Here is a 72,089-nt window from a genome sequence, read left to right as displayed (position 1 = left end):
TGAATGACTGATCAAGAGGAGGCTGGTGTTGGTTTTTGCGAACTCCTTGTGTTGAGGACTGCACCTGTAATCGGGGAACAGGCTACATTTTAATATGCTTTACATTCCTGTCCCTTTGTTTCATTTTCTGCTGGAGAGGTGATTTAACATCCTCTGATTCCAAACTACACCAAGAACAACTTTGCAATTATTCCCAATCCCCCACAGGAGATGAATTTGGGGATTAAGCCCCTCTAGGAAACAACTTCCAGTGTTCTCAGTCTGAGTTTGGGAGCACAGCTTGTGCTGGGAGTGATTCAAGTGTGAGATTAATGACTCTTCAAAGCTTTTTGTGATAATAAATATCCATAGTTATATATGAAATGTGTTTTCTAGCAAGTTGAATTTAAACCCCTCAAAATTAATTATACCTTAAAGCATTTAGTAAACGTTCTGATGGTGATGTGGAAATTAACATAAGTCACTTATCTCAAAAAAATCTTCACCCAAAATTCTCAGTGTTTTCACTACAGCCCTGCAGAAAAAGCTGGTGGAGAGTGATGTCTGTAAATTATAGTCAGAGTCTAAATTAGAGTTAATGCCCAATCTGGGGCCTGAATTTATATTTGAAGCTCTCACTGGAGTTGCAGTGCTCATAGACAGAGCTGTTAGCAGGGTTAGGGTAAAAAGAGCTGCAACAGCATGTGAAATACTCCCAAGTCCCCACTACTTAGCATTTTATTATGATTATTACTGAATTTAGGGCTTCCTAAAAGAAACTCCAGCTCCATGGGTAATGTGAGTTTTTGGAGAATCCCAGAAGCCACTAAAAAATAAGATCTATGCTTTAAGAGTGCAGAAACAAGCTTAAAAGTGTGACTCAAATACATCCCCAGCAATTTAGTAAAAAACCAACAGAAATCAAAGTACGTTAGCATATCAAAAGAATTAAAAATATTAAGCATAACATTTCTTAATAAGATCCCAGGGTTTGGAGAAGAATTGGAGAAGATTTTTTTAATTCTTCAGTTGGCCAGCTTGGTAATAAAAATATCTTTTTTTTTTTTTAATAATGGTAAATTATCACATACAATACCCTGCAATTATGTCTATTACACCGAGACAATGCAGAAAAAGCTATGGAATCATAACTTAATCATTTAAGTGATTGTTGTATTTTATAAATGCTTAATGTAGCATCAGGGGGATGTTCCTGCTCGTTTAGTAAATGTGGCATTGATTGTTGCTCTAAAGGCCCATTCAGGTCAGAATTGACAATGATTGGAAATTTTCCACCCACGATGGTAGGGTAATTACAGCGCTTTTCTGCTGGGGTTTCTCATATTCAGATTAAACCTGGACCAAAGGTCCTTCCTGCGCGTCGATCAATCCTGATGATGTGTAATTTTCCTTGGGAGGGCTGATTCTCGCTTACGGGGAACCGAAGCTTTGGAATGTAATTTTTCCCAGTGGAAAGAATTTACGGGAGCTGGCATTGGTGTGGGGGGAACTCCCGGCTGCCTGATCTCTGCTACTTGACACGTTCTTTAGCGATGATCGGTCCTGATCGGTTTGGAGTGGTTTTAGGATCGATCGTTGAGCTAGGTTTGTTGATATGCTAATTAAGACCTTTGTCTATGGCTCCGGGTGCTGGCAGTGGCTGAAAGATTCTCTTACTTTATTTCTTTATTTTATACAACATTCTTATATATGAACACGAATTATAACAACATATATCACAGTTTCAAATAACCCTGCCAAACACAGTGAACTTGAACCTCTCTTAGGCACTTTTGGACCCCTCTGTGCCACTGCTCTGCTCCTTTACCTGCGAGCTTTGGCACGGCAGGGGTTGGGTGCTGGGTGCGATTCTTTCGGAGCGCCTCCAGCCGCTCAGCACTCAGGCTCCTGGGCTGGGTGTCCTCTGCCATTCTCTGTGCCATTGTCCCCATTGTAATGTTAAGAAAATCGTTGGCTACACCCTAGGACGGTGCTTAATGACACAAGGAGAGGCGGGGAGGACACCTGAGAGCAGGGGCGGGCTGGGGGCAGGACGGGGAAGCTCTTTGTGCTCCGGGACACGCTCTCTGTCTCTCTCTCGCTCGGTGCTCGGGCAGGAAGGTGCGCGGGGCTCTGACCCCCGGGCATCCCCGAGCGGGGAGCCACGTTCGCCGCCGCCCTGCCGCTGTGCCCCGAGCAGCCTGCCACCTCCGGACACCCCTTTGAGCCACAGGTAAGCAGGGGGTCCCTCCTCCATCCCTCTCCCACCTGGGCCATTGTCCTGCCCTCCGCAGCTGCGGGGGGACCGGCCCTGCTCCCCGCAACCGGGACCGAGAGCGCGGAGACGGCGCCGGGGGCCGAGGGGGGCTGGAACTCGTTCTGCTGCTCTGTTCTGACGCTAATTGTCATAGCTGGTGGTGGTTTTGATGTCTTGTAGATATCTTAGTGAAGAACTGTTATTGCTTAACGCCTATCTTTGCCTGAGACCCCCTTAACTTGTTCTCCAAAGCAGGACACGGGGCAAGGCTGCGGGGAGGAGGGAGAGACCGCACAGCTGCAGCTCAGGGCAGTGCTGGCTTTTTGAAAACTGCTCGGTGCAGAACTGGAAGAACAGTTTTCCCCCTTTCTCTCCATCCCTGGGCAGAACATGAAGATAAAGCCGCACTATGCTCTCTGTTTTGTGGGCTATTGTTTGGTTTGGGTTTTTTCTGGCTTTTTAATGTATTTCCAAGTGGGACAGTGAGGAGCGAGTTGCTGGGTTGCTTGATTTCTGCGTGACCTATCACAGAAATGGGCATCGGCGTGTGCACGCTTCCTGGCAAATCCAGATGTGATGTGGAAATCCTAAGTGAGGATTTCCAGCCTTGGCTACAGGGGACACAGGCTTCTGAAAATAGAACTGACCTTGGCAGAATAGGAGCCGTGAAGGGAAGCAGAACTGAAATACACGTTAAGCAGAAAAACCCCGCTTCCCCTGCTCTTACCTTTGGGGTGCTGAGTTCCTGCATCTCCCTGGCTCTGCAGCTGTAGCTCACCCGGGGCTGGCTGTGGCTGATAAAATTGGGCCTGGGACGTTTTAAGCAGCAATCCATTTTTTAAAAGAACACAAAGAGCATCCAATGCAGTAGAGTCTTTAGGAAATACATTCAAATCGGGGACTCTGGTTTTCCCGTAGTTCTCCCTCCTGTTTTCACCTGGGCTGGAAGGATGGCAGGGCCTGTGCTTATCATATGAAAGTGATGCTACTAAATTTCTCCAGAAGTTCTGATTATTATTATTATTATTATTATTATTATAGTTACTAATTTTCTGACAGAAAACACTCTCATTTTCCCACATTGTTTTCAGGTGCTGCCCAGGATGGACATGTGTGGGTGGGTGAGAATTACTTCACAGAGAATTTACTCTTTTTCGTGGTTTTTTTTTTTTAAACATAGATAGCCCTGAATAGAGGTCTCTGTGACACTTACACCATTCTTCTCGTTCCTGTTCTTGTCCATCCTAGTTAGTTACATGTGTAGTAAGTTTTTGCATTGACTAAGGACTAATTTTGCCACCTAACAAATGCTCTACATTATCTAGCTACGCTGCCGAAACACAAAGTTTTATTTCTGATGCAATTTTTACCCCTTTTTCTGAACGCACTTGTTGCAAAAAGGAAAGCATGTGCATTTCCTATAAAATTGTTTGCATTGAAAAATGACTCACCTTTCTCTTGTTGAATTTCCTCACCTCGAATTCAAGTCTGAGGAGCCAAACAGCTGCAGCTATTCTGAGGCCTTTTATACCTCGTGCAAACGAGAGGCGGTCCCATATATATATATTTACATATATAGGGGTATATTAACCACAGCCTTTGCTAAGGGCCTCCCTTCCCTCTCTGGGAATCAGCTGGGATAAGGGTTCTCCTCTCATTTCAATGAAGAGGGTGTTTCACCTTATCTCAGTTTGTTTTTCAGCAGATGCTTTTGGGCATCTAAAGCAGAGGCTTTGACGATTGTGTGAAGAAAATGGCATTAAATACAGTGAACATTTAAGTTCATAGTTTTGGGTTGTGTGTTCATAGGTGATAAGATGCTTTTGTAATTTTTAGTTGTTCTTGGGGTTTTTTTGTGGGTTTTTTTTGTGGTTTTTTTTTTTTTTTTTTTTGGTGGAATACTGGTTCCTGAAATTTCAGGTTGAGTAAAGTATGACACCTGAGATTTTTTTCAGCACCTTTGTTGTATGACAAAAGGCATCTGACCTGTGTTAAATATGTCTGAGGTTGAAGCTTCAGGCGAGTAAAGGGGGGACTGTGACCAGGAGAGGGAGGGTGAGCAGGCTATCCAGTTAGGCGTTACCTTAGAGTGGGTGGGGGTGGTTCGAAGGCAGTACGGTGTAAAATGTCCATTTGTCAGCCTTTGAGACTTTTCACAAGTGCGGCAGATGGATTTGCACATCCCACAGCACATGGGCACACCCACCTCGCTCACAGACACGCCGTGTAACTTTGTCTCTTCCTAACCCAGGTGCCCATGGGAACAGCCACAACCTCAGGCTCCGGCTGAAGCTGTGACCACTCAGGACCCCCAAATCCCACCCCAGGACCCTCCCAATGACCCCCATCTCCCCCCCCAGCCATGACCACCCCCCGGTGCTGCTGCTGCCTCCCCCCGCCCCGCCGACATCCCTGCCCGTGTCCTGATCGCCGCCCGCTTCTCCCCGGACCGCCCCACACCTCCTGGCCTGGGACCCCCGCCCGGAGAGGGGGTTTGGGGGGGATTTGGGGGTCCCTGAGGGGTTTGGCGGGGTTGTTAGGGGGGGTACAGGTGGTTTATGGGGGATTTGGGGGGACAGAGGGGATTTGGGGGGGTAATGGGGGTTTGGGGGGTTTCAGGACGGGTCTCTGACCCCCCCGTACCCCACCAGGTCTGGCCCAGGGCCCTGCAGGAGCTCCAGAGGGGTCTGAGGTCTCTGGGGAGCTCTATGGGGTCTGGGGATTTCAGGGGGGTTTTTGAGGGTCCCTGTGGAAGTTTTTTGGGTCTGGGGGGGTCTCTGGGGGTCTCTGACCCCCCATGTTCCCTCTCCCCAAATTCACAGGGACCCCTCCCCAAATTCAGAGGGACCCTCCAGAACCCCCCCCCCAAGCCCCACACATGACCACCCCCCCCAAAACCCCCTGGGACCCCCTGGAACCCCCTGAGACTCCTCCCCAAATCCCCCCGTGTCTCCCCCCAGCATTTGTGGGACGCTGCACTCATGGATCAGGTGAGTGGGGATCCTGGGGGGTTTTCAGACCCCTCTGACCTCTCCCTTGCCCCCTCCCCAATACCTGAACATCCAACTGACGGACATCAGCGTCACGGACCCCGAGAAGTACCCGCACATGGTGAGGGGTGGGGGGCTCAGGGGGGGTTTGGGGGGTCTCAGTGAGTTTTTGGGGGCTGCTCAGGGGTCTCAGTGTGTTTTTGGGTATTGCAGCATTTTTTCAGGGGTCTCAGTGGATTTTTTGGGTGTCTCACCGGGTTTTTTGATGCTCTCACCAGGATTTTTGGGGTCTCACCAGGTTTTTGGGGGGCTGCTTGGGGGTGTCTGAGTTTTTGGGGCCCTTCTGGGGTCTCAGAGGTTTTTGGGCTCTCACTGACTTTTCGGGGCCTGCTCGGAGATCTCATTGAGTTTTTGGGGGACCCCTTGGGGCAATTTCAGGGGAATTTTGGGGGTCTCAGGAGGTTTTTGAGGGTCTCAGGGGGGTTTTGGGGGGCCGTTCTGGGGTCTCACTGGGTTTTTTCGGGCCTCACCGAATTTTGGGGGTCCCTTCAAGGGTCTCATTGAGTTTTTGGGGCCCTTTGTGGGTCTCAGGGGGGTTTTGGGAGCAGTTTGGGGGTCTCACTGATATTTTTGGGGCCTCACCGGGTTTTCTGGGGTCTCACTGAGTTTTTGGGGCCCTTCTGGGGTCTCAGAAGTTTTTGGGCTCTCACTCACTTTTGGGGCTTGCTCGGGGGTCTCATTGAGTTTTTGGGGTCCCCTTGGAGGGTCTCAGGAGGTTTTTGAGGGTCTCAGGGGGGTTTTGGGGGACAGTTCTGGGGTCTCACTGGGTTTTTTTGGGCCTCACAGAATTTTGTGGGTTCCTTCAAGGGTCTCATTGAGATTTTTAGAGCCCTTTGGGGGTCTCAGGGGGGTTTTGGGGGGAGTTTGGGGGTCTCACTGATATTTTTGGGGCCTCACCAGGTTTTTTGGGGGCCGTTCTGGGGTCTCAGAGGTTTTTGGGCTCTCACTGAATTTTGGGATCCCTTCAGGGGTCTCATTGAGTTTTTTGGGGGCCCCTTGAGGGGTCTCAGTGGGATTTTGGGGGGAATTCGGGGGTCTCAGTGTGTTTTTGGGTATCACAGCGGATTTTAAGGGGTCTCAGTGAACTCTTAGGGAGTCTCACTGGGTTTTTTGGGGGCCCTTTGGGGGTCTCAGTGGGATTTTAAGGGGGTTTTTGGGGCCCTTCTGGGGTGTCGGAGGTTTTTGGGCTCTAATCGAATTTTGGGGCTTGCTCTGGGGTCTCACTGAGTTTTTGGGGGATCCCTTGGGGGGTCTCAGGGGAATTTTGGGGGTCTCAGGAGGTTTTTGAGGATCTCAGGGGGGTTTTTGGGGGCCCATTCTGGGGTCTCACTTGGTTTTTTGGGGCCTCACTGCATTTTGGGGCCCCTTCAGGGGTGTCATTGAGGTTTTTTGGGGGCCCCTTGGGGGAGTCTCAGTGGGATTTTGAGGGGAATTCGGGGGTCTCTATGTTTTTTGGGGTCCCACCTGGTTTTTTAGGGGTCTCACTGGGTTTTTTTGGGGGCCGTTCAGGGGTCCCACTGGGCTTTTGTGGATCCCAGCAGGTTTTGGGGGCTTCATTGAGTTTTTGGGGGCTGCTCAGGGGTCTCAGTGTGTTTTTGGGTATTGCAGCATTTTTTCAGGGGTCTCAGTGGCTTTTTTGGGTGTCTCACCGGGTTTTTTGATGCTCTCACCAGGATTTTTGGGGTCTCACCAGGTTTTTGGGGGGCTGCTTGGGGTTGTCTGAGTTTTTGGGGCCCTTCTGGGGTCTCAGAGGTTTTTGGGCTCTCACTGACTTTTCGGGGCCTGCTCAGGGATCTCATTGAGTTTTTGGGGGACCCCTTGGGGCAATCTCAGGGGAATTTTGGGGGTCTCAGGGGGGTTTTGGGAGCAGTTTGGGGGTCTCACTGGGTTTTTTGGGGCTCTCACCTGGTTTTTAGGGGGCTGTTCAGGGGTCCCACTGGGATTTTGGGGTCTCAGAGGTTTTTGGGCTCTCACCGAATTTTGGGATCCCTTTAGGGATCTCATTGAGTTTTTGGGGCATCATTGAGTTTTTTGGGGCCCCCTTGGAAGGTCTCCCCCTCCTCTCCCCCCTCCCCAAATTGAGATTTCCTCCCCCTCTTAAGCCCCCACCCCAAATTGGGATTTTTCCCCCTGAAGCCCCCTCCCCACCCTGAGGGCCCGGCGGGCGCGCCATGGCTGCAGCATGGACACCGTGAAGTCTTGGGGAGGGGGCGTGGGGTGGGTTCAGGACCCCCAGAAACCTCCCTGGAACCGCTGCAGACACCGAGAAACCCCCCCCAAAAAACCCTCAAAAAAGACTCCTCACATGCCCCAAATTTTTCCCCCAAAGCCCCCCAAAATTGCCCCCAAATTCCCCCAAACCCCCCTGGGCTCTGAACCCCAGAATTTCTTGGGGGTCTGACCCACCCAGAGCTCCCTCAAAGTCCCCCAAAACCTTCCAAATTCCCCCAGATTTCCCCACAAAGCCCCCCCAACTTCCCCTAAGATCGCCCCAACGCCCCTCCAAATTTCTCCCAAACCCCCCAAGTGTTCGAACCCCAAAATTTTCAAGGGTCTGAACCACCCAGAGCCCCCTTAACCCCCAAAGCCCCCGCAAATTGCCCCCAAATTCCCCCCCAAAACCTCCAAAGCCCCCCGAATTTCCCCAAGATCCCCCCAAACCCTCTGCAGGTCTGAACCCCCAAATTCCCTCTGATATTCCCTCCAAATCCCACCCAGAGCCCCCCAAGCCCCCCGGGGGTCTCACCCTGAAGGCGTCGGCCACAGCCTCGGCCCCGGCCCCTCGCAGGTTGGTCCAGGGCGAGATTCCCACAAAGAATTCCTGGACTCTGGGGGGCAGGGAGCGGTTGGGACCCCCGGAGGGTCCGGGAAGGGGTCCCAGGAGGGTCCCGGGGGTCCTGGTGCCCCCCAGACTCACCGGTGAACAGAACGTCACCCCCGTCCAGCGCTGCCCTCTCGTCCGTCACCAACAGCACGCAGAGCTGGAGCTGCTCCAGCACCTCCCGGAGCCCCCCGAGCTGGGGGAGGGGGCAAGGGGTTGGGGGGGGTCACGGGTGGGGGAGGACACAAGGTTAGAGCCCCCCCCGCAGATCCACAGAGAGCCCCACGAGCTGGGGAGGGGGCAGGGGGATCCCAGGGGGGGCGGGTGGGACAGCGATCACAACTTCTCTGGAACCCGCAGTGATCCTCCAGAGCCCCGGGAGCTGGGAAGGGGGACAAAGGGGTCATGGCGGGGTGGGGATACCGGGCACGACCCCCCCCAGAACCCACAGAGACCCCCCAGAGCCTCCAGTGCACCCCAACCACCCCTGAAATGTGGGATCCAAAAAGTGGGGGGGGGGAGGGAGGGAGCGGGGCTCAGGGGATGTCAGAACGCCCCCCCCAGCACTCGGGACCCCCAAAATAACGCCCCACAAATTCCAACACCTCTCCCCATCCTCGGGGTCCCAAAGCAGCTCCAGGACCATTCCAACCCCATCCGGTGTTTCCCCCCAAACCCCCTCCCCTCGCTCCTCTGGTGATCCCCTCCCTCCCCCATAATGCTACCGCCCAAATGTCTCCAAGCCCCCTCCCCATTTCGCCCGGTTCCTCCTCGCCGCGGGGGGGTCCCGGCAATGTCAGCAGTGCCGTCCCCCCGCTGATCCCACCCCTCAAGCCCCCTCCCGATTCCTCCCCCGGGGCGGGGCAGCACCCGCACCAGGGTGTGCATGAAGTGCCCGAGGGGCTCGGACAAGGCCGGGACCCCTCCCCAGAAATGAGAACTTCTCGCCAAAAACGGGACCTTCCAAAAACGGAACCCCCGCCCATACGGAGCCCCCCTCGGCCGGGCGGGCAGTTTTGGGTTAAAACGCGGAGGTTTTGGGGCTGCCCTAGGAGAGTCTCACTGGGACCGGACAAGGAGGACGAGCGGGAGGGGGGAGGGGTGGGGAAAAAGAAAAAGAGGCGGAGCCTTTGACGTCGGCGCCGTGGGGGAAAAACTGGGGGGCGGGGCAGGGCCGCTGATTACCGTGGGCTCATTAGCGATAATTACTGGCGTGCGGTGGCCCCTCGGAAACGTCCCTCCTGCACAAAACTGCACAGAATTTAGTGGAGATGCTCCCAAAGCCCCCTCGAAAATTCAGGCCCCGCCAAAACTCATGATCCTAATCCAACAATGCATTGCGGCCGCGCCTACCCATAATGCATTGCGGCCGCGCCTACCCATAATGCATTGCGGGGCCCCGCCTACCCATAATGCATTGCGGCGGGCCCCTACCCATAATGCATTGCGGCCCCGCCTACCCATAATGCATTGCGGCCCCGCCTACCCATAATGCATTGCGGCGGGCCCCTACCCATAATGCATTGCGGCCCCGCCTACCCATAATGCATTGCGGCCCCGCCTACCCATAATGCATTGCGGCCCCGCCTACCCATAATGCATTGCGGCCCCGCCTACCCATAATGCATTGCGGCCCCGCCTACCCATAATGCATTGCGGCCCCGCCTACCCATAATGCACTGCGGCCCCCGCCTACCCATAATGCACTGCGGCCCCCGCCTACCCATAATGCACTGCGGCGGGCCCCTACCCATAATGCATTGCGGCCCCGCCTACCCATAATGCATTGCGGCCCCGCCTACCCATAATGCATTGCGGCCCCGCCTACCCATAATGCATTGCGGCCCCGCCTACCCATAATGCATTGCGGCGGGCCCCTACCCATAATGCATTGCGGCCCCGCCTACCCATAATGCATTGCGGCGGGCCCCTACCCATAATGCATTGCGGCCCCGCCTACCCGTAATGCACTGCGGCGGGCCCCTACCCATAATGCATTGCGGCCCCGCCTACCCATAATGCATTGCGGCCCCGCCTACCCATAATGCATTGCGGCCCCGCCTACCCATAATGCATTGCGGCCCCGCCTACCCATAATGCATTGCGGCGGGCCCCTACCCATAATGCATTGCGGCCCCGCCTACCCATAATGCATTGCGGCGGGCCCCTACCCATAATGCATTGCGGCCCCGCCTACCCATAATGCATTGCGGCCGACCCCTACCCATAATGCATTGCGGCCCCGCCTACCCATAATGCATTGCGGCCCCGCCTACCCATAATGCATTTCGGAAAAAAAACTCGCGTGGAAAAAACACGCGTGGAAAAAACTCACTTGGAAAAACACGCGTGGAAAAAAACACGCGTGGGGGGGCTCGTGTTGGGCGGGGAGCTCGCGTGGGGAGGGGTGTTCGCGTGGGAGGGGCTCGGGTGGGTGGCTCGCGTGGTGCTCGCGTTGGGGGGGCTCGCGTGGAGGGGGGGGCGTTGCGTGTGGGGGGGTTGCGTGGGGGGGAGAGCTCACGTGGGGTAGTCTCGCTTTGGGGGGGTTAGCGTCGGGGGGGCAGGCTCCCGTGGGGGGGGGGGCTCGCGTGGTGGTCGTGGGGGGGGGGGGCTTGCGTGGGGGGGTGGTTTGCGTGGGGGCGGGCTCGCGTTTGGGGGGCCCGCGTGGGGGGGCGGGGGGGGTCTGGCGTCGGGGGACGTCGCGTGGCGGTCACGTGGCCATCGCGTGCCGCCATGGCCGTGGCTCGGGGAGGCGGCGGGGGACCCGTGACGCCATGACCGTGGCTCGGGGAGGCGGCGGGGGACCCGTGACGCCATCGCCGCGGCTCGGGGAGAAGGCGGGGGGCTCCGTCCCCGCCTGCGGGCGCGGCGGGGGCTCCGTCCCTGTCTGCCACCACGGGGCAGCGCTGGGCCAGGGCGAGCGAGCCCAGAGACGGCGGCCGGCCCCGAGCGGCCCCGCCGATCGGCACCACCGGGTTGGGCCACCTGGCCCTGTCGGCAGCCCCGAGCAGGCCGAGCCTGCACAGCCCGAGCCAAGCCAGTAAACCCCGCCCTGCCGCGGTTCTGTTACTAATTGGCAACTTTGTTGCACGCGGGTCCTCGCTGCGAACGACAGAGCAGCTTATACTCAGGTGCGGCTTATTTATGGACAAAGAACGAAATGTTTGCCAACACCCAGAGATGCGGCGTATACTCAGTGCGGCTTGTATTCGTGAAATGACTGTTTAATGGCTGCAAGTCTGTTTTACAAGGTCAGTTTATAGCATAGGTTGTACATTTTCTTACACTAGGTAGAGCCTCATGATACTAATACACTATAAACAGAGTGAGTAATAGGGTGCTAGCATTTCACAAGCAATAAAAATAAATATAAGAATAAGGAAAAAAGAATATTTAGGCCACAGTCTTAACAGTCGTTTGGAGAATGACCCTTAAAAAAGACAGGTACTTCATCTGTGGCAAATGTTTTATTTTGTTTAAAGAGAGACAAAAACATCACAGAAACTTAAATTATATAATAATACAAAAGCAAATGTAACAATTTCAGAAGAGTGTATAATCCCCACATTTGGATCAAAAAAGACCATTTTAAACCAAGGCTTGCAAACAAAAAGTCGATGAATACAATTACATTCACAGACAAAACAAATGCTGTTTTCCTAGGGCCTGTATCAGATCACCTGGGAAATTTAAAGTATGGAGGCCTGAAAAGTAGTAAAAATGTTTATATAGAACACAATTAGCTACGAATGAAGAAAGGTTATATAAGGTATAATAATGGAGAGATATAATTAATACAAATTATAAGGTTGGGTGAGACTTCTTCAAGGCTTAGTAACACCTGATTTGATTGTCAACATGCTACACAGTGTATCAACTGTACTGAGCATGTGGAGTGTTAAATACTTAAATGTGACTTAGTAAAAAAATTGCTCATTACTGGCATATTCACTTTAAAGGGGAAATCACCTACACCTCAGATAAGCATAAAGCAAATTCTAGCCTTTGAACAGCCTGACAAGTTGGCCAGTAATATTCTAAACTCTGTGTTGTCCACATACAGTAAGTTAAACAACAAGGACTTACACACACAGAGTACTGGTATATTCTCAGTTGAGGACAGGGGTCTCCCTCAATCAATGTAAAAAGATAATTAAGAAAAGAGAAAATGCAATAAAATAACTACCTTATTCTTAAAAATCAAGGATTCAATGCATATAACAGGACTAAAACCAGAACTGGTTTCATCTAACCAGGAAAATACACATAATAAGAGACTTCTTTTTTTTTTTTTTTAAGCATGTGCGCCAGATCACAGTCCAACACAGACGGTAGCACTTTTACATCTTATTATAGTCACTGTAATAAAAAAATAGCATTAACATAGGGGGATATATGCATTTTTGTGATTAGTTCAGAGTTAAGCTAGTAATTTTCCATACAGTTGCTTATTAAGATGTACAACTGGATGACATCCTTTACATAGCAAGAAAAGAAATAACAAATGGGAGAACTGGAAACAGACTTGACAGCACTGACTGAAGTCAAGAGGAAATGTCGCTTTTGCCTCATTCTCTTTTAATTATTTTATTAATTGAATTTTATTCTTTCAGCATTTTTATACTGGGAACAGCCAACAGACAATCGTTTTTTCATACATGTCTTGTCATGAAATTGCTGCTACTTATTTTTGAGTAGAAATAACAATCATAAGTTATGCTTCTTTTTTTTCAGCCCGAGGCCAGTTTCCTGCAAAGCTCTATTATATACAAATACAATTTGAATTTAGTTCAGAATTTTATCTATGTGGAAAAGACATGCTTCCATTAGAAGCCTAACAAGACTGTAGTTAAGAGTTTTGCTCTTACTGTCTCTCAGCTTTCAGGCCATACATAAAATACTGTTTTATTCTAAATTACTTTAACCTACCTACTTTGAAGATCACTTTACCTCACTGTACATTTATGTCACATATCCTGAAAAGGGATCTCCACACTGCTACTTCATAAGGTTTTTTTCATGAGAGTATTTGAATAATTTCCACACTTACTCTAAATTATACTTAGGCTCATTTGGTCTTTTAGGCAACACCTATTTTTCTACTAGGGCAGATGAAGAAGGCAGGACCAAAAGCACCAATTGTCTATGAGCAATTATAGTTTCATGGGGAAGAAATCTTAGTTGCAGGACCAGACTGAAAAAGGAATTTCACTGAAAGTCCTCTTTCCCTTTGCTGAGGGTGTCCTATTAAAAATATGTTTGAAACACAGAAAAGATACCCAAACAGTTTATGACTGTAATTTTGGCTAGTATAAATGGACATAGAGAGGGGTCAGAATATAAGAACACAATCCGATTTGAGTAAACACCACTGTGTCCTGGTTTTGGCTGGAATAGAGTAAATGTCTTCTCAGTAGCTGTCACAGTAATGTGTTGTGGATTCAACACAAGAATAATGTTGGTAACACACTCATATCTTGGTTGTTGCCAAGTCACATTATCCTGCATCAGGGACTTTCTTGTGTCTCATTCTCTGCTAGTGAGGAGGTGCAAGAGAGAAAAAAAGCTGGGAGGGAGCACAGTAGGACAGGTGATTTGAACTGGCCAAAGGGATATTTGCCACCAGAAAACGTCATTCCCAGAACATAAACTAGAGATTTATATTATCAGTTACCCAGAAGGGCCTGATGGGCCTGGGGGCAGGGCCTGGCATTGGTTAGTAAGTGGTGAGCAATTGTATTGTGCATCACTTATCTTTTTCTTTTTACAATTATTACTATCATTATTACAATTATTACTATTATCATTATTATAATTTAGTTCATTTCAGTTACTAAACTGTTCTTATTTCTACTGTCAAGTTCTACTTTTGATTCTCCTCCCCATTACACCAGGATGGGTGGAGGGGAGGAAACTGCTGCCTGATCCTTAATTGCTGGGTTAAACCAGGACCCATGTTACTTTGAATAGCCACTAAATAAGCTTACAATGGATAAAATAGGTGTAAAGTACAGTAGGCGTGACCTCTATTGCATACCTCTGCTGCACTAGCTATGTTCGATGCATGAGGAGGTGTGATCTTTCATCACACCACAGAAACAGAAGCGCTTCTTTTAGATTCACGTTTTAGCAGACCACCAGAGTCTTGCTGGCACAGTCTACCTTGCTTCCCCAGGATTGCCCCTGAACAGACCAGGCAAGATTTAGAGGAAAAGGCAGGATTTATTAGAGCAGCTAAATATAGATCAGGCCAGCATTAGCTAAATATATAGTACATTAGGCTAACAAACTTGCTGTTGGAACCCGAAAAAAGAGTAAAATGCCTGAAACTTTGTAATTCTATAGCATTCACCCCTACATGACTACTGTGTTAACACTAAAAGCAGAATTATTTCTACTGTACATTCAATTTAACAGGATGACTCCAATTCACAACCTCTTAATCCCCCAGATGCTCCTGAAAGAGAGTAGACAGATTGTGAAGGGACACTCACCCAGCAGTCCTTCTGTCAGACACCATGGGATGAGCCGCTCTGACGCACTGGCAACAGCAACAGGGTGGAATTCAGATTTAACAGCTCGCCATTTATCCTGTCCTCTTTCTGTCCAGCTTGGTCTTCACTTTTACATGCACTAAGAACTGGAAAAAACCCAGACTGCCTCAATCTAGAATCCCATGAGGACATTTTCACAGGAGTTAACACACTGCGTTAAAGTTAGGCACCCACACAGTTCTAAATCCAAGCAGTTGATTGAGGTGAAAGCTACCAAATGCCTTGCTCCAACCAGGATGAGTTAACTTGAGAGACAGTTCCATGTCTAAACTGGGGCCAGAAGTGTGGGTGTACTTGATGTAGGCAGAAATGTTTTAAACTGGGTAGCTCAGGTAGGGGTAAGAGCATCTCTATAGCAGCACAGACCTCCCTGGAAACCAGTAGATGAATGTCTATCCAAATTCTCTGACAGATTTTCGTGATTCCCTCTTGATTCTGCTGACCATATGAAGCAGTGTGCTGCCCCTTCTTAACAGCAATTTTAACCAAAGCTGACTAAAGTTTCAAGTTACTTCTGATACTTCTTCAATTCCATCTTTGAGTACAGAAATAACCTTCGGTAACTTGTCTGGCCATGTCTTTCTACCTTTTTATGACAGGGGGGTTCTGTGAATTTCAAGCTGTGAGATATCACCTTTTATAAAAAAGGCAAGCAGTTGGGAAGCTAAAATCAGGCATTAAATGTACCACAGTTTTTGTCTTACTTTTCCCCTTCATAACTCTGAAATATAAGACACAGAAAAATAGATACGCGTGAAGAAAGCACATCAATAGAACTTCAAACAGTGGGAGGTTTTTTTGAGGGGGGGAACTACTTGTTGGTTTTTTTTTGTGGTTGGTTTTTTTTTTTTTTTCCGGGGGGGGGGGGGGGGTGTGTGTGAGTGTTCTGGGGGTTTTTTTGTTGTTGTTGTTTTGTTTTTGTTTTAATTTAGGGGTTTGTTTTTTCCTAGAAAGGAACGAATGCAGCCAGCCACATCCACTTCTTTCTCATAAAGAAATCTACTAAGGAAAAAAAAATTGCCCTAGAACCCCAAATCTACGGTTTTATAACAGAAGTTCAACCTTATCCAGCATTTACACCTCGTAAACCCATCCTCCGAGGCGACTGCTGTGTCCGGCGCGGCGGGGCCGCAGAGCTCCGCGGCCGGTGAGCGGCAGGCAGCGGGCTCCAACGGGAGCGCCAGGAGGAGGGAGAGCTGCCGGAGGGTGACCTCTTCCTGCGGGACGGAGGATTTTGACACCCGAAATCTCTGCCTCTCAGGACGGCACTGCACCCACTGTGCTCAAATTACGAGGCATCTAATTACCTTTTGTCTTGGCAGAGGCCTCCAGGGACGCGGAGCGCGGCCACCAGGAAGCGGCGGGCCGCGACACGGCCCCTCCGCGGGTGCAGCCCGGGGCCGCCCCGCCGCCCTTCCCGCCGCGGCCCCGTCCGCCTCCGCCGGGCGCGGCCCCCCCGCCGCGGCGAGTGTCGCCCCGGCTCCCCGCCCAGACACCCACCCCCTCCACCGCCTCCGCCTCCTCCCAGAGGCCCCCGGCCCCCTCCTCAGCCCCAGCCCCGGCTCTCCCGGCGGCAGAGGCGGCAGCTCCCGGCACCCCCAGGTACGGGTCCCGCCAGGCCCGGGCGCGGAGGGCGGACGGGACCCCGCGGGCGCCGGGAGGGATTGGCCGGGCGGCGGGGGGAGGCGGGCGGAGAACATGGCGGCGGGGAGCGGCGCGTGCTGAGGCGAGCCGGGCCGGGCAGCGGCGGGGAAAGGCCGGTGCTGGCGGCGGGGCCGCCAGGGATATGCGGCAGCGGCTGTTCCCTGTGCTGAGGCGGGCTCTGCCGGGCTGGACGCGCCCTTGGGCCGCCCCGGCCTCGGGCTCTTTTCCTCAGGGCCGGCGGCGCAGCTCTCTTGGGTACGCTGCGAGTACGGCGGGGCCGGGGCAGGGCCGCGGGTCCCGGGGCCGTGAGACTGGAGAGCCCCCGCGGTGTTGTGTAAGAGGCGGCGGCGCGGCCGGGCGGGGGCACCTTGTGAGTCCAGGGGAGCGCCTGCCCTGGCCCGAGTGCGGCGGGGAGCCGGGGGAACTCGGGCCGCGGAGCGGGACTGGCGCCGGAGCCTTCCGGGGGCGCGGTGGGCGAGATGGGGGCGAGGGGCCGTCTGTGCCGAGGAGGCCTGGGCCCTGCCTTGTGTCCTGCCTTGTGTCCGGCTCTGCCGCTTGGGAGAGCCCGGACTGACGTGCTCCGGTGTTTGCAGCTGCACCTCCTTTGACAAAGCAGGCTTGGTCATCCGCCGTGTGGCTTTCGTTGCCCGGGGGCCTGCTTTGTTGTTCTCCTTCCCTCTCAAAAAACATCAGTGAATTGCCACGTTATTTAACTTGCCATGTCTTCCTAAGGCATGATTATGAAAAAGAAGAAAAAAAGTTTAAAATCTTTAAGAAGAGACTGCTGTCAGTTAGCCAAACTTGATGGTAGCGGCCTCTTCAGTTTCTGAGGAGTTATGTGGCACTGGCGTTGTGCGGGGCTTGTTATTGCGTGTTTGTGTCCCCGGCTCCGGTGGAGAGAGCGCAGCTAACCTCGCTCAAGGGAGGAGCGGGCCGGAGCCTTGGCATAGCTCACTTTTAGGGGCAATTTAAACTGCGTAACAACTCGGCAAAGTTTGTCCGCGAAGGAAGCTAGAGTAAGGGACAAAGGCTAAGTTGTTTTCTTTGTTGCATTAACACTATATCTGTTACCTTAGTAGCCAAACCTATTTTTAATACTGCACAAGTTAGAGACGTCAAAAGTAGCATCTTTCCGGGGAAAAAAGTGAGTTATGGTGACTCATACTGTCGGCGCTCGTGTGTCAAAATTCGGATGCATTGTTACTGTTCATTATCGCTATTTATGCTTCAGAATTGGAAAGGTAATCCACAGTGTATGTTCAGAGCCAATGCTTTTCTCAGACTGTAGTTTGTCTTGCTAGATTACTCCTCTTTATGCATGTGAATATATGCAGTATTTGGACTCAACTTTATGTATGTGAGTAGGCCTGTTATGTTTTCATACTACCTACAACCATGATTTAATCATCCATTTAATTTTAATTGTGAATTAGGATTTACATAAATGATAATGAAATGAGAGCAGGCATAGTTCTTTCATGTGATGATTTTTTTGAGATGTGAAAATTAAGAATCTTTTTTTGAGTTACATGTTCCCTGTTTCCATCTCTGTAATTTGTTCATGCTTGAACTTTTTGTAACATTTTTAACCTTCATCTCTATTGTGAAGTAGCAAGATAATTTCTTAGTTACAACTTCACTCCTTTTCATTTGATGTACTGCATTAAAATTATCTGTTCTAGTTGGGAAGTCCCTAGTAGGATTCTTATTTCTTTGTTTACCTGCTTTTTTTGCTTGCTTTCTCCTTTCTGTCTTCAGTCAGTGTAAGGCTGTGGTTTAATCCCTTGCATGAAACGGTACCTTTGGGAATTGATTGAAGTGTCTAGTAGATAACTTATTTTGCACATAAATACAGAAGCACTCCCCTCCCCTGTTAGATCCAGAAGAAAGAGGGAAGGGACAAGAAGTTCATCACCTTTGGTGTTTCACTGTACTGGAAGATATTAGGCTCCTAGCTATGGGAGTCATTGCTGGTTATTGTAGAAGTCATTTACTTAAAATGCAGTCAAACCATTTGAGAAATGGCATGTGGGGTTAATACTTTGGATATATTCTATTGTATTAGATACTTTTATAGTAACTTTAGTGTCTGATCTTTTAACAACATAGAAATAAAAAAGTTCATAATAAAAATCTAGAGGAATTGCTTTAATCAGTTTGGTTGTATATTTGTATATGCATGATCTGTTAGTGAGTTTCTTTACTTTCACCTTTTATGATACCCATAAGTTGCTAAAATACTCTTATCAGATAGCACTGTATGTATATAATAAGGTGATTCTTGCTGGATCCTGTTTGAAAGTTGCTTCACTCCAGCTTTCTATTAAAATCTTGACTTCTGCATCTTGTTTTTAGAATGAGTCAGACCTATAGCTTGCCTGAACAATTGATATGGAAAAGAATGCTGTAGAGCGGAGTTTATTTATAATTTTAACAGTAGAACCAGAATTGAATTGTCCAAAATCATAAAAACTAAACTACAGAATAGGTGAACAACCAGGACTTCATTTTTTGAAACACACCCCTGACTCTTGTAAACTGCTCATTGTTATGGGTTTGTTGCTCATGTCAAAGCTCTAGTGTTAGATAAACAGTTGCTTTTACTGTGGCATTACAGTGCTTTTAATGATTCAGAATTCTAACATTCACTCTGTTTTTGTTGCTAGATCAGATTTTCTTGCCAGTTCTCTCATCTTTCTGTGGATTTCTTGTTGTTATGCAGTATAACTGAAGTTTTTAGTCTCATCTTGTTTTTTTGGTTTGTTTTTTTTTTTTTACATTCAAACCTCACAAGTTTTTCTTTTTGAGGGTATGAGACAGATGGTAGCATAAAGCATTATGTGAGTTGGCTTTACAAAGAGTTTTAGACAATCTGATCTGCTACCTGCCCATAAAATCTATGAAATACACATCAGAACAAGTTAGAATAAAGCACAGATGTCTCTCCTGTAGCATCCACTTTAACATTTCCCACTGTGTGTGCAGGGCCATGTGCTAGACACCACAACAGTCCTGGGGGTGTGGAGCAAGCCCTGCAACTGTAGAGTGATAGAAAAACGTCAGGGAGGGAGGAAGAGAGAATGAGAACCACTGGTCTGCAAGTATTCAATGAATAAAGCAGTTAATTGAATGAGTACGTTTCTTAAGAAAATGTGTCAAATATGCTTTGAAACAGTTGGCCATGTAGCACAGAAACTAGTTTGATCAGTCATGTCCTTAGCATGCAATTTGAAAATACTGATATAAGACAAATTACTATGCCAGATCTGTGAAAATTTAAATGATATTATATTTTAATGACATCTAAAGATTAAAACCAGATAGTTTTACTTACCCTTCTTTCCTCCCACAGGTCTTCCAAATAGTCAAAGGCTTCAAAGCACTTTTGGAATTTTTTAAAATATTGAAGCAAAGAATTGTCAGAGAAAGATTAATTGTTCTATTTCTGGTGAATGTGGTTAGAATTTGCTTACCTTGAAGGTTGTGTTTGGATGAATTGTTTGGGGCAATTTTTGAGGACATAGGAAAAGTAAGCTCAGGTTATTTAGAGATTGAAAAAAAGTTGTTATCCTTTATTGCTCTGTGTAACATCAGATTGTATAAGGTCCTGCCTTGTTGCTTGGCTTTTTTCCAGTGCTTTGGAAACTGTGGAGTGGTCAAGTTAAGGGCTGTAGATTTAGGGCAGTAGATTTGCTTTATGGCGTCTGATTGTATATCCAATCTCCTTTGGCCAGCACATCGTTGTACTTCTCAGGCCAGTTACTCAGCTGGGACCTGATCTCACACGTGAAACTGCCAGGGCCCTTGTTTTTGCCAAGGTCACACGTGGTATGGTCTCATTAGTGCTACTGGTAATTCCTGTACACCGGTGTTGCACACCAGTGTTTCTGCTGTCACCTTCCCAGTGCAACCTGTGGCAGACCAAATTTTACTGCTGTGATCTAGAAGTTGTAGAAGCTGGACTCTGGGAAACAAGAGCATGGCAGGCATCTGCCCTGGCCACCATCATGAGAAGGGAATTTTCTGAGTCAATTACAGACTTGGCAAAAAGCTGCAGACTGAGGTTCAGAAAATGCTTTAATTGTAGCGAGACTTTAGAATTTCTTCAAAATGAACTACATGACAAAACCTTATAAATATTCATCATCTTCAGACTTGCCTGATTTGGCATGATTGGTTGTTCTTAATAACTTGGGAGCACTGATTAAATCATTGTGGGACTTTGTAGCTGGATCTTTTGTGTATGAAGTAGTATGCTGAATTCCTGATGAGTTTAAAAGTGATAAAACATGTTAACATTTTGAGCAGTTTATCTACTTACGCAGTCTGTCTGCCTGTGCATGCGATCAGAATTATTTAGATCAGTATCAGGAATGTGTTGGGATCTCATACATTCTCTAGCTTCATGACAAGCAAATTCACACAAGATTGATGTTTTATGGATGTTGAATCATGAGGTATTTTAATCTCTAAGTGTCTAAAAGAGCGATTGATGAACGTGTAACCTGAAAGAGTAAGGATAATCTCCTGAAGAATCCCTTTTGGTAATGTTCACCTGAATTGATTTAACTTTCCTGCCTACAGTTTAGTCTAAAAAAAACCCCAAACCAAAACCCCACCATTTTTGTTATAACATACAGTTGAATGGAAATGTTAAAAGAGTAGGTAGATTATTGATTGTTTTACTGGTAACATAATTCTACTGCTGTCATGATCAGAAGTAGGTGCAAGAGACTATGAGGAGGGGTGCAGACCTGTGCAAGAATGCAGATTTACTTGGCTATTGCAAAGCCATGAGATTGCAAGTGAAGAAGTTCATAGTCTCCTCCAGAGTGCTCAGTTTGGTGCTGTCATCCTTGTAAGAGGTGAGAAAACTCTGCCTGGTAGTTCTGCAGCACCAGGCCTCCTGCCAAAGCACACAGCACTTCTTTCACTCCACGCATTGGCAGCTGGAGAAATCTTCACGTAAACCAAGATGAATTAGTAAACAACACAGAGAACCAATGGTAACTCCTTTGCAGGACAGAACAGAGGTTCTCACTCGATGAAGATGTCACTTCACTCTGGTAAATGGTAATCAATTAGTTGCATAAAAACTTAAAGCAAACATGAATTTTAAGGCAACTGATAGAAAGCAGGCATCAAAACCTGAGATGGTAATTTGCCTTTCATCTGGAGCAGATCTGTGTATTAGCACTTGACTTCAGTATGTGCATACTGTCATGACAAAAAAAAATCTTGGAGTTTGTGCCTTGGGGGTCATATTTTTATTAGCTAGTCACATTCTTGCATTGAAGCAACCCTCAGGAGTTTCTGTTAATTGGTTTTCAAATATGGTCCTTTAATTGTTCAAACATTGGACTTAGATTTGACTACACAGGCTAATTTTTAATTAAAGTAACTTTGCTAAAATAACTCTGAGAGATTAAAATAGTGAAGCAGAATCATATATCACTTAATCCCGCTCTGTAATACTGTGTTTGCAGGTGAAACCTGGCATCTCCAGAGAGTCTTGCTGGTTCCAAGGGACTGCCTGCCTGGAAATGATTACAAAAATGGAACCTCAAAGAATAGAATATAATTTCACTAGAAGTGCCGTAATTGAAAATTCAGTGCTGGTTTTAACGGATACTTCTCTTGTACAAGTGAAGCAGTTTTGATGAGGAGGAAGAATATTTCCTATTCATTGAGTAGGGACACGATTCTCAGTTCAGACATGCCTATTGTTTTTTGCTTTCTACTTTTGTCGTCTTTCCACCTGAAATTTTTGAACCAGTGGAAGAATTTCCACTGTCACAGTAATGCTTCATATTGTTCCTGCTATTTTGGCTTTATCAGATCTTTGTTGCTTCTGTTTTGTGAAAGTAGTATGGAAATATTTCTTTTAATGTTTTTGTTAGACTGTTAGCTCTGCAATAAATATAGCACCTCCCTTGTGGAAGAATTCAGCAGCATCCAGTGCTCATGGCAGTACAGCAAGTAGCTATAGCATGTGAACTTTAGGACAGCTTCTGAAAATGACTTTAGAAATTAATCTACTTCTCAATAAATAAAGGATTTTTGGTTTTCTTACTATTTTTTACCTAGGATTAAAAGCAGTTCTATTTTCAAGAAGTGATTTATAGAGTTTTAGGATTCTGGTATGAAAGAATGGAGTGGGGTATTTTTATAAAGCAATTGCACTTACAAGCTGCACAGGAAAACAGTCATATGAGGGAGTGTTTAGTATTGGGTCTTGCAATTTACTCCTTAAGAAAATGTAATGGTATAAAAATTTTCTCTAAAGTGATTTTTTTCCCCTCACTTTTGTTTTGTAGTAACATATCAGCAGGAGGAGCAGTACTTAAGCAGGAGGGCGTTGGTCTTGTCCTTTTGACATATTTGCCTCCCAGGAGTACTGCATAGTTGATTAGCCCTTGCTTTTATTCGAGTTGTCTGGTACTATGATTCACTTTGCAGCAAAATAATCCTGAAGTTAGAGAATGTTGTATTCACAATGCCCATTGAAGTAACAGTGAAGGTGGAGATACGAATTTCTGTCCTTGGTTTGAAGGCTTAATTACTGATGTTGTCCTTTTGTAAATAGTAGGTTTTTCCTGTACTGGAATTTCACTACCAAGCTGGAAGTAACCTATGAAGGAGGCAGAAGTAGGGAATCATAATAAAATGAAGTGGAGGTGTACAGCTTCACAAGGCATCAATTGAAGTCTTGTAAGGTTTCATAGCTGCGTAATTTGATGAATCACATTGGAAAGATGAGTCATCTGAACAAACAGTATAGTTCTGTGACTTAGTGATGTGGTGTAGAAATAACAAGGAGATATCAGATGATAAGGAAATTGTATAGCATTTAAAAAAACCCCACAGCTTGAGTAGTTTATAGTATACATGTGTCTTCTGACAAGCAGCTAGTATCTTACTGAGATAGAATATTCTAGCTGAAAACCACGGTATAGGTGTTCATTAGCAGACATGGAGTCAGGAGCTTAAGGGATGTCCTTGTTCTCCCACATACTTAGATTTGTCAATCCAACTTGTGTGCAAGTGAAAAACAACTAGGAGCAGTTTAGTTACCGATTTTAATGTATGAACAGCATCTTTTCTCATTTCAAAAATTTTACACAGTAGCTTAACTTTAGTAGGGTATGTCTTAAAACTCCGAACTTTGAACATGGAGTCATCTTTTAATTGTTACCATGGCTTGTATCAGTGCTGCTGATGCAGAGAAACAGAGATGTTGGGGTACTTGGAGTAATCTTTGTATTTCAATGGTATCTGCATTTTTAGGTGGAAGAAGGCCCAAAGACATTCCAAACAGGATTAGCCTGAGCACAGGGTTAAACTAGTGTGTAAATGACCAGTTTAAATGAGAGTGTACACATTTAAATTCAGCATTTCAGCCACTGTTTAGTGATTACTTTTGACTCCAGTTTTGGTTTTAAAAGTATTTCATAGTGGGAGAACCATGTTTTACTAGTTTATATGTTTCCTTCTAAAATGCATTGAACTGTATATTTTTAAAAGTTATTTCATATTGTTTATAGCTTTTGCTTGGAGACATTCAGATGCTGAATCAGTCACACTTAGTTTCTTAGCATTTCAGAATTGTGCCTTTAAAGAAGGGTGTCTTGTAACATGTGTTAAACTAATGGTAGAAGTTTAAATATGTGAGACAATCTATTCCTGTTTATCATGGCAGTTCTGCAGTCTTTGTGTTTTTATGGCACTGTTACAGTGTTACTGTTTCTTGCTTGAGTGTACAAATCCAGTCTGTTAGTAAAATTTTGTTTATTTGACAATCAGAATTACAACACTTGTAGTATAACCAGCAATTCAGATACATGAAATACTTTCCTGAAGTTTGATAGTATACTTGAGATAACACTATATGCTTCATTTAATTTAGTTTTTATCATAATTGAATAGGGGGATGACATTTATTAAGTTTGAGTTGTTTAAAATACAGTTAATGTGATACCTGAAACATTCAGTTGTGTTTCTCAGTTTTCAAAGTTTCTTTTTTATTTTAGCAGCAATATCTTTCAGGAACTGAGTTTTAGGCAAGTTCAGTGAATTTTGTGTATGATAGAACTTCTAGCTGTTGGTATTGCCCTGTGTTGTCTAACAAATTAAAATATTAGCAAAGCTTAAGTGAAAATAGTAAGAAATTTCTTCTGTTTTCTTTAAGGTTTCAGAAGGAGACAAGCAACAAAATGAACAATCCAGCTATTAAGAGAATAACAAATGAGATTATCAAATCACCCGAGGATAAGCGAGAATATCGTGGACTGGAATTGGCAAATGGCATCAAAGCTCTTCTCATTAGTGACCCCACCACAGATAAGTCCTCAGCAGCACTTGATGTCCACATAGGTATTCAATTCATGTTATATTCATTACGTCATTAACTAAAATGCTTCAAGTTTTGATGCAAATAAACTGACAGGGGTAGTATGCAGTTGGCAGCCTAGCCTTTTATTGTAATTTATAATTTGTTTAATTCTTTTTCACATCAAGTTGAAAATTATTAGGGCTAAATGCTCTTACTGTACTCTGTGTTTACTCAAGTGTAGCTCAGCCAGTCGGAAGACTGCTTTTAACCATTAAGTTTCATGTTATGAAAGATCTTTTGTAAGTAGAAAAGGGGTGGGTGCAAGTGCAATTATTTCAGACAGCTCCATCTGTCACGTCAGACTCTTTTTTTTTTTTTCATGATGAGTTGTTGATGTGTAGAGGTGAGAAAATGCTGTAGTGCTAGAGAAATTGGAGAGGCACTCCCTAACTTCAGTGGTGCTTTTGTGTGCAAACAGGAATTTTCTTATATCTGAGGTATCTCTCAAGCTTGTATAGTTTTTCAGTTGATTGGAAAGTACAATGCATGCGTGCATAACTTAAATACCCTCTTGCCACGTCTGTAATTGGGAGCTCTTGCTGCTGTTGGTGTTAGGGCAGAAGTGATAGAGAGACTTCAAAACTTCTGCCCTTCTTTGTTACAGGGATGGCTGTCCCAGATGATTATCTAGTTGAGAACATCCCGAATGTGGTTTTGTTCAGGTCCTGTGACAGTGATAGCCAACTGCACGTGCAGTTCCTGCACGTGTGCTGGGGAGGGCTGTCTGTTGCCTTCATCTCTTCTCTCCCGCTGCACAGTCACTGTGCACTCTGAGGCAGGACTGCTACTCTCAAACTTCTGCCTTTGTCTTCCATTCTTCCAAATCATTGTTGTCTTTTAATCTATTTGCCTTCACACCTACTAGCTGGTCATCCATAGCTGCTTGTGTTCAGGCAATTACAGGTTATCACTAGTCCTATAAACCACAGGCTAAATACCTCTTTAATTATGGTTGGCAATTGCTACCTCTTAACACAATGCATTTATTAGAGTCAAGGTATAGATTTCAGAACAGTGTGATTTGCCAGGTCTTTACAGATTGTGAGTCATGGACTTCAATTGAAAATCATCTGTATAAGGAAGTGCAAGCTGATCTGGAGAGGCAGTTTGAGACACTAATTGGATCAGTTGCTAATTCTAATTTTAAAAAAAAAATTTTTTTGAAGATTAAGTTTAGTTGAACATAGTTGCACAAATGTCTTCTTACAGCCACAGAATTTCTGTAATTGCCTGAAACAAAATGCTATAATATAGAGTACTTTAAAAGACTTAATGTTTTAGTAGTAATGTTTTATGAATGGTTACATGAAATTTTTCCTCTTGCAGGATCCTTGTCTGATCCCCCCAACATTGCTGGGCTTAGTCATTTTTGTGAGCATATGTTGTTCCTGGGAACCAAGAAATATCCAAAAGAGAATGAATACAGCCAATTTCTAAGTGAGCATGCTGGGAGCTCAAATGCTTTCACAAGTGGTGAACATACCAATTATTACTTTGATGTGTCACATGAACATCTAGAAGGTGCACTGGACAGGTAAACGCATTTTTTAGTATTTAAATTGTTGTTAGAGGTTCTACTTTAATTTATTAGTGTAAAAGTGTGTTGATAGTTCTATTATTATGAGTTTTAAAAATTAATAAAAACCATCTTTTGTTAAAATTGATAACCACGTATTTTTCAGTTCGAAAGTCTTACTCAGATTTTTTTAATCTAGGAGAGTTCTTCATCGAGACAGAATTTTTGAAGATTAAATGTTGTGTTTACACTGAATATTTTTGGAAATGTGGGGCACAGAATATGATCATGAATTTTGCACACATTGTGCAAATACTGGAATGGTGCAATCAAATGCTGTGCTTCCCATGGGATCCTTATTGACCGCAAAACAAGAAGTCTAGAAATACTTAAGGATGCTCTTAGTTGAGGGAAATCTCTGAAGTTTCTGTTTTGTGGGAGGGGACAGAAATTGAAAGGCGTGTAGTCAGTGAGGTAGAGTGAATTTTCTCTTTGGCTTCTCCCTGGATGTCTGACAAGACTTATTTGATTGGTAAAATTAAGAGCCTCTTGCAGCTAAACCTCAGAATAGGTGAAATTTTCACAAAGGGAATTGTGATGTGAGGCCCTTGACTCTTGTACTACCTTATATGATGAACATGCTGTTGTCTGCGTGTATAAACAAAGAAATTGAGAAATAAGAATACTAAATCAGTGTCAAAACTGTTATGAATTCTTAAGTTCTGCATTAAAAAAATAATGTGTTCAGCTGTTTTGAGGAGGTACCAAGCTTTATGCTTTTCTATTACAATTTATGTACAGTACTCTTGACTTGAGCTAAATTTTCTCTTTAGATTTGCCCAGTTTTTCCTGTGCCCCCTGTTTGATGAAAGTTGCAAAGATAGGGAAGTGAATGCTGTTGATTCCGAACATGAGAAGAATCTGATGAATGATGCCTGGAGGTTGTTTCAATTGGAGAAGGCTACTGGAAACCCCAATCATCCCTTTAGTAAATTTGGAACAGGTTTGTCAGAATGTTATCCAGTGGAGTTCTGTGTAATGTATTATTGTTTATATAAAATTGCTAAAGACAGATTGTAACAATTCTCTTATTTTCCTCTCCATACATGCTTATTATGGTGCTTTATCACGTTTTTCACATTGTTGACCAAACAGAGCTAGACAAAAGCATAGGAGAAAGAGTGATCCAAGACTCTGAGTACAAAGATGAAGCAGCCTTTAGGATTCTGATAATTACTGCAGTGAGTGCTGTTTTCCAGTCACTGGATTTGTCACAATTTGGTACTGTTAAGTCTTTAACAGTAACACTATAACAAAGTGAATGAATTGTGTTTAAATTGTTGTTAGCCACAGGCTTTTTGTTATTTAATATTGCTTTTAGACTAGATGGCAGTGACTAAGTCAAATCAGAAGGATCAGGAAAATACTGGGAAAATTACGTAGAAACACAATCTGAACTATAGAGCACTAGAGTAGAAGATGGATAGACAAAATGATCTTGGATAAATCCTAATCCTACATCTGTTTTTTTGGTTGTGTTTTTTTTTTCCTCAATTCAAAAAGCATTAAGTTTAAGATACCATAATTCTGGACAAAACCACAAATGTTTGATGCTTTGGTAGAAGTTTAAATTTTGGGTAGTTTTTTGATAGGCATTATTTTCTACATTAATTTATTTTTGAAACCTTCAAAGTAACAAGACTGTACTGTTTAATCATTGAGTATAATGTGCTCCAAAAAATGTGTCTTGTGCATAGATCAGTTTGCTTTATGAATAATTGACTCAAATATTGGGTACAGTAGGAGACTGGGAGAGCAGATAATGGGATTTAAGGCAGTGGTTTCTTCCTCTTTCTCTAAAAAGACAAGATGTACCTTTACATCTGTTGATGGAGAGCATATTTATGGGTCTGGTACCACCTCCCCCAAGAGCAGGTATTACTCTGTTGACCAATAAAGAGAGGCTGTCTGTAAAACTGAAACTATTAACTCCGTTTTCCAAACAGGTACATTTTAAATTAAAGCCCTGGGAGCTGTGCATTAGTAGGCAGGTGTTCAAAGTACATTCTGTAATCTCTGCTACTGAAGACTTTATTTAATTTTTATGTAGCACACAGAAAACATAAGTGGAAATTGCAGAAATAGTTTCCTACAGTTTAAGAAGGTAGTCTGGCTCACATAAGTGGAATGTTTTCTTGGGGAAAATACCTGAAATGTGCTCAAATTCAACAGTATTAGTCATATTCCTTTCTCCTTAGATTAGGTTCTGATTCTGAAATTAAATTACAGCCTTCCAGTAGGCATGACTTCTCAGAAGTAGAGCTCAGCTTTTATGGTTTTTATTTACCTGAAGGGATGACAACTGTGATGCATTTGGCATCCTTATTGTTTCCTTTTGATCAGCTGAGATGTTGTTAATCCAGCAGGGTACGGGAATTACTCTCTTTGATTCTTCAGGTCACTCCTTGTTGCTGTGCACCCTGTTTGGTCAGCAGACCTTCTATTATTCCTTATCTGTCCTTAGAAACAAATGCACCTTCCAGTTTTATTTTTGAGGGTGTGCATTTTTCCCCAGATATCCTTCACTGATCTCCCTGAAGTAACGCTTGTGATGGTGATTTTTCTCCATCATTACCCTCAGTGTCAAGTAATTCTCCAGGCACTTCTGCACTGGCTAATGTCCATTTTCCTACATCTGCAAGGTGTCTTCTGACTGTTGCTTCCCAATGTCCTCTAGTACTGTAACAGCACAGTTACTGACTGAAGCTTTAACTATAAGCTATTTTATTTTAACTTATTTAATTTATGTATTGGTGCTGTGGGAGTAAACAGAGTATGTTGTCTAGAACTTCACCATGTAATTTGTCTGTAGATGGTGAGGAATATAGACAAAATATTTAAAGCATAAGACAGTAATGATCTAGTTTTCTTATTATTCATATTGATTATTTTTTAAATTACTATCCATTCAAAAGAAAGCAGACTGATTAATTTATATATTTCTTTTTGATCTGTAAGTTCATAAACATTAAATCAAATATTGTTAATTATTTTTATGTTGCAGGGAACAAATTCACTCTGGAAACTAGACCAACCCAAGAAGGAATAGATGTAAGGCAAGAGCTGCTGAAGTTCCATTCTACTTATTATTCATCAAATTTAATGGCTATTTGTGTCTTAGGAAGAGGTGAGTTTGTTCTGTTGGTTGAGTAAGACTTTATGTGTATACTTGAAAAAGAAAAAAGGGGGTTCCAGCTGCTTAGAACCTTCCAAAGCTGAGATGATATTTTACATAGGTTTGCCAAAAGCTTAATAACAGTATGTTGAAAAATGCTTGCTTCTTGAAAATGTGCTGGCAGACTGGTAGTTGTGTGGTGTTTCACAGTAATGTTCAGATGTGAGTACAAATGGAAGAAAATGAGCTTTTTATCTGATCAAAAGCAAGTTGACTGAGGAATTTTACGTTGAAACTTTTTCAGTAAGAATCCCTTGGCAACTGTAAATCTGTTTATTTTGCTGATATGCATAAAAATTGGTGTTTTTTATGAAATAAAGTGCCGTTCACTAAATTTTAATGTATAGTGAAACCTCTTGGTTTACATTGTTTTGTTAGTTTTTTTTTCCCTGCACAGCTCTGTTAGTGTAGTATGCATATGCTCTGTACAAGCATGCATGTATTGGGCAGGGAAGATTCTGCTTTCTCAATCTAACTGGGATTGTTTTCATAACAAGGTAACTGCTTTTAGAAATCTTTCAAGGATTAAGGTTATACTTTGAGATGTCCAAAAAAATGATGTTTTATTTGTTTCAATGCCTACCTTTGGAAGTCTTTCATGAAAAAATTGTCAGAAGAATCTTTTATGTCTTATGCTGACTTTGAGAAGTGCTCCAAAACACATTTCTTGAGGCAGAAAGCTATTTTAAAGTCAGAATTTCAACAGTTTAGGTCAGTTTAGGTGACTTAATGCACATCACTGTCTTCTTTCTGCAAAAGGTCTGCTCTCATTCCTGCAAAGTAGTGCAGTTACAGACTGCAGTTGGAATGGATGTGAAATTAGAAGTGCTTGAACAGGTCACAGGTGTGTGTGTTTTGGGTGCTAAGGACAGACCTGGCTCACAGTGTACCTGAGGTACTGGACATGAGCCAAGACTACAGAAAATCCAAGTTTTGGCAAAGCTGCTTTCACTCTAGAAAATTTACAGCTGTAATTCCATGTCCCTTAAACTTTTTGTGGAATGTTTATTTTTGTAAGGGTTCGATATCTGATGAATCTTTCAGTTTTAACTCAGTTTAATCTGTGAAACATAAAGATGTATTTTCAGTTACAGGATTTATTTTAATCATGATTGAAACCTTCCTTTAATAGGCATGGTGCTTCTCACAGGTTACAGTTCAAAATTTAAATATGAATATTTTCTTTCTGAAATTAAAAATCACTATTAAAACTACTTTTCTGTGTAATTCATGGTTGTCCCAAACAATTAAAAAAAAAAAGTTTGTCAGAATCCTTTTATAATGACTGTGTTTTTCCTAATGCTTGTTTATTCTAGAATCCTTGGATGAACTGACTTGCTTAGTGGTAAAGTTATTTTCAGAAGTAGAGAATAAAAATGTCCCTATACCTGAGTTTCCTGAACATCCCTTCCAAGAAGAACATCTCCGGGTATGTATAGAGATCCATCTTCCATCCAGAATGTATATTTTAAATGTTATTTTTATATTTCACTAATACATTGTGCACTTCACTACTCTTTTATCAATGTCCCTCTTAAGTTCCATATTTCTTTATTGATTTTCTACCCACTTTTCCATGCTGAGTGTATAGTTTTGTATAGTTTGTAGTAAAGGTTGCACATTTGGTTGCAGTTGTAAGCAACTGTGAGATAATTAATTTTCTTTCTTTGTATCTCGAATGGCTGAAATACTACCCTAAGTTTTAGATACTTTTGAGATTTGGGAGATGTGTTTGTGTGTGTGTATGAAGGGAACACAATGCATGCTCCTGAGGTGAATACAGTAAATGAGTTTCCCTTTGTTTACGGGTCTCCTTGTTTATTTTTCTCCTCAGCAACTTTACAAAGTGGTACCCATTAAGGATATTAGAAATCTTTATGTCACATTTCCTATACCAGACCTTCAGAAGTACTATAAATCAAACCCTGGCCATTACCTTGGCCATCTGATTGGGCATGAAGGCCCAGGGAGTCTTCTGTCAGAGCTTAAAGCCAAAGGTAAGTCCTTTGAGGGTAGAGAATTGAAAAATACTTAATCACACAATTTTTTAAAGTTTAGCTATGTTTCACCTCTATGCTTTAAAGCATTCATCTGTTTCAGTAATTTGAACTCTAAGTAATTTTGTGCTTTATTTTTGTTTCTGCAGCAGGTAGGAATAAATAGGTAGTCAGTCACTAATAAACAGTCACTCAGGCTACTGAGGTTATTATTTCTTGGACTCCCCCTTATGTGCCTTGTTTAGAGAGTTATATGAACTTCAGCATGATGATCTTGAGTCTATTCTGTCACTAACTTTGAGATTACTGTCAGATCCCTTAATGTCTGGAGGATTACAATGGTGCACATTTTGCTATTTTACTTATATCATTCTGTTCCAAGCAGAAGTAAATTATCCAGTATTCAAATGATCCTGAGTTTGTCAGATCACTCTGAGTGCAAAATCAGATAGGTCTGACTTGTGTTATGCTTAACTTGCACTACTCTGTAGGCATTAAGGAAGTAAAGGAAAACATGTAAATGAATCAAAATGGGTTTTTGAAAAATGATTTTACTGAAGCATGCCAAAAGTTGCATAAATTGTTATAGTTTTGTTTATGTAATATAGTTTCTTTTTAATAACGTAGGATGGGTAAATACTCTTGTTGGAGGCCAGAAGGAAGGTGCTAGAGGCTTCATGTTTTTCATCATTAATGTGGACTTGACAGAAGAAGGACTTTGTAAGTGAAGCACTGTGTTTGTATTCCATGTATTGCTGATGCGATGGTTTTGTGTTTGTATCTGAAGAGACTGATTGTTATTATAGCTGGAAAACCAGTTTATTTTAATTGACTTATTATTATGTGTTTAGTTCCTCTAAGTATGCTAACATACTTCACATCAATTTATTTAAGGTTATATTAAATGTTAATTAAACACTTTAAATAAACTTCTTTAAAAGAAGAGCTGTTAATACCTTTGTGTGCTACTTATTCATACTATTTAGACCGGTGTTAAATTATATTTTAAGTCGGTATTTTCACATAAAGACATGTTCAGTGAAGTTATTGGAATTAACTTAAATTCATGACTGAGGAAAGCAAGTTTAACTTAGTTGGTGGGATTGCATATATACTTAAATATCTTAATCAAAGTGTAACTAAAAAAACCCCACATTTGTGTTCATTAAATTTCTTCTCTGTGCAGAACTGAGTGAATTAAGTATTTTTTTCTTTTCAGTGCACGTTGAAGATATTATTTTGCACATGTTTCAATATATTCAAAAACTACGTACAGAAGGACCTCAAGAATGGGTTTTCCAAGAGTGCAAGGTAAGTAATTCGGGCTGTACCATAGGTACCATATCTGGTGGTTGTCTTTTTGCTAACTATTTTTATTATTAGATTATTTGACTTTGTAGCTAGCATTTAATAATCACATGGTAATTAGGTTTATTAATTTTTAAGATTCAACGTGTCACAAGTGACAGGTACATTCAGAATGCATTGTCTTAACGTAAGTGTGAAATGCTCTTATAGGGCTGTGAGCTAGGATAGCATAATGGAGGTGAAAGAAGGAGGATCCTGTTCTGGCCACAAGGATTTTACATAACTTTGCATTGACTTCACTGAAGAAGGGAGGAAACATTTACTGTGAGGAGTAACATTGAACTGGAAATTGAAATGGCTGCTATTCTACCCCTTCCTTTTTTCACGTCTCAAATTGTATAGTTGAGAGTGTAAAGGCAATAGGACATTGAATCTGCTGTTTGTTCCCCTCAACTTTTTGAAAAATCAAAAAATTGTAAAGTACATTGGCATTACACGTCAGTCTTTGCTGAACTGTTTGTGCTTCTTTCAAGTTTGGATAGTTCTGTGTGCACAAAGCAAAAATGTAAAGTATCCTGTTAGATTACACTGGTTTTCTCAATGTCAGTGTGAAACAAATCCAGTTTTATTTACATGTATAGTCTCAGTGGTTCAGTACAATATGCTTGGGTAAAGGTTTCTTTTCCTCTCAACTTTTTTTGATCCAAACTGTTGAGTCTCTCTGAAAGTAGAAATTCTGCAGCTGGGTTAGCTTTGTTTCACACACTTTGGCGCTGTATACCTGTGAAAGTAGTCTCAGGTCTTGCTATCCTCTGCTGCAAGTCCCAATGGATTTGTTTCACTGACAGAGTAAGCACATACAAGGTTTAGAAAAGGTAGTTCCGTCCTTCTGTCTCATCCCTGTGCCTTTCCCTTGCTCCTCTTTTCTCAACCACAGCACTCCTGAGACTGTGGGGTGAGTCAGAGAGCTGGCAAACTACTATGAAAGGAATCTTTTTGAGTTTACTTCCAGTTGAATTGTCGAGTTAATCAGTCTCTCTGCATGGTTTCATGGAAGAGTGGACTGTCCCTTTCACTGGTTTTAAAGTCTTAGATCTCTTTATTTCACCCTTGCCATTGTATCCTAAGAATGATGTGTTCTTTTCCTGTGGCTGAGACAGCAAAAAGAAACACACTTTTTCTGTCTCTAAATTTACTCTTGGCTGACTGAACAAAAGGAAGAGAAAAGGAAAGAAGAGAGGCTTCAGTTCATTAACATATGGCAAACATTGCACTGGAACACTGTGTACTGATTGGATCAGAGTTGGTGTGTTTTCTAATTATCTGCAAATTTGAATAATGAGAGATGAGGCAGATCTCTTAGTATGAAAAGGATTACAAAATTTTTATAACAGTTCATATTATGAGACCATCACAAATTGCTTGTGAGTTTGATGCAACTTGAATATTACTGAAAACTTATGCTAGATATTTGTCTACTGTAACATGGATACAGCAAAAGTATTTCCTTTTCTTTCATTATAAAAAGGAATTAAGTAGCCAATAATTATCCTTAAAATAGGCTTTAATTTATGCTCTTGAATCATTCATATGTTGTATTCTAGGATCTAAATGCTGTGGCATTCAGATTTAAAGATAAGGAACGACCACGAGGCTACACATCAAAGCTTGGAGGAATGTTGCATGTAAGTGGAAGGGGTCATTTTTGTTTGGTTGCTCTTTTTTTAAATGATCATCTAGCAGTGTGTTTGATTATCCACTTAATGAATACAGGCATGTGTGAAGGTACTTTGCATTTCTTCTATGCTGCATAGGCCTTAGTTTTGGCAGTCATAGTTTTGGCACATTCTGTTCACTCTACCATTTTCTACTTCTGTACTTGGTAGAACTGATTATACAGTAACTGGAGGTGCTATTTGATCTGTTTCAGTGTTCCTTAAGACATATGTACCTTGCCATTGCATTTGCCTGGTAACTAAGTGTTCTCTAGGGAAGTATTAGAAAAGCAATATTTTATCATAAACACTGGGTTCCTTAGTTCACAATATTGAAATACTGCAGTAAGCAGAAATGTTTGTATTGAGTTTTCAAATTTCAATTTGCTTGATTTTACTGGTGTGGTTTCATACTGGTACTGAAAGAATCATCATGTAGCTTTTACTTGGTCTTTAATACTTCTTGCAAAATTCCCTTTTGTGCTAATGGAAGATTTAGGGTTTGTTTTTTGGGTTTTTTTTGGTCTGGTGAAATTATGCAACTTTTATACGTTGCAGCCATTCTTCATTGCATAGCTAATATCTGCATCTATTCAGAGAAATTTTTGGTTTCTTTGCAGGAATTACTGTTATTGGTTATAGAGCTTTAATCTGTGAAGTCTAAAATAATGATAATTTTTCCGATTTTCTTTCTCTTTACTAAAAAGCATTAGACTTGGCTGCAAACACGTAAATGGATTTTTAAAGAGCTCCTGCTTGGCATGCTGTCTCTTGTTTTTGTTCTGTCAAATGCCTAAAATCTCTAACAAATGGACTTCTGACTCCTGGAACAGTCATTCAGTGGCTTCTATTTGTTGGATCATTTCTAATTACAATTGCTGTCTCCAAAAATCAGACCAGAAAGTTGCCAACAGTGTTCTAAAGAGCAGGGTATTGAATCAGGAATCTTTTTTTTTTTTTTAACTGTCTTTTTTTTGCTTTGCTTTGGAGTATGAATGATAATTTTCATTCTATTTTAGTAGCTGGATCTTCACATTCACAATTGAATTTTTAATAACACAGGTTTGGTTCATTGTCCTTGATCTCCACTTCCCACTACCCTTTTTTCTTTTCCAGAATCCTTTTGTAACTTACTCTCTGTTCTGGAAGTCATTCCACTGTAATTTTTTGGTATAATGTTTATAATTCAGAAAGCCATTTTGTAATAATTCTGGTTGAAAGAAATATACTTTTATGGCAAAGTGCAAGTACTTGGTGCTTATGTCACCTGGTAATTTTCCCTTGGTAAACAGATGTTTATCAAGAAAGCTTTCCTGTCAACCACATTAATCATTTTCAGATGAGTTTAGCTTTTTTTTTTCCTTAAGTTACCATGTACCTTAAGAGATTTTCAGTTTGACCTAAATAAAAAATGTTTAGATTTTTATTATGCTTTTAGATATTAAACTATAATTTCCTTTAGATTATTGTAAATTAGAATTGAAATATTAGAGAGTCCTAAAAAAACCTGGTCTTCTTTTTCTTTGTTTTATTTTGCTTGTTTATGTTTTGTTTCCCCAAATGCAGTCTAGTGAGTACTTGACGTTCTTTTATCTTCAGAAATAACCTGCAGGGGTCAGCATTTGCCATGTTATTTTTACTTTAATCAAAATACCATTTATAAGTAGGTGACTTTTATATTCAGACATAAAATATCCTAAGAGAGAAGAATGGTAAATACACAGTACGTAAAATTGCCTAGTACTTGAGAAATATGATTGCATAGTTAGAATGCTACTCCTTCTTGTTTTGTTTTGAGGGAGATTTTAAAACAACCTATGTACTCCTAATTTGAAGTGAGCAAGGTAATGCAGATTTATTGACCAGAAATGTTTGCTTTTGTTTCCTCTACTGAACCATAGATTTTCATGCTTAGTTTTGTTTAATTCATCTACCTATTCCTTGGCTTTGTTTTTTAGTATTATCCTATAGAAGAAGTATTGGCTGCTGAATATTTGCTTGAAGAATTCAGGCCTGATTTAATAGAGATGGTGCTGGATAAATTGAGACCAGAAAATGTTCGGTAAGTTAAACTGTACTTTAACATAAACATTGCAAGAAAGCAGATGAACTAATGGAAAAACAAAATCTTAAGTTTCTCTTGCAACTCCAAAGTAAATGTGATTGAAAAATCCTCACCATGTTTCTTTGTATGAGAAGGTTTTAGATATATATTAATTTATTTTCAAAGGCTGTATTTGAAATAATTACTGGATAAAGTCAGATAAACGAATTATGAACTGTGTTTGCAAATGTCATGGACTTCTGGTTTTTCTAGGGATATGCAAGTTATGATAGAATAAATGGAGTTGCCTATATCAGCAGCAGTAGTTGCCATAGTAATTAATGCCCTTTAAAGAAGGGCCTATATCTTTGTGTGTGGGTGTACATCTGTGTGTAATGTGTGTGGGATACTTCAACTGAAGCTTGGCTATGTCAAGAGATCGTATTTTGAACAGACAATACTTTAATGAAAATGTCCAATTCTCTTCTCTATTTTGTATGTATTTTCATGTTACTCTACTACCCAAGTTCTTGAAAATTTGAAACCTCTAACACATAAACACTGTTTTTAGTAATTAACATAGAGAATGTGTAATGACTTTACTCTCTCTAGAAAGCTTAACCAAATTCCCCATGAATGGGAATTTTTAACTGACTTTAGAAATGCTTACAACAATGGGTAAACCTGAGCTGATGCTGATTTAGTAAAGAAGCTGCAGATGTTAATGAGATCTAATGTTTATTATAGTTTCACATAGTTTTGAAGTATAACTCTTAATATTGCAAGAAAATAGGCTTAGATATAAATACATACAAAGTAGAGACTGTCCAGAGACTGATTAAATGCAGTTCTAGCCGCCAAATTCAGCAAACCAGTGCTATTCTAATCCGGAGGGAATGAGGCTTGCAGGAGGTGTGTAATGACGGAGCTGCAGGCCTGCTTGGAGTTTGAATGGTATATGGTCAGAGTAATGCTGACTCCATTGCTTATTATGTGTGGACTAAAGACTGTCTTGGTGTTTGTATTTGCCTCAACTGTACATTCACATCTTCATTCTCTCCATGTTTAGAATATTTGTATTCTCAAAGAAGTATAGCTTACAAAAAGAAATGCAATACATCAACGCAAACTTAGGATTCCCAAGTGTCATGTTGCTTTTTCGTAGATGATAATTTTTTTCAGTATGGACAAAAAGTTATGGTTATGGTGTAGCTTCTGTAATAATACTGGAAGCTGATTTTTCTTGGATTTAAAAGTATAAGTCAATTTCAGTGGGAATTTTTTGTATGAGACATCAGATGTTTAAAGATCTGTGCTGATCAGACTATCCCGCTTTCATTTGACTGAAAGAAAATGCTAACTTCTATACAGTACTATATTCCCTTTAGATATATTTTAAGCACTTGTACTGTGAAATTAGAAGTAGAATGAAATTAACTGCAATTTTAAAAGATCTTTTACTTAACTAAGACCCTTCAAAGTATAGTATAGTATAACAGGGAATGTAATTTTATAGTACCTTTTATTTGAAATTGCAGGCAGGATATACATTATCTTGGGAAGGGGAAACTTACTTAAGTATCACTGAAAGTGATTTCATGGTACATTACAAAGTTTCAAGAACTGTGGATTTTATTTTTAGTGGGCTCTCTTGAAAGATTGAATTGAGATTTCAGATGTTATAAAAGGGTGCCTTTGTGTTACACTTTTTTTAAAAATTGCATCTGTATCGATACGAGTTTAATGAATTACCAGTTCAGTAGCCTGCTCCCTTATTTTGTCTTTTCTTGAGCAATTTTATATGCTAATAAAAAAAACTGTGCACATCTGCTTTAAATATCTATACTGTTTGATTATCTAGCATTTACTGATAGGTATACTCATGTTTATCTTTCTGTTTTTCCTTTTTACAAAAGAATTATTATATCCCACAACCTAACTTTACCTATTGTTTGGCATTGTTTTCCTGGATTTGTTTGCTTGGTTTTTTTTATTTTTTTCTTTTTCTTCTTTTTGTCTTGCATAAATTCTGTCTTGAGGTGGTTTAGTTGGCATTGATTTGAATTTTTTCTTTGTGTTGTGGTTTTATTTATAATTTCTTTTTCATTCGCTTGTACAAAGGACCTCTTGGCATAGCTATATTGTAGTAACACAATTCAGTGTCTTTTTCAAAAGTATAGTTTTTCAACTATATTTTCATAACCAAGTTTGAATTTAAAAAGTATGAAAAAAATCCATACTCACAGATGGTAGTAAGTATGCGTGTACTTCCATTTGACTGGCCCATGACAAAAAGTGTTCATATTCTCCTCCCACCCCCAACACTACTTATTGCATTTAGTGCCTTAACTTCCCTAAGAGAGAAACTTTTTAAAATGTAAGTATCATTTTTACTTGTTCACACTGCATTGGGTTTTACCAGCCATCTGTGAAGATAAGGGAATAGACTTGGCATGTGCCGCAGTCTTAGCTGAAAAATGTAATTTTCCTATCATTTTCAAGGCATTTTTTCCCTTCAACATCTGCAGAATAAATGCTCTTATTAAAATTTAAGAAGATAGTGACTCACCAGATTAAGCAGCTAAAGAACATTTTCCCCTGGATAGTAAGTGGGCTTTTTTCATTTACTGATAACAGCAGTGCAGCACTAGTACTGTCCTAGAGGGAAGAAAAATAAAATGACTGCAAAAAGTGTTGATAGAGAAATTTCTAACTACTGGAATTTCACAGACTCTCAGCAAAGTTATCTCATTGCAGTTGGTGATGGCTCACCCTGAAGGTAAACATGCTAGAAATGTGTTTGTTTTTAATTGCATTGGATCTGAGCAACAATTTTGAAAATCACAATTTTTTCACTTATTTCCTGCCCCCCCCAAATCCTTGGTAGTGACTTAGTTTTACTGAATGCTAAGAAATAATTTGTGCTTCTGCAGTGATCAGAGAGCTGCACCCCAGCAGCATCTCTGTGTGTAGTTTCCCCTTGTTCTAGTTTCTGAGAGGATTTATTTGTGAGGGGCTTTGAGTTGCATGTGTTGCTTCACATCAGTTCTGCTGATGGTTGTGAGAGAACTTTTAAACAAATGTTCAAAAGTTTATTTTGTCTCACTCATGTTGTGTTATGCATTTGAATGAGATTAAAGTAATTTCTTTTGTTGTTTGACAATACCATAATTTGGAAGACAAAGTTTAAATTAGGTCCAAAAAAAATCAATCCTTTGTAAGAATAAATTTGCTTTGACACATTTGTTACTAATGTCACAAATAGTAACTAAGTTGTCTAAGTATTACTTTTTCACCTGTAGAACCTTGAATTTTGTTATGTAAATCTGGAGTATAATTGTTGATAATCTTTAGTGGAAGTGCATTCATTTTTAAAGCATACATTCTCTTCCCAATAACACTGTCCTGTGGATTTCTCACTTCAATTTAGATTCCAGGAAAGTGAAAAACAAGGTAGTGTTTAGTAAGTAGGTATAACATTATAAAAACTGTGGTTGTTTCTGAAAATGGGGATCACAGCATGTAAAAGAATGTATATACAGAAGTAAGTAACATTTATAGTTTATGTTCCATATCCAGAAATGGCTCAAGTCCAAATATACTTTGAGCAGATCCTATTGAAGATTACCTGATCGCCAGTGCATTTCCACACTGCCTTAAAACATATGGGTGTTCATAGTGCTATACAGCACAGCAGAGAAATGAAAAGCAAAAGTAATGTTACATAATTGGTGACTTTAGAGGTGGATTACAATATATTGAAATACCTGCATGGCATAGCATTTCTACCTGCTATGCTTCTCCTCCCCTCTTTTTGTGTCCTGCTCTTCATTCCTGTTGGTCTTAAGTTGTAATTCTTGGGCAGACAAAATGCCTTTCAGTTTGTTTCTACTGTTGTGGGTATGTTTCTGACAGCTCAAAATGTCAGTAATGATTCCAGTAGTGATTTGGGATAAAGGGAAGGCAGGACAATCTCTTGAAGCAGAGCTGCTTGAAGAATTGCAGTGTTGATTTCCACAGTTTTGTTTTCTATACAGTGAGTAGACAATTATTTTTAGCTCTTGAATTTTAGTATATTCCTGCAGGAAATGTTGAGTGCTTGGATTGAGTGCTTGAGCATCAGTATCAGTTGGAGAAGGGTAGGAGGAGGAAATGTTGAATAATGTTGACATATTCTAACAGTGTACTCTGGCATAAAACATCTTTGTCTTGCTGCTTTAACTATATGATTACTGGAATTTTATCAGGATAATTTTTTTCATTCTTACTTCTTCTTATTATGTATTTACTGCACAAGAAGATCTGTAGTTCTTTTTACCAAGACCACAGAACCACTCGCTCACCCACCTACCAGTGGGATAAGGGAAAGAATCACAAGGGTAAAGCTGGAATTAGTAGGTTGAAATACAGACAGTTTAATAGGGAAAGCAAAAGCAAAAAAAAGAGCAAAGCAAGGAATCAATTTGCTACCTCCCATGGCAGGCCCGTGTTCAGCTGTGTCCAGGAGAGCAGGTAATTGTGCTACCTTTTTTGACCATTTCACATTTGTTATAGAAAATAGCTATTTACTCTTGAAGCTAGCCAGTTCCATTGAATAGTCTTTTGTGTTGGACATTGTTCAATAGAATTAAAGGAATTCTCTTGATACCTCTCATGTAGGCTACTAAAAAAATACTGGTAAGTTTGTAATTTTCTTTATTCTGGATTTCCTCTTTTTTAGGTGTGTTCTTTAGTTCAGACAGCGCCTGGATGATGCTCTTAGTCATATGGTTTAGTTTTAGGTAGTCCTACAAGAAGCAGGGAATTAAATGTGAGATGATCCTTATGAGTCCCTTTCAACTTGAGGTTATCTACAATTCTATGACTCTAGGACTGGAATAAAATTTCTATAATCAGTATTTTCATGTATTTGGATGTTCATATAGGTGATATATAAAATGTAATTGCTTCATCAATTTTCTAGAAGACTGCAAGAACTGCTTTCTGTTTTCTGGAACAAGAGTCTTAAAAATAGAAATTGCATGCAGCACTGCTGGTGTGTAACCCCAGTTGTAACACTTTAGAAAAACAGTGACATTAAATGACTGTGGTAACGTGATTTCATGGTTAACCTTAGTATGTAGTTCAGTATACTTATACATGCTCTTGTACCCTGTAATTGTCTATGGACTGTTTGCAGTAATAAAGGTATTCTGGTGATGGAGCAGAAACAGTGCTTGGAATAATGTCTCAGTCTTCTCTCAGACACATTCATGCCAAAGTGCTTTGTCTCTTTGTTTTCAGAGTTGCAATAGTTTCCAAGTCTTTTGAAGGAAAAACTGATCGAACTGAAGAGTGGTATGGAACACAGTACAAGCAAGAAGCAATTTCTGATGAAGTTATTAAGGCATGTTAAAATTTGTAGCATTCTAATACCTGCAAATGAAAGTCAGTGGTAAATCTTTGTCTAATTTTCCATATAATTGAAGGGGGAACTTAAATCTGATGGTCTTCATAGCATAAAAATCATACAAGTCTGTTTAATGAAGAAAGTAAGAATGTTATGTTAGTCTTTAGACATCAAATATTTATCACGTAGGATGGATATATTTTAATGGTTATAAACCATGTTAAGTACAGGGAATGTTACACTGTTTTTTCTGTAGAAGATCCCTAATATGCAGTGGCTGCTATGTTAATGAACTGATCAGTACTTAGAAAAGGAATTTTTAAAAACTATTTTATGTAACTGTTTCTGAAGTTGATTTTTGTAACAAAGAAAGCAAGTATGTTTTGTAAGTTAAATGAGAAAGAAGGTGAGCAAATCCTTGTTGAAACTTGTTCTAATCTTCTAAGAAGAGATGACTGTAAAATTTACCTTAGAGCTGAATTTGACCCTCTGAGTGTACTCTGAACAGGCATTGCATAGAACACTTCTTTAGCTTGACCATACCTGTGTTCTTGAGTAGAATTCTTGGTTAACTCTTTAGTTTACTGTCTTCATTTATAGGTCATAGTAGCAGAAAATATAAGGAATAAACCCACCCTCCTCTCTACTGTAAATTTTTCAAAATTATTTATCTGTCATCCTCCTTCTAAGACCAATTCATCCTGCTGATAGCCTACTCCAACTTGTTTTCCCAGCTATTTCTCTCTTACCTTGTTATCTTAATATTTGCACTTAAGGTAGTGGAGTGCATTTTTAAATATTTTGTTTCAGTGTAAAATAAATAAACCCATATATACTTTAATTAAGCAGACATTGGTATAGCTTCATTGTTCTCCTGTTGATCTAGAAATGGCAAAATGCTGACCTGAATGGGAAATTCAAGCTTCCAATGAAGAATGAGTTTATTCCTACAAACTTTGAGATTTTGCCATTGGAAAAAGATGCAACACAATACCCTGCCCTTGTCAAGGTAAACTGTCTGTATTTGTCCTGTTTGCTGCCTGACGTTCTGGGAAGTTAGAATTTAATTCCTCTGGTTTTTAAAATACAGATCGTGTCATATTCCAAAGTATAGTTAACAAAAAATTACAAAACTTCAATATTTTGCTACCAAGACCGTAGAAAGTTCATTCTACTGAACTTTGGGTTGTGGCAATTTGTGTTTGTAGGAAAATTAATCTAGATACATCTTGAACTCTCTCTGCCCTTTTGAAAGTGTGTCAACAATTGATAAAAATAGCAATAGATCTGTTTATTCAGCAGAAGGGTGACTGCCACTCTTAAATTTTTTGACCACTGTTGAGTAAGTCGAGGGTGTAGGCAAGGCTATTGTTTTGCAACTGTGTTTAGAAAACGCCGGTGATTTCATGGAAAAAGTGAGAGAAGTGTCACTTAGTGATCCTAAAATATAGTGAATATATATTCAATATAGTGAACATATCTATATTCACTATATATATTGAATATAGCAATTCAAGCAATATGAATTTAAGGGGATAGTTCTAAGCAGCAATTTGAAGTGGTGAGGAGACGTGTTTTTAAAGTAGTGGCATATATTGCAGTTAAAAGTCAGATGACTTAACAAAACATCTTTTCTTGACGCAGGACACTGCTATGAGCAAACTATGGTTCAAGCAAGATGACAAATTTTTTTTGCCAAAAGCTTGTCTCAACTTTGAATTTTTCAGGTATGCAATGTTAAGTATATTACATAAAGTCCTCTCCAAAGGTTTGTAGTTTATTGGGAATCTGCATTTGTGTGGCAAACACTTTCTTGCATGTATTGACACTTTAGAATCTTTGTCCGTACTTTGAATGTAATAAGGCTTAGATGCAGGAAGGCACATCTAGAATATGCAATAATTGAGTAGCAAGAAATTTGATGTGCTCCTTCTTTATCGAAAGGAAAAGTTTACCTAAAAATACTCTTAAACCAATTTTTTTGTATTTTATTTGCTATACCTGAAATATACCTACCAATAGAACCCTTTATATATTGCAATATCCCTCTTTAAGAATAATTGTGTATTTTTAAATTAATTACTAAATCACACCTATTTTAAGATGCGTTTTCTTTATTAAACACTATTTTGGTAATAGTTTTAAGCTCAAATTCTATTTTCATTTGCATCATGCAAATCAGTTTAAGAAGTTCCTAAAATGTTAGGGTTTTGCTTAACATAATAACTGATTGTACTTTTTTTTTTAGAAGAGCATTTATCTATCAGTCTATCTTATCAGTGGATGTTTGATTCTGACCTCAAGATGTATAATAAAATAATGTAATGTTAATTCTGGTCTTGCATGACTTTCATCATAGGAAGATAATCTTTCTTTCTTAAGTGAGCATGACAGTGATGGACCTTCTTAATATTCCTTTCAAGTAATAAATTTCTAACCTTTGAATTAAAAAAAATACTGCTGTTTTTAAAGTGCAGCTGATTCTGTATTGAAAGCTAGAAAAAATTCAGGGATTTTCCTTTTGCCTAATTAAGTTATTTGGTGATATTGCTGTTGGGGCCGTTGTGAGGGCTCCCATAGATGGACTCTTGAATTCTTGTTTTGAGAGATCACTTGAAATTTTTCTTGCAGCATATTATACACAGGTTTTTTTCAGTGTGTGTCATTTCTTTGTACCAGTTTTGATACTAGTTGGGGAAAACAGGTTGCCTGGGCATTTTCTCTTTTTGCTTTTTTGAAATCACAGGCCAGATGTTACAACTGTTTCAACTTTGATGTGTCAGGAAATCGAGGATCAAAATGGGAACTCCCCATCTCTTATTCAGAGAAAAATTGCAATGCCTTGCCTTCTTTTTCATTCTTGGTGGCTTTTCCTTCTACTATGTTTGGCCAAAATCTAAAATAGGATTTTATTGATGGACACTGGGTTTACAGTTGTGGTGTTTTTTTAAATCAACTCTGGTGAACTGTAAGTGGTTCAATCTCGTAACAGTTTGTGAATGAATAAAAGATAACAATTGGGTGTGTGTAGATCACACGAAGGTATAAGTGTATGCAATACACACAGTATCATAAAGTCATTTGTGTTGGAAGCAACCTTTAAAGGTCTAGTCCAGCCCTCTTGCAATAAGCAGGGATATCTTATCTAGACCGATGGAGATGGTATTTCCCAGTTAAATGTGAGCATTCATCTCAGTGAACCTTTATAAAAAGCCAGAAGTACTTGAGCTTTGCTGACCATTGTAATGGAGTGATTTGCCTCTTTTCTCCTAGGAACAGTTCCAGGGGAGAGCTGGCTTTTTTCCTTAGGGTTGGGAGCTAAGGTTCTTTCCTTTTCCGTAAAAATGAGATGGTAATTGTATATGAGCAGAAACAAGGAGATTTTGACAATATTGGGTACTTCACCTCTAAAAGATACTGTAAGCAGGTTTGTCTAGTTTTGATACGTAAAAAAGGTTCCTGGAAAATCTGTCTCTATTTGGTCACGCTGGTGGTCATTGAAGGAAATGGTGAAATGTAGAGTATTTATTCAAGAAACTTGATGGAATCACTCATATCTCATGGGGTCAAGTGACCTGGTGAATAAAGCCACCTTTGCGACAGGGATGTACATAAAAAGTCTAAACCTCAGTTCTAGATCAGATTATGATCTGTGCTGCCTTGTAGCTGATTACAAGAGTTTGTTTCGCACTAAAAAATCCTAGGAGGATTTCTTCTGCCTGCAACCCTGATCAACATGAAGCATAGAAAGAATCCTGGTCCAGATGTTACAGCAGCAATTGCTGTGTAGATAAGTTAAGAGAGAGGAAGTTGTTGATGTTGGTTTCTCCCTTAAGTATTTAAATCACACAGGAGCAATATGTGTGTGAACGTGCTGAAATCACCTTGTTCCAAAACTGAAAATCCTTGCAGGCATCCTTGTGTTAAAGAAACATCGTAGTAAAAACATCTGAAGTAATGCTCAGCCTAAAAGAGGATGATGAGCTTTTGCATTTGTATGAATTGCCACTTAAGAACTCGAAAAGTATCCTTTTTTAAAAGGAAGTAAAACAATCATGTAATTTGCTGATGCTTTGAAAATTCTTTAAAGGTAGTGAGCAACTCAGCACTTCAGTGTTGATTCCAGCTATGTCACTTACAGCTGTTTGAAAGGGAAAAAGACTTGACTTCATGAGTTTTCTTTAAATGCACCGTTAGAGATTGAGTTGTTCTATTTATTTCAATCTAGCAAAAAAAAAAAAAAAAAAAAGGTAAACTAGAAATAAGTATTTGTTCACAGAACTCAATAATAGGAATCAACTCCCAGAACAGTGTTGTAATAATTGTTTTGTGTTATTTTCCACTTGAGGATTAATGATCTGGTAGTTGTGATTTTTTTCAGAACTCTCAGTTGGCCTTTGCCAGCTAAGTGAGAATACAGAATTTAAAATTGATACAGACGTAGTAATCACTCAAACTGATTAACTCTGTGTTCTAGTATCAAAATGGGAAAGAATATGATGAGTCTGGAGGAAGGTTTGTAGGATTGACCTACATCTTTCTTTGAATTTGGCCTTAATTAAAAAATTCAGTAGTAATTGTATTAATATCATTTGGCATATTGAAATTGCTTTGTTTTGGGAAATTCTCATTGTAGGGAGAAATGCAAATACCAGTTCTTTTGTCTGTTAAAACTGACCTGTTTGTTTAATTTAGGGCTGAGATTTCAGACTATAGCAGTCTCTGCTTCCCAAATATATATTTGAAATAATTAATTTAGTTTTTTAAAATATCTTCCTGTACTTCCTTTTCTTAATCTCAGAGGAAGGAGAAGGTAAAAGCTACGAGGAACCTTCTTAAAAATATATTTGCAAAGTGTTTTAGTTATCAGTTTGTGTGTTGTGGTCATGTTTTACTGCATTAATGTTGATATACACAGTGAAATACCCTGCTGTATAGGTGTAAGCATATGTAATAGCCTGAATACCTGACTGCTTCAGGAAAAAGTAATGTTTGAATTGTAAAGCATATCCTGACAGCAAATGCTTCAGATGCTGTTGATCATTTCTGTGAAATGGATAATGATTTTACATGCATTTCAGAGACTTTAGCAATACGTATAGTACAATAACTTCTCAAATCTTTAAAACAGGTTTTTAACAATTAGCACGATTGAAACATGGCTTGAGTCTTTGAGTTGCATTTGTCTTCTTGAGAAATTTGCAACAGTATTGTGTGTGATCATGTGCTCCTGATGCAACAGCAGGTTTTGGAGAGTTGTTGCCATTAAAATAACCACAAAAAATGATGGTAGTAAGAAAATGGATATGCCAGACTTCTTTCCTGAGCTGACCGTGGCATGTACTGCATATTGTCATACCACAGATTGTCAATCTCCTAATTTTTGTAGTAGAAACTAATTGTGCACAAGTATTAATTAATTTAATGTTCATTACATGGACTCTCATTTTGGTCTGTTAAATTATGTTGGTATATTTAGTTTCTTTTACTCCTGGTGAATTCTGACTGTGCAGCCAAGTAAATAAAACATGTCTTTATTTATAATCACAAATAGAATATCTCTGGGATCTTGAGTGTATTTTGTCATCAAACCATATACAAGCTAAGTAACTCTTTTCAGATGTGTTCATATTTGGCTTCAAAATAGGAGTCCTTCAGAATGGGATCCATCAGCCTGAAAACACAGAAAATACTGTTTCCTTCAGATCAAGCATAAAAGGCCAAAAGAAACAGAGAAATAATTTTAAACTGCATATTTTACTTTCAACATTTTCTTCCAGCCCATTTGCTTACGTGGATCCCTTGCATTGTAACATGGCCTATTTGTACCTTGAACTACTCAAAGACTCCCTCAACGAGTATGCATATGCAGCAGAACTAGCTGGCTTGAACTATGATCTCCAAAATACCATCTATGGGATGTATGTAAGTACCCAAATCAAGGAAAAGCTTAGAGCCTTAAAACTACTTCCACTCATCAACATTTTAATATTGATTTGATGGAAGGACTTCCAAATAAAAAAAGGCTGTTAGTCCTTTTGATCTTGGTTATTAGCCATCCTTTCTTTGATTTCAATTTTAAGTTGAATTTTGTTAAAAGCCTTCAACAGTGTTTTAGTTCACATTAAGCAAATTTTCTTTATTTTTATGTCATTCGTGAAATTAATTAGTTGGTTAGATTTCTTCCTCCATTTAAAAAACCGCAAACCTAATCCAAGCTTACATATTTATTGGTCAGATATCTACTAAAAACTTTCTGACTGATGGGGTAAAAGACCCCCTTTTCTTGCTATTAAATAAATAGTATATTTTTGCTTTCCTGTTCAAGAACTACTGATCATGAGGCTGCATATACATACTCTTCAGTCATGTTTCTTCATCCATTACCTTGTCACTGCCTGAGGTATCAAAGCATTTCTTTTGTTTTTCTTTTTGTTAGTCGCTACATTTATGCTGATCCTCTCCATTGCAACATGACATACCTGTTTATCAGGTTATTGAAGGATGATTTAAAAGAGTATACATATGCAGCACGCCTCTCAGGTTTGGTCTATGGCATTGCATCAGGAATGAATGCAATACTTGTAAGTAAGAAAAGAACGCAGGAGGAAATGAAACAGCTTGGGAGTTGTTGAGCTTGGAGAAAACATTTGACTTCTGCATTTCTAAATGAGATGGTTAATGGCTTTTTTTCCTTGCATATATCTCATGAATTAAAGGCAAATGCAAGACTGTATTTTCAGTCATTACTGAGTGACCTGTTTAAGATTGCAGTGTCTTGTGAACTGTGTAGTGCAGTTGTTGCATTCTGGTTCACGTTTTTACTTGCTTGCATGATAATCTGGAAAGTATTATTGCTGGTTTGTGTATAAAAAGATTAACTTTTCTGTTGAATGAATCCTCAACTTCACAGATTTTGTTATAATTCTCTAATTCTACTGTAGTGAGCTGTGGAGATGGATTGTGCATGTGTTCATTAGAATGCAATGCTGGATATTTACGGCTCTTTGTTTTGTTTGGATCACATGCTTTATAATCTGTTATAAAGGGCTGGCAATACTTGATAAATACTGGTATTATGATAAATGCTTATTTCTTATTCAGCTTCTCCTATGAGATTTATGATAGGAGACTGTAGTAGTCTCTCTTTAAGTTTGTTAAAAGCTTTTGTTAACCACCGTTATATGCTAGAATGTGTTTTGAAATTTCCTGTGGAAGTGTTGCTTTCCAACACATTTTAGTAGAAGAACGTCCTGTATATTGTCTTTACATTTTCTATATGAGAGAGTGCTGCATTTTTTAAAAAATCCAATACAAATCTAATTTCCTGGTTGCATTCACGACTTACTGCAAACAATGGTTGTCCTCAGTTGCAAAGCTTGCTGATGTTTCTATGATCAGGGTTAATACCTTTTTTAAAAAAAGTGTGTAACTCTTCATTTTTAGTCACAGTTATTTTAAATATTCTTTGAGAATTTGTAATATTTTCCATATTGTGAGAAGTTTTATAATTAATAAGTGTAACTTATTAATGACTATACAGATGCTTTGAGCAAGGGCAGATGCTACTCTGAGAAATCACCCAAGGTGATTGTTGAACACTTTGGGTTCCTATGCTAATTTAGGATACCAGCCTTTGTCGTAAATCCATTTATGATAACTTTTTCTTCAAATTCCTTGTTCTGCTATATTTCAGCAACTACAGAACAAAAAACTTCTTCTTACTGAAAAGCAGGAATTCTGTATGTTGGTTTGTGTTCTGAAGTTTAGTTTTACTCCTAGCTAAACTGCACTAATCCGATCAAATTCCTTGTTCGAAATACCAAATTTTGAAGATTTTTTCCCTGCAAAAAAAGACCTTTTAATGCCTTTTTTTGTCTGAGAATTTTTTTGTAACTAGATGAAATAACACAGTAACTTAAGTTTTATGTTTTTTTCTAAATTAGTACATTTATGCTTTCAAAAATATATATTATCAGATCGAAATATCATTACAATTCCAGGATGACTACCTTGATGTTTCAACTCAGCAGAATCCTGGTTATAAAGTGTGCTGCTGTTGATAGCACCCCTTTTTCTTAGTATTGCTTACTTCGACTTAAGTGTTCTTTGATCAACAGCATACGTATGAACCAAGGTAAAAGTAAATTGGAGAGAGTATTTTAGAAGGTTATGAATCCAGATTTCATTACTGAAGTGAGAAACCTAGATTAAAACCATTTCAGTACTCCAAGATTGATCACCATAAACATTAAAAATCTGTATTCTTAATAGTTTGTTTACACCAACATAAAATTTTTTTAATTCTGTGCATTTTGAAACGCTGTGCAAATATGCAATATGTTTGTCAGTTACCTTTTGATGGGTAAAAGGATTTAACTTAAGAATGATTGAGTGTTCCATAGCGGTGAATTTAGCGTAAGTATTGAAAGGTGCATTGCTCATTGAATTGTGCAAGACTTGTAATGGTTTTATTCTTTTATCTTCCACATTTAAAACAACTTATGCTCTTTCTCCATAGCTCTCCGTAAAAGGTTATAATGACAAGCAACATATCTTGCTCAAGAAGATCATTGAGAAAATGGCTACTTTTGAGATCGATGAAAAGCGATTTGAAATTATCAAGGAAGCGGTAAGCTGCATGAGAAATTCACATTTTGGAGTAATTGAAAATTGAATCCATTGACCTGATAGGAGATCTGAGGGTTGACTATCCATGGAAATAGAGAATGAAGTTCTGCCTTAGTGGAACTTGAGATGCTTTTTTCTTTTTTGTGGCTGTGAGTTCCTCAGAGTTGTGTATATAACATTCTTTAGTTAAAAATAACTGGTTCTGGAATCTTTTTTTAATCAGTCTTTCTTATGATGTATCAAGGAAGCACAGCTTGCTTTGGTAGGAGTAGAAATCTAAGTAGGGGGATGGAGGGGAAAATCTTAACTTTATATCCTGTTTTGCAATTTGGAAAGGCTTCAGTAGGACCTAGCCATAAAATAAGTGGAAAATAGATGAATGGGGAAAGAAAATGTTGAAAAAGTTTGCAGCATTTGCTCAGATTTGTCTTGGCTCCTGGGCCGTGATCCTTTGGTGCAAAGATAACGTCCTGGTTTAGTACATGCTGATGTCTAGCAGTTACATCAGCTGGGGAGATTGCAGTCTCCCCATGTCTGGGCCAAACAGATAAGGGAGATACCAACTTCTGTTTGGAGCAGTCAGAAGGATACATCCTCAGCAACCTGAGGCTTGTTGTTGGTCACTAATGTGCCCTGAAATGAGTTCCTTTTTTCCTGCACTGGAAATGCTTCCAGTTTGCCAAAACTATTAGTTTGCACTTTCCAGTTTCTCTGGTAGAAGAAAGAGGATTTTGCTTATTTTGTAGAAGTGCAGCTGGACTAGAAAGGAGCTTTTTGCAGAAGCTCTCTGGTTCTTCTCTCATACCTCCTTTATCCATGGAAAACATGCAGAGAATTTTCTAGATGCTCCAGATTTTATCTAATCAAGTCAACCAAAGGAGGTGACAGGGAGAAAACGACATTTTCTGTTAGTAGTGTTTCCCCACCCATAGTCAGTCATCATAGAATTTAGATAAATTCAGATCAGTTGCAATTCTTGTTTAACTGCAGTAATCTAATTTCTAGGCATTAATTTTATGGAAAAGTTTGATTTCCTGCACATTTCAAGTATCTTAAGTGATTTCTGCTTAATCCAAATGCTCAGGAGCCCACATTATTGCTAAGAGTTCTAACAAGCAAGAGAATGTTCTCAGTATCTGAAGGGTATCTCTTTGATACAAAGTTGAGAGTACAATGTTAATATGTTCATAACTCTATTTCCAAATTTCTAAGTTGACCTGATTATTTTGGTTTAGTACATGAGATCACTTAACAACTTCAGAGCTGAACAGCCTCACCAGCATGCAATGTATTATCTCCGACTCCTGATGACAGAAGTTGCGTGGACCAAAGATGAATTAAAAGAAGCTCTAGATGGTAATGTTCTGCCACTTTATCATTTTTTTTGTCGTATGTTACTTAACTACTGAGGGTACCTGTTTTGAACTCTGCTCACTATTCAAGAGGAACCCCTGCAGTGCCAGGCCTGAGCTGATGCTGGTTGTGCTGCACTTGCCCTCCAGTTTCAAGAAAGTAGAGTAGTTCATGGAAAAGGGCTCAAATGGCAAAACTTACTGGTAAAAGTTCAGACGAAACTTTACTAACCTTGGGGATATATGAACCAGGATATGATGAATCCAGTACTTCATCAACATTGGTAAAATAGTTTGGCTCTAGTTGACATCTTAGAGGCACATTGGAGTGTATCTGCATTGTACTTCCCAATGTGCAAACTGTTTTGTTTTTTCCATTATCAGGTAATCCTAGTTTGTTTCTGTAGAAAATAAAGAACTATAGCAAATAACGAAAAAATACGTACTTCCTGTAGATAATGAAACCGATAATAGAGAACATTGTGGCTGTTAACACAAAGTAGGTGCCCCAGTGTATTTGAAGGAAGAAGAAATTTCAAATTAAGAGATTGAAGTGATTTTTCAAGTTCAGATGGGGTGGGGTTCTGAGCAACCAGCCTAGTGGAAGGTGTCCCAGCTCATGGCAGGGGTGTCTCGATGATCTTTAAGGTCCCTTTCAACCCAAGCAATTCTGTGGTAATTCTATTTTTGTAGTAATAGTTGAAGAATTTTTCCCTACCTGTATTTTATTGTTTGCAAACAGTAAAACTGTCCTGGGACAGTTTGCAAAATGTCTTGTAATATGTTTTTGGAATACACTGACATTCTTTTCAAGAAGAATAGCTGGCTTTTCTATTTGTTTGGGGAGATTGGATTCAGAACGTATATCCATGAATACCCCATCCAACCATCCTTCCTCTTACTCCATTGATTGTATATATTAAACTGTATTTTGCACTATATATCAAAACTGCTTTGTGAGGACAGGCTGGATGTGTGTGTATGTGTTGTGCATGTGTCCTCTAGGCTATATTGCCAAAATATTTTTATTATGTATAATTTGTTCCAATGTTATTATCAAAACACTGTATTTGAGTTGAGGTTCTTTCTTTTAGTCTGAATGGTAAATGTAGGGTCTTTCTTGAGCAACATAAACTCATGCTGCATGTTTAGTAAATAACTAAGGCTTTTCCTTGGAGCACAACCTGAATGGCTGCAAGTGTTTTCTCTGGAGAATGAGTGTTTGTTCAGCATGATTGGAAAGGCCGCTTGTTTTTTTCGTTTTGGTTTTTTGGGGGGTTTTTTTGGTTTTGTTTTTTTTTTTTTTTATTAATCTGGGTCGAGACAGCATGTGAATTCTAAGTGAAATAAGCTATATGATGAGTGCTGCCATTTAGACCTGGAAGCATTCCAATGTTGCATTTTTAAGAAGAGATTGACTTCTTTATACTGACAAATTTATCCTCCTCTAAGAAATAAACTGTATCTAATGATGACTTAGGCTTAGGTCCTTCACAGTTTAAAAAGGCATTTGAATGATTTAACTGTCCAAATATCTATTATAGATGTCACCCTTCCCCGTCTCAAGGCCTTCATAGCACAGCTGTTGTCACGGTTACACATTGAAGCTCTTCTCCATGGCAATATAACAAAACAGGTTGGTCTGATGCTTTCTAAATAAAACATTTTTTATTTAAAAACAGCATAAAAATGGAGCACTAGTTTAATTTTTGCACATCTTGAAGCAGTTTTGCCAAATGTGATTTCATAATTTAACTTTGTACTTTTTTTATCTTTATAGGAGTATGAGAGTGTAATTTTTTCCACTTTAGCTTTATTAGGCTAAGTGCTGCCTCTATATTGCTCTTGGAAATTTAATAGAAACAACTTAGGATCTAAGTATTTGAAAGTCTATGTTGCTTGTCATTACTGTGACCAAGCTCTTGAAGGAATGATGTGCTGCAGAGCTTACTTTTTTCATCAAAAACCTTCAGAATAACTAACAAAGTTTTAAGAATCCGGTGTCCTTCCAAATTATAGTTTGCACATAGCTAAACAGGAATGGTGGACCATAAAAAACCAAGTGTCAGCTCTCAGGGGAGTAAAACTCAGAAAACATTTGTTTCATCCTCCATTAAAATAGTAGCTGTTTGTATTGGCATATGAAATCTTAAGAAATACTTTAATATATGTACCAATACAAATTTTAGTACTTTTTTTGGCACGTTTTTGCATTTTTTTGTCATAAGACTTGTTTACACTATCCTGTATCAGAACACCTCGAATAGTTTACTAGCAGGAGCTCTTTTTAGACACTGCTAGTGACTGCTGAATGTATGGAGGAGAAAGTTAACTTGTAAGGAAGGAAAAAATAAGATAGGAAGGAGCTAGTAGCATGGAAAGACAAATTTTTCTTTGTCAAGGATGTCTCTAAAGTACTTGTTAAAAAATTTTACAGAGTATTCTTGCAAAGAATTTTAAAAATAGTCTCTCTTTCCTTCCTTATGTCTTCCATGTTTGTATACAAAAGTTAATTGCTTCTGGAAATAGAATTGAATGCCCAGATTTTTTTAGATTTCCATGATGATGCAGTTATGTCGGAGAAGTGTATTCCTTACTTGGCATAGTGGGTGGCTATCGAAAATCCTACAGCTAAAGAATTGGGAAGGATGTCCTGGTACACCCATAGCTGTGTAATGTTTAGAAATTATCTGCAAACCTCCCTGAACAGATGAAAGTAGAAAAAGTTGTCCATCCTTCAGTGCCCATGATGTGATACTCACTGATAAAACTCAGCAATTTTAACCTGGACCTAAGAATTTTTTCCAACTAAAATTAAATCAGAATTTACATTATCTTGTGATGCTTTTCAGTCATGAAAAATTTTCAGTGAATCTGGACTTGAAAAATTAGGTTTATCTAGACACTTGAAATTCTGATTTTTTCTTTAATATCAATCTAATGCCTTTTTTGATATTTTCTTTTATTTATTTGTAAGTGGATGAAAAATAAAGTAATCCTGTCCAGAACATCTGTCTGAGCAGTGTTGCCAATATTTTAATATGATGACTTGATTGAAAGAATAAATGGTCTTTTTCTTTAACTTTTTAAACTGTTACATTTAGACCCTCAGTCTTTTTGTCTTTGATACTGCATGGGGGTTTTGGAGATGCTGGTAGGGTGTATGTTTATTAAATTTTCAAACCTTTTGCATGTTTTTGATAAAATCACTTGTATTGTGGGTTTATGGGAATCCAGACTGAGAGATTTTAGCTTTCAGGCAAAACTACTTTGTAGCAAGTTCCTGTAATTTCCAGTGTGCAGGCTACGAGAACACATAACCCTTAAGAGATGAAGCTATTGAGGTTAAATCCTTGAATGAAAGTAATGACTTTGGATTTTTTTTCACTCTATATATTTTTTAAATTATTACTGTAATCCATCAAATAAAAGAAAGTATTTGGGCAATGAGTCTTAACACCACCAACACATCAATGAAATGCATCCTGGACCATAACCATTTGTTTTCTTATAGTTTTCATCTACTGAAATGCCATTTGCTTTGCAAACATAATTTGAGGTATCTCATTCTCACTTTGAAAGATGAGTACATGAAGTGGTGGAGGGATAGTGGGAAAAAAAAAAGCCCCTTGAGCTTTAATTTCAGAAGCAGTGGCAAGAAGTAGCAGTAGTTAAACATGTAGACAATTTAAACATAAAGAAGACACACTCGCACTCCCATATTCTGTCATCAACTTAACTTCTACTATATTTGTATTGAATTATAATATCCCTACTTTCTCTTTTCCTAATTTTTTTTTCTTTTCTCTCAGCAGTACCATTAATAATTGGAAAGTCTTAGCCTGCTGTTAAATACAGAAAAACTAATGATCATTAAAAATCCTCTTATGTTTTCTTTTCCAGGCTGCATTAGGAATTATGCAGATGGTTGAGGACACTCTCATTGAGCATGCCCATACAAAACCACTCCTTCCCAGTCAGCTAGTTAGGTACAGAGAAGTGCAGCTTCCTGACAGTAAGTTAAATGATTTATTTACAATATTTAGGGCACATTAAATTGAGATTCTTGCTAACAACATTTTAAAATGCATATTACTGCTAGGAGTGTGTTTTGAAGTTAAAGTTACTTCAAGTTATTTTAAACTTAAAATTCAGAAATATAGTTAGGATATAGGTTTTACTAATACAATTATGTACTAATACATGATCTTTCTAGGATATTTGACGATTAAGTTGATTTCATTTTAATTTGTGTATGTAGATTGGACTTCTTGGGATGACTTGGACAATCTTTTGGTGTCTGCCAACCCAAAGCCCTTCTATGATCATACAATTCTGCACTTCAGTTCCATGTGACTTGTTATAGTTTATGGAAATAAGACCTCTGCCCCCATCTGCTGCACCTAGTATATACATTTGAACAAGCACCATTCTTTGAGCATTTCTGAGTGCTAATTGACCAGTAAGAATTGCACATAATGACTCTTTGGAAAAATTAGAAGCTCTTACACAAATAACTTTTTTTTCCTTGCACAAATTCTTTTGGTCTTGTAGTGCTTGTATGCTTTTGCTTCCATGATGAAGTGGTTTTTTGTATGAAAGGAGGTTCAAGGTATTGCTGAGGGTGGTGACATGTGTAACTATACAGACAAGATAAATTACCCATAGCTGATCATTCATGCAAGTTACCAGACACAAAATAAGTTGTTGGTATTAAATGCTGAATTATTTTTCATGTTCATAATAATTTCTGGCAGATTGTCTTTAGAAACTGTTTACACAGTAGAGGCAATGTAGAATTTCACTGCAGTTCCAAAAATATTTGCTTGAAGAGAAGCAGCCAGTTTCAATTTACTTGCTGAGATTTCCAAGCAGCAACATTTTGATGGTAAAATAATAAATTCTTGTCTCATGAAAAGTATACTCTTAGTGGAAATTCTGCTTTAACAGTCCTAAACCACTTACAATAATTCCATTCCACAAACCTTAGACCAGTATCTTTTTAATGGTGGGCAGAAAGAACGTACACTTTCATGGACTTCAGTGTTTTAACTTTGTCTTTTAGGAGGTTGGTTTGTATATCAACAGAGAAATGAAGTTCATAACAACTGTGGCATTGAAATATATTACCAGACAGACATGCAGAGCACTTCTGAGAATATGTTTTTGGAGCTCTTTTGTCAGATTATCTCGGAGCCGTGCTTCAATACCCTGCGCACCCAGGAGCAGTTGGGTGAGTTCTCGGGGAGGCTGTGTCTGTGTACACTGAAGCTGTCACAGTCATGCGCTCACACAGGACCTGAGGAGGTGTTCTCTCCCTGCTTAGTGAATGCCATTTAAAGGGCACTTGGTAAATGTAAATCATCTTAACTGCTGATGACTCAAAGAAATTTTGCTGTGCACAGAGTCTAAAATAAGAACAAGCAGGCATGATTTTTAAGATGTCTGAAGTATCTGAAATCAACTCCAACTCAAAAAATTGTGATCGCTGTACAGAAACCTTCGTATTACAATTTACCAAAAGGAGATTGGATCAGTTCCCTAAATTTCTAGATCTTCTTAAAGAACCAGTAGTACTTCGATGTTTCCTGCTTGTGATCCTACTTCTAGGTGCACTTCATGATTCATAGAATCACAGAATCATTTAGGTTGGAGAAGACCTCTAAGATCATAGAGTCAGAATGTTAAATTACAAGCCCTGTCTTTGAAATACTGCTGTGTGGGTAATGGTAAGCTGCCATGTTGGTGAAAACCTAAATACATTTCAGGCTTTTTAAGACTATAGCTGTCCACCAGTAAGTACAAATAATTATTACCTCAACCAGTAAGGCTGAGAACTAGTGAGGTTATTCCAAACAGAGTAAGAAGGAGAGACACAGACTTTGTGTGACAGCTCACATGATTGAAATCCCGGTGAGGAGGAGTACAGGTTTTCCGGAGGTGAGAAGCAGACAAATATTACAGTGTGATGACTGCCAGGGATGTCAGGCAAGATTAGGCTTTTCGTGAGCAACTAGCAGAACCAGCCATACAATATTCATCAAAGGAATTTCGGCTATCTATATACCTGCTGAAAATAGGCTAGGACCCAGGTTATTTAACAGGTTTTTGAAATGTGCTGGTGGCAGGTTTTGTATAGAAGTTGGAAGTAACAACTGGAGAGAGGGGGGACCTCAGGAAGAACTGGTTTAGTCCAGCACTTCATAATTGCTGAATAATAGAGCTCACGAGACTTAGGAGGGCAAACAAGAGAAATACCATCAAAATCCAATAAACTTCATGGAATTGTTAGTAAGGTTTCTGAGAAAGCTTATGGAAAAAGAAGTTAAAGAATTAGAAGTTTGCTGAACAGTAGAAGTAGTAACAAGAATTCTTTCAATAAATGGTAAAGCAGTATCAGAAGGTGGAGAAGAAATGTTGACAATGATGGAAGAAAATCAGTGTTCAAATCATTAAAATCAGAATGTTGAAATCACCGGAAAATTCAGGATGGCTTAGTTAGTTTTCACTTAAAATGTCAACTGTGGCCAGATGACTTACAAAATAAACACTGGTGATCAAACTTCATGTCTTACTTTTGAACAGAAAAATAGCAGATTACAGTAATTTCACGATTAGAAGCCGCACCATTTGAATTTTAGCCGACTAAAATTTTGGTCTGAACCCGGAGTGCGCCTTATAATCAGGTGCGGCTTATATATGGACAAAGAACGAAAAGTTGCTGTTTTAGTTTGGAGGACAGGTGTCTGCTGAGAAAGGCAGGAGCTTCTCTTTGAAATGGTGAATGTAAACCCCCTCTCTCCAAATTATTGCAATTTTGAAATCAAGCAGCTCTCAGGTAAAGATATGGGAATTAGGAATAACAGTTCTTTACTAGGGAAATTAAAATAAGAAATACTACAAAGAAACAAACTCCAAGCCTTGATAAAGTCAGAGTACAACCTGATACCCCGTCAGGCAGGGTGTTGGTAGCAGTCCCATTCCATGGTGGCTGCATCCTCCTGCAGTGACAGATGTGGCTCAGTTGGAGCAGTGCTCCTGTACAAGGTGCAGTTTCCTTCCGGAGGTCCAGTGGTGATGTGGAGAAATCCAACTTCCCTCTGGAGTCCAGTGGAGAAAGGGGCTTCCTTAGTTGTCCTGAAACCTCTGTTTTATCTTGGTAAGAAATGTTGGGCTCTTCTCCCTGGCTGGAGCAACTTCCAATGGGATGAAGTAATTTTATCAGTCACACAGTGGGACTCAATGGCCATTAGCAGAAAATGACTGGCTGGAGGAAGGATGGGTTGTGAAAAGATAAAGAACAATGCCCTGCCTGGTTTCAATGGATGGCCCATTAGCAGAATATCTACCACGGAGATAAGGATTACTGTCCCCACCCTCAACAGATGGTGATAGAATAGATACCTTTTATCACACTCTGTATTGTAATGTGCGGCTTATAGTCAGGTGCGGCTTATGTATGGACAAAGAATGAAAAGTTGCTGACACCCAGAATTGCGGCTTATAATAGTGAAATTACTGTAATCAGATTAAATTAGAAGCTTTTAAAAAGTTCAAAGTATGATGAACTCTGCATTTTATTCCAAATAATGAAATTAGGAAATCCTGGAATTAGAAGTCTTATAATGGAAAATTTGTGGATGATAGGATATTGGAAAGATAGACACAGCTAAATGCTGCAGGTTTCCTTGGGGAGAAAAAAAAAAAAAAAAAGTAAAGATAAAAAGCAGAGAAATCATAGAGAAATTAAAGATCAGTCAGTTTAATTCCAGGAAGTTACGGAATAAATTTTCAAGCTAGTTTTAAATTCATAGAAGGTCACTGAGAGACTGTTACTGAAGTACCTAGGTGGAAGAACTACACATTTGGACTTGGGAGTTTGGAAGGTCATGACTGGAGAATAGAGAAGAATTCATTTGGATAACGGTGTTCTACAGAGTTCTGCTGTGATTCAGTGTTCCATGGTATATTCATCAAAATTCTGGATTATAGAAGAGTGAGGATACTCACTGAATCTTCAGATAATACTAATTTGGGAGAGGCTGCAAGTGTGTGGGAAGATAGAGTTAGAATTTAAAATTAGTTTGACATTTTGGAAACATGACTTGAATGAAGATAAGATGCAATTTGTTAGGAACGGTTTGGCAGGAACAGCCAATGGCACAGATACAAGCCAGGAAGCAACAGCCTAGGTAGCAATTTTGTAGAAAACTCTGCAGGGTACAGTGGGTCAGAAGTAGGATATAAATCAGCAGTGTCATGCTACTGTGTAAAATGCTGGGATGTACAAATGGAAGCATTCAAGATGCACTCAATAGTAATGCTTCTAAATTGTTCAGATAAAAACTCTGAAATAAAACTAAGAAGTTTTTACATGAGCATCAGGAAATGGTAAGAGAACTATAAAAACATTTAAAACACTGAAATATGATAAATTTGTTATTAAAAGGGTGGAGGAAGGCTGAAGAAAGGATAAATTGTTCGGATTAGAAAATAATGGAACTAAAAGGAAGGGAATGATACTTTTTATCTAACTGATAAAATGGCAAGTAGTGGTCTTATATTGCAGCATTAAGTTTTTAATGTTTCCATAAGTTTTTAATGTTGAATCTAATGAAGCACTAGAGTACAGCTTCATTTCTGGTAACCTGATCCTGATGACAGAATTGCTTTTGTTTTTCTTAGTCTGCCTCATCTCCTCCTTACCCTTCCCATAAACCAATATTGACTGACCTCTGTGAAATAAAAATGTTCAAAAAAAATACACTGGCACGTTTTGAAAACCTTCATTATTTTATTTATAACACAGAATTAAGTTAGCATAGCATTGCATTCTTGCCAAACATGCCACATTTGGCAAATTCAGCTGTGACAAAGGACTTCTTTTAATTTGTGACTGTTGTTGTTTTGCCAAGGTTACATTGTGTTCAGTGGCCCACGTCGGGCAAATGGCATCCAAGGACTGCGATTTATTATCCAATCTGAAAAGCCACCACACTATTTAGAGAGCAGAGTTGAGGCATTCTTAAAAACTATGGAGAAATGCATAGAAGACATGACAGAAGAGGCCTTCCAAAAACACATCCAAGCTTTAGCAATTCGTCGTCTAGACAAACCAAAGAAGCTGTCTGCAGAATGTGCTAAATACTGGGGAGAAATCATTTCCCAGCAGTATAACTTTGACAGAGGTAAGACAAATGGTAGTTCCTTTAGAACTGAGTGCTGTAGTTTGGCTGCATTTGTGCCTGTTGAGTGTCATATTCATTTGGGAACAACTTCAACTTTTACATAGCCTATACATAATTTACTGTCTGAGATGCAGTCAGATACACACTGACATTACTGCCAGTACACACATTCATATGAACTGTATTTCTCTTTGCATTGTGTAGTTGTTTTGATGGAGTGCTGGCAGAGACAACAGCAGATATCTTAACTAATGTGCAGTTTGTCTCAGCTTAGAGTGGATTTGAAGAAACACTAATTTTTTTGTTTTTTCATCTATGATGCTTTGAAGGTTACAGGTTTGTAGGAGACCAAATGAGATCCACCTTCTAGTGTTATTGCTGAAAACAGGCTGACAATTGTTTACTGTGTGGTCCTACATAATATGTAAATTGTATATTTTTAAATACTTTAAAATTATATATATTTTTTAAATACTGAGATGCATTACTAATACAGTTAAACACATTAGTAATAGTGTTTCTAACGTTAAAAAAAAGAATCAGTTTACATACAGATCAGTTTTTCCTGACGTTTTCATGTCTCGACTCTTATTCACAGCTGTAATTTTTTGTCTTCATGCATAATATGCTTCCTCCATAAAACTCATTCTGTATTCTGTGACTTCTCTTCTGCTTTATGTATATTGGCTTTCCATGATAGCAAATACAGTCTTTTTGCTTCACAGTGACTCACTGAACTGTTCAATAATGAAGAGTTTTGACTTGTCATCTAGCTTGGTCTAGAGAATGACATAGTTTCGTGCCTGAGCAGAAGTGGCATGGAAACTTACTACTTCAAGTACTTTTTTTCTGTGTGTCTGATGGAATAGTCTGATTTTTCTCTGCCTTAAGTATTTCTGTTTATACTGTAATTGGATCAGTATTATCTCTCTGGAATTTTTTACTGCTGAGTGTAGCCATATTTTTCATATCTAAATCCCACTTATTATTTCCCTTGACTTTTATATCTCTAATTCCCCTCTGCCCACTAACAATTTTTTATCATTAATCACTTTAATATTACTAGAATTGTCAAAATCAGAAATTCATATTCTAGCTTTAAGAAGTGGAAGGATTTTTTTGTTTGTACATTTTTAATATTACTACTTTTACTGTTTTCTCTCAAATCTTACCTAGTTTTCCAAACTAGGTGTTGTTGATTTTTTTATTTCCTCTATATGCAATTTCATATTACTTACAGCCTGCATCACAGGCTCGTTAGCTGCTTGTTCTCTTGCACGTGTTTCTTCCTTGATCTTCTTGCTAATCTTAAGGAAAGCAAGCACGCCTACAAGAAACCTTTCTGCTTAAGCAGCAGTGATATTAGGTGATTAGTCCATGACAGCTTAATTAATATGAAGGAATATAGCAACTGAAACACATTGTCCCCAGATATCTTAAAGGTGTGACTGCTTCTTAAGGGGTATGTAGGAACCATTCCTTAACATTTCTGTAAAAGTATGTCCTACCATCCTGCTTCTACCTGTGAATAAAAGCCTTCTATGACCAGTCTGCATTACAAATATGTGATTTGAAGATAATACACAACAGCAGGCATATCTGTTTTAGCTACTGAATATCCCAAAGTGCAATCAGTATTCTTCAAAAGTGCATTTTTTAGTATTGAAGTATTATTTTCTGCCAAGGTTCTACTGACACTTTTAGTGAAGCAAGTATTAACTTGAAAGATAACAATGAAAAGCTTTTCATTTGCAGTCAAATGCAGCATCTGAATTTGAAAGTATACTTTGTATAAGCAGTGTGCTAATAACCAGCTGTGATCTGAAGACTTACTCTAATTTTTACTATTGTTGTGCAGATAACATTGAAGTGGCTTATCTAAAGACCCTGACCAAGGATGACATTATACAGTTCTACAAGGTAAGTTAGTCATGCAGCTAAAATGTTACTTAGAATGAGATGGAGGTGCAACTCAATCTTATTTGTGCATGCTCTGAAGGGGTATACTGACACCCATTTTAGGTAGATGATAAAATGGATGCAGTTATCTTTTATTTCCTGAATATTACTTAGTTTAATAGCAACTGTAAAAATTGCACAGAATTACAGAGTTTTGTTTTGGTTTTTTTTCCTTGCTGGCTCTTATTCTTCTTGTTTCATTTATCTTTTCTTTATGGATATGAAATGTGCTGCTCTATAACCAAGCCTGGCCAAAATTGCACATTTGTTCTTTTATCTTTTTCTCCAACCAATCAGTGATTCAGCTTATATTATGGGTATGAATTGTGAATGAAACAGATATTTTTAAAGCTTTGTTCACTGTAAATCAGTAGAGTTTTTTCTTCTTCTAATGGTTAGGCAGAGCAAAGGAACAGCATAATTATGCAGTAATAGTACATTTTAACTCAGATGGATATCCAATATAAGTGATTGAAATGTGTCCCTGTCCTGTCCCTGTCACCCCCCACCAGTATTAAAAAAAAATTTGGCATCATTCTTTCTGTTTTGTAATGTGTAATAGATGATGGTATTTCACTATATTGCAAAGTGCTCATGGAGTTTTATTACTTATGGAGCAACTGGTAGCTCAGGGAGTTCTTTGGAAAATAAGATCGACTCAATGTCTTCGAAATTTATTATTGGATGGAAAAATTTCTGCACATGGAGATGCATGGGCATGTGTGTGTCTGTCTTCTTTTTTTCTCTCTTGGCCAGAGGGGGTTGTTTACTTTTCATTTTTTTAATAGTACGATAGCATACGTGAAGTTATGCAGCAAACGCAAAGTTAGTAAATGGAATTTCAGTACCTATTGTTTACTAAATGATAACTTAAAGAAGTATGCATATTCTGGGTTTGTAGGAATCTATACTATTTTGCTTACACCACTGCTCAATACGTGATTATCGAGCATTCCAGAGCAGAAATAGCAGGCTAGATTGGTGAGCTAGTCCAGCTGAATTTAATGACTGTGTTCAGAATGATGTGCTTCCAGAAGGCTGCTAGGGATTGAAAATTCTGCAGAGATTTTAGGTTGCATTCCTGATACTATGATAGCTAATGGCTGAATTTCTGTTACTTGCAGTTTTTCTGAGTTCCAAGCAATACATGAATTGCTTAACTTGAATGTAAAATAATTCAGGAGTACTACTAATAATGTTTAATTATTAATTAGTTGCAATAATTAACTAATTAATAATATTTGAAGGCACATCCCTCATTTTAAGGCTTAAATTAAAATTTAAATGCCCTCATTCTTTTTACTATTTTTAATATCTAACGAGTACTTCCTACACCTGAAGGTCTTGATATTTTTTACTGTAGGTGCTGTTGGCAATAGATGCTCCCAGAAGACACAAGGTATCAGTACATGTCCTTGCAAGGGAAATGGATTCCTGTAAGTATTGTGCTGGATATAATATTTAATAAATTCCTGTTCCACTAAGTTGTAGTTACAGATAGCCAAGTTATATCACACAAATCCACTGTAAGAAAAACTCACCTTTGGAGAAGATCTGCCTTTCAGAGGAAGAAGATGGGGTTTTTTATAGCTTTACTTCACATGAGTGCTTCAGATTTTTTGTTGATTTTTTTTTTTTTTAGACAAGTTTTTCAGGTTATTAGTATTCTGGAGTATGTTGATAATAAAACAATATATCCTAAAATAGCATGTCTGTTTTCAACAAGATATTTTAAAACAAGCATTAACTTTGTAATAGTCCTACAGGGGAAAAATCCCCCAACCAACCCAAAATTATAATTTGTAGTTATCAATCCAGTGTAAGCAATTTTTTACCAGACAAGCAATGAATGTCCATAGTAGCATACAAGCGCCCTCAGAGCGGAAAACAAACAAACCCAAAACCTCTGGGAATGTCAAACATTTTATTTAAACTTAAGAAGACCAACTTTTATTTAGGCTTCATTTTGAAGTAATATAGATTGGTTATGCATTCTAAACTGTATTGTTCCATTTTAGAATTCAAGAAGGAAAAGGATAGAAGTGTTTTTGGTTAATATGAATAAACAGAGGAAAAACTCCTCAGGTTTTGTTTGCAAATCTTTCACCATTTTATTCTGGACTTGAATTCCAACATTCATTTGCTTGCAAAATCAAAAATATTAAAGGCTTGTCTGTAGTACAGAGAGAAGCAGATACTGCATGCTAGTCATGAAACTCCCTTCTGCCTCAGAAGGATTGATTTTTATGGTAGTGTAGAAATTGTAGCTTTGCAGCTGAGTAAGGAAGGCTTGCTTCAAAGCACCTTTCTGCTTTTCATGACTGCTAATTGTTAAATAGAAATACTAAAACTTTTCTTTATCTAGAGAAGACTTGTTATAATGAGGTAACTGGATTTCCAGAATAGTTATTGTTTGCTTGTAATGGTATGTTCCCAAGACAAGGGTGAGCCTGCAAGACAACCTAACAAGTGGTTACTTAAAGGAATTATAACAAGTCCTAAAACAGCTCCCCAGTCCTAAACATTTTAATCTGACATTTGGTCTCTCTTATGCCATGGAAAAAACAAAAAAGAAATGGAAGGTTTTGGGGTAATTGGAGTAGGACATGCATGGTGATAGGCAGGGAATACTTGGGGTTGCTGTCCAGATTTTTGGTACCTGGAGAAACCTCTACACTTGTGTAGGCATGTCCTTATCAAATGATGTGCTGTTCTTAACACTGCTCTTGTATGTATCACTGGCATTTGCTACTGATCTCATAATTTGTACTGAGAAGCAGTTTTAAATATTGATTGATCAATTTCTACGTTCTCTTTATGTGTAGGTAAAATGAATAAAAGCCACTGCCTCAGCTCATCTTTTCAGATAAAAGAATGGATTATTATCTGTATTTCTAAAGACAGACATGGAATATAAAAGCAAAATGTTCATAATACCTTATTTACTCATACTTTATAATTTAAATATTTAAAATTTGATATTTTAAATATTTAAATAAATGTGGTTTATTTAGATACCTGTCTTATAAGAGAAAACAGTTAATCAGTTATGTAAAGCATAGTCATTAATTTATGGTCCCAAATTAATTTTGCTGATGTTAAATAGGCCCTGTTGTTGGAGAATTTCCATGCCAAAATGATGTGAACCTGGCACCAGCTCCACCACTACCACAGGTAAAAAGACACATCAAAAAAAAAAAATCCTAGCCTGCCTTCTTAATCTAGAGGTTTTGTGTCATTAAATATAAGTTTAAAGGGGAGAAACAGACCTCTGGAAATTCTTGTTGTCATGGGGCTGATGTTTTAGCTCTTTTCTACATGCATTTTTGTTCTCAGTAACAGTGGGGATTTTCCTGATTTTTCTTTTTATCCATTTGTCCATTTACCGCTGTTCTTTTTAGTCCTCTGAAACGAAAGCTAATAGTAGTAGGAAACTGGATATCTGCATTGTGGAGTAAATACAGATGACTATTGTCTAAAAATACTGATAGTATGTGATCAGATAAATCAGGTGTCAAGAGAGAGATGCATGTGCATCAACAGATTTGTCATCTGTGTTTAAAAAATCCCAAACAACCCACCAATCCCAAAGCAACAACAAAACCAACTACTTGGTCATTGTCTTAAAACCTAAAATATTAATGACATTCCTGTCAATGTGTTTAATTGTGGAGGAAACAATTTGGCAAATTCTGTTTGTACTAGTATTACAGATTTCACTGTGGTTGGATAGGACAGCACTGGGCCCTTACTGGACCTTCAGTGAATTTTCTTGAAGAGTGGCAGTGTTTGTCCCAAGAGGTGATTAGCTTTTCACAGTGTGGTTGGTCTGTGTTCTTCATCAGACCTTGCAGGTGAAATAATTGCCATGGGTAGAAATTTTTGTATGAATAGTATGGGGATATATTAGTCATTATGGCTGAAATATTAGAAACTTACTTTGTTACTACATCTAAAAATAATAGTGCATAGAATAGCTGTTGTGGTTATGATCTTACTCTGATGTTCAAAGGACAGGTGGGGTGCTCTGAAGTAGAAGGAAAATGAAAAGATCAGCTCTGCATTTATTGGAGATCCTGACATTATTAGCAATGCAGTCGCTGCATTATAGCTCTTTGGAATTATGTAAATATGCAGTTATGTAAATATGAAACCGGTTGTTTCATAAGAAATAAAATCGTATTTTGGAGGTTCTTGTACTAATGAAGTATGAATCACTAATGTAGAAAAGAACAAACCAGGTGTATTTATATGTAGCTGTAGCAACAGCTAAAATGAAAAGCAAGGAATTTGTCACTTTTCTGATTGAAAATACTGAGCAGCCTTTTTCTTGCATGCGCTTCTTTGCAGCCAAGTGTGATTGAAAATATGACAGAGTTCAAGCGCAGTCTGCCGCTCTTCCCACTGGTGAAACCACATATCAATTTCATGGCTGCAAAACTGTGAAGAACCCCAATGGATGAAGAAATGCAAATGATCAATACTGACATGGTTTCAGGGGACTTCGTGATGAACAAAATTATTGAAGATCATTGGGATAAATGGTTTTGTTCATTATGAAAGTCTTGAATTCCTTCTTGGTTCATTTGACATTAGCTGTGTGTTAGGGATAGAGGGTATATGAAAATCAGTTGTGGTCATGTGTCATTTATATTACAGACAACCTGTTAAAAACCAAAATCAACTGAAACAATAATAATAAAAACTTGTAGATGCAGTATATTTTTAAAATAACATATCCCTTCAAATTTTCATTTTGATGAAATAATTCTCTAGAGCAAACGAAGTTGCTTGAAATGTGCTTGTTACTCCTGAAAAACACCGCTTAGTATCCCAATAATTATCTTATTGGGAGTTGGAGGGGGTGAGATAAGTAAGTCCTTTTTGGGATGGGGTCAACAATTTTTCTTAAAAATAGAGACTTTCACATTTTTTTGAAGTGACATGTTGAATGATACTTTTTTAATTGATCCTTAATGCAACCAACATGTTTTCTATTTAAGTTTTATGAAAAGCAGTGGGGCTGAAAAAAAGGAAATTTGACAACACAGTAATGGTTGAGAGAATTGTTTTAATGAGAATAATTGAAGATAAGGGTATGATTTTAATCTTTCTATACAAATTTGGGGACATTTTATATTAAAACTAGTAAAATGCTGGAAACACTTTATTATTGCATCTTATTTTTGTTACCAAAAGTGTTGTCCCGGTCTCTTGATACTGTCAACATCTTGTTCAGTTTTACAGCATTACTGTGAACTGTCCATTTGGTATATCAAATACTTTATTCGGTGTAATTTTTTGTTTTCAGTTGCATATGTGCTGATGGAGAACTCAGTCTGTTTTGCCTCACCTGTTATGTTTGGTCTCAGTCCAGCAAAGCACTCTTAGTGCAAATAATTTTAAACACACACTAGTTCTTTACTCAAGAACATGTGCATGTCAAGCAGGTGCTCTCTAATGAGTCAGATATATCATTATTTTGGTATGTGTATGGGTCTGTCTTGTCCTTCAGGAAGGTGCTTCAGGTTACATCACAAAGGTTTGCTCCTACTTCTGGGAAGAAGGCTGTGCAGAACTCAGAAGGATCAAGAACTATGCTGAAATAATGATTATATATATATAGATATATATACACCATAATGTAGTAAAGTGATAGAACAAGATAAGGTGTCTTGTCCTCACCAGCTTTACTGACTTCTGCAGAGTGGTCTTGTCTTCAGACAGCACACAAATAGGAAAAGGCAAGGTGGGAGCATTAAGTTCTTCTGCCTCTGTAACACATAAAAGAAATGACACTCAAGAGAGGAGAGAGTATGTAAAGCACTGAAGATATAAAATCTACTCATCAGAGGTGTTAGTGAGAATTTACTTCTTACTAGAAGAGCTTGAAAATAATGCCCTGATGTGACAGGCATGTGTGTTAAACATCAGAATCCCGGGGTAGTCAGTAGGGCTGTTCTGTGATTGAATCAATGTTGGTTCTTATATTGGCTCTGAGGCCAAATTAAATGAATGCTTAACAGGGCAAGGGCCTTAAGTTGGGTTTGAGAGTCTCTTCTAACTCAATAAATACGGTGCATTTAAAAGTTGTTTTAAAGGTTCAGTATCTTTTTAATAAACTTGATGAGAGTTTGTGATGTAACCTGTTGCCAAGGAAGGCCACTAGCACCTTTTTTAGCCTGATGAAGAGAAAAAAAATGCAGTCTAAACAAAACCAGTTGTCTCTGCTCACATTTTTCATGGATCCTTAATGTGAGGCTCTTTTCCCTCTTGCATTTCACTTTTGTTTATAGTTTTCCTTTAGTAAAAGTATTTGTATTATATATATTAAAAGTTTTGACAACCTATTATAAAAATATATATTTTGGAATTTAGTATTTAAACATACCACTCTTACGGTGAATACAATGAAATGGCTCCTATTGTGTGTAAAAATAAATATATATATATTCATGGAAGTACTATCAACTCTTAACAGATTATATAAATAAATTGGAATAGCAGTGTATCTAATACAAGCTCACAAATCATGTTTTCCAGAGGAAAAAATTTATACCTTCAAAGTTCTGTGACTGGATGTGGAAACCCATGTAGTTTTCCAACAACTTCTAATTGCTTTTAAGTGTTCTCCAGCATTTTACAGTTTCTGAGTTTGATATAGCAGTAAATTTTGATAAACTCAGGCATACTAATGGGTTCATTTTAATGGATCCAAAGCTGCAGTGTCTACAAGCAATAAAGAACTACCTAGAATACACTGTAATTCAATTTTAGTGCTTGTTAATTAGTTTATGTAAGAAACCATAAATTATTATTACATAACTGTAATTTTTGCAAGTGCTATTTTAAGCAGTTGATGTGGAATTGGGTGCATGTGACACAGCCAGTATGACAGAGTGCTAGAGTTATTCTGTTTACAATAAACAATCTGAATTTAATGTTCGGAGTTCTTAATTTGTTTCATTTTAATTTTTGCATACTGGTAATGTTACATCTATCAGTCTGTGCATGTTTTTTATTAGGCATTAAGTGTGATTTTTCCGCTATCCAGTTGGACTAGTTAGGCCAAATAGCATTGCTGCAGAAGTGCTCCCAGGCACTTGTCAGGAAGTTTCAGAGGATTCCCTGTGTGGCATCCCACACCTCCTAGGCAGATCCACCTCTGTTGCCCTCTAAGTGTATGAAAACTTAGTAATATAAAGGTAGAAATATTTGCACAAGACAGAATTTTAATTATCAAATCTGAAACTGTCAATTTAGGGCATAGCTGCAGCCAGAATGAATCTTGCGTACTGCAGCTTTACAGTGTTGCTTTTGAGAAATTACTTTGCCTGGTCATTTTCTTTTTCTATGCACACCAAAAGACTGTGTTTCAAAAGGTTAGGAGTGTGTGATTGTTAAAGTAGTAAATAATGTCAATTCTGACCACATAAAGATACAAGTCAGGAGGCCCTCCTGCTCTTCTGAGGGGGCTCCTTGAAGTCATACATGGCACTGAGCAGCATTGAGAGACAGGTTTTGTCCTTGGCAATGGGAAGAGTGGCTGGTACACTCAGGGGAGAAAGAAAATGCCAACAGCCCACCTGAAAAATTACTTGTTAGGGGTTGGTGTAAATCTTGACTTACTGACTTTACTGTCTTGCAAAAAATCAAGTTCTCCAAATCTACTTTAACTAATACTATTAGCCATAAAAAATGCTTGAGCTTGTTCAGATTATTTAAGCGCTTGGATGTGGGCAGCCCTTATTGATTATGTGTTCCACAGTGTAATCACAGCATCTGGAGAAAGTGTTAAACACCTTTTAAAATTCATTTATTATTACCTAGCTCTTGTTTTAAAACAGGATCAGCAGAATTTTACCTTTTCTCTCCTACTTAAGTGGTTATTATGGTTTTACTGTAGGTCTGCTGTGAAGTGAAAAACCATTATCTGTGCATTTTTTTTTTGCCAGGCAATCATACTTATAACATTTTCCTGATTCATCCTTCCCAACACATTTTCTTACAGTTTTCCCATGTTTTTTTCAGTATGTGACCATTGAGCTGACATGGTCACCCACAGTGACACTGGAGCCTTTGCTTGAGCCATACCTAAGGTGATACTCAAATCCAGCTCTGAAATACATGGTTTGCAAGTCAGCTTTTAATATTGTTGCTAATGGAAGGGCACCTCTGGGTATTTGAAAGGCAGAAGAGATCAGAAAATCAGACCCCTTTTGTACCTTGTAATTTTAAAAGAAGCCTGGCCTACGTAGATTCTGCTGAAAGGCTTTTATTTGAAACATTTGCCATTCAAAGAATGTAAGTTACAGTATGTGCTGTGGGTGGAATATAATGGAAGTAGTGGGTGAAATTTGAATTGCAGTTCAAAGGGACAAAGTCTATAAGGCCAAAGGCCCAGGAGAGTGTCACAATTAAATCAATTTATTTGAACTCGAGCATTAAACAGAATTTAAGAGTGAAAATATTTATGGCTTTCTAAATTAACATTTCTAAGCCCAAGTTCAGCATTAAAGGATGTAGACATCACACTCATGAGCATTTGCCACTGTTAATTTTTAAGACTATCTTCAGTGGTGAAGTGTAAAATTCCCAATTAAATTCCTTGACTGTGCAGTGGATGAGGGAAGATACACAGCTCCAAGTGCAAGGAAGTGACCAGGCTTAGCCTTTGGGAAACTGCAGAGGGGGGCATCCAAGTTTAAATCCCACATCTTTCTGAGGGTTTGCCACCACTTTACTGGCCGTTAGATGTGTTTCCTTCTGCATCAGATTTCTGTTACAGATTTTCACTGTCTGCTCAGCTTCCTTTTCAAAAAGGGAAGCAAGGAATTGTGGTACTTGCCCAGTGACTACCACAGGCATGGAAAATTTCACTGGAGCAGCAGCTGGGACTCAGGACCCTTTCCAGCCCTCCCCTTCACCCGCACACAGAACTGGGTGTCCTGCGGTACGTGTGGGCTCAAACACACGTCTGCTCTGGTGGGGAACACTTACAAAGTCAGCACAGCTTCCACAGAGGGGAATGAGGAGGTCCTCAGCCTGTGTTAGCAAC

At 39.3% G+C, this 72,089-nt stretch overlaps 1 protein-coding gene across 5 annotated transcripts; it reads left to right on the top strand.

Annotated features, from left to right (window-relative positions):
* The first annotated feature begins 16,207 nt into the window (after positions 1–16,207).
* IDE (insulin degrading enzyme) lies at positions 16,208–69,972 on the top strand. 5 transcript variants are annotated; one of them, XM_033065859.1, is made up of 25 exons: positions 16,208–16,263; positions 24,494–24,678; positions 26,024–26,231; positions 27,047–27,216; positions 29,278–29,400; positions 30,765–30,877; positions 31,283–31,445; positions 32,073–32,165; positions 32,665–32,756; positions 34,358–34,438; positions 36,427–36,530; positions 41,796–41,898; positions 42,788–42,910; positions 43,546–43,628; positions 47,682–47,826; positions 50,423–50,533; positions 51,768–51,888; positions 53,429–53,520; positions 55,788–55,899; positions 56,950–57,117; positions 60,800–61,072; positions 62,931–62,992; positions 64,395–64,467; positions 66,138–66,205; positions 67,382–69,972. In XM_033065859.1, exons 2-25 carry the CDS (start codon positions 24,519–24,521, stop codon positions 67,475–67,477), a joined length of 2,937 nt encoding a protein of 978 aa, XP_032921750.1. In that variant the 5' UTR covers positions 16,208–16,263; positions 24,494–24,518; the 3' UTR covers positions 67,478–69,972. The 5 variants fall into 5 exon arrangements, with proteins under 5 accessions (XP_032921750.1, XP_042635448.1, XP_032921749.1 ...); XM_042779514.1 differs by lacking the exons at positions 16,208–16,263; positions 47,682–47,826 and adding exons at positions 16,435–16,560; positions 48,341–48,485; XM_033065858.2 differs by lacking the exon at positions 16,208–16,263 and adding an exon at positions 16,436–16,560.
* The last annotated feature ends 2,117 nt before the right edge of the window (positions 69,973–72,089 follow it).

The sequence above is a fragment of the Catharus ustulatus genome, chromosome 8 (assembly GCF_009819885.2).
Source record: "Catharus ustulatus isolate bCatUst1 chromosome 8, bCatUst1.pri.v2, whole genome shotgun sequence".
NCBI lineage: Eukaryota > Metazoa > Chordata > Aves > Passeriformes > Turdidae > Catharus > Catharus ustulatus.
Note: the sequence above shows the minus strand (reverse complement) of the source record. Positions and strands in the feature narration are given on the sequence as shown.

Coding starts and splice junctions, on each gene's coding strand:
- IDE (XM_042779514.1), top strand. CDS start 16,448: ATGCGGCAGCGGCTGTTCCCTGTGCTGAGGCGGGCTCTGCCGGGCTGG. Junction 53,521..55,787: donor ATGGCAATATAACAAAACAG/GTTGGTCTGATG, acceptor TTTCTTTTCCAG/GCTGCATTAGGAATTATGCA. Junction 61,073..62,930: donor GCAGTATAACTTTGACAGAG/GTAAGACAAATG, acceptor ATTGTTGTGCAG/ATAACATTGAAGTGGCTTAT.